The sequence below is a fragment of the Palaemon carinicauda genome, chromosome 4 (genome assembly GCF_036898095.1).
Source record: "Palaemon carinicauda isolate YSFRI2023 chromosome 4, ASM3689809v2, whole genome shotgun sequence".
Classification (NCBI taxonomy): Eukaryota; Metazoa; Arthropoda; class Malacostraca; order Decapoda; family Palaemonidae; genus Palaemon; species Palaemon carinicauda.
In genome coordinates, this window is record NC_090728.1 from 94,311,310 (window position 1) to 94,383,398 (window position 72,089).

Here is a 72,089-nt window from a genome sequence, read left to right on the forward strand (position 1 = left end):
GATAAAGTACTGGCTCAGTTGGAAGGATCAAGTAGTTGGACTATGGGAGATGGACAGAAAAGGGAACTTTGTTTTGAGGAGGAAATATCCTTTGATGTAGTGGTACAGGCCTACATTATAGGATAAAGTACTGGCTCAGTTGGAAGGATCAAGTAGTTGGACTATGGAAGATGGACAGAAAAAGGACTTTGTTTTGAGGAGGAAATATCCTTTGATGTAGTGGTACAGGCCTACATTATAGGATAAAGTACTGGCTCAGTTGGAACGATCAAGTAGTTGGACTATGGAAGATGGACAGAAAAAGGACTTTGTTTTGATGAGGAAATATCCTTTGATGTAGTGGTACAGGCCTATATTATAGGATAAAGTACGGGCTCATTTGGAAGGATCAAGTAGTTGGACTATGGAAGATGGACAAAAAAGGAACTTTGTTTTGAGGAGGAAATATCCTTTGATGTAGTGGTACAGGCCTACATTATAGGATAAAGTACTGGCTCAGTTGGAAGGATCTAGTAGTTGGACTATGGAAGATGGACAGAAAAAGGAACTTTGTTTTGAGGAGGAAATATCCTTTGATGTAGTGGTACAGGCCTACATTATAGGATAAAGTACTGGCTCATTTGGAAGGATCAAGTAGTTGGACTATGGAAGATGAACAGAAAAGGAACTTTGTTTTGAGGAGGAAATATCCTTTGATTTAGAGGTACAGGCCTATATTATAGGATAAAGTACTGGCTCATTTGGAAGGATCAAGTAGTTGGACTATGGAAGATGGACAGAAAAGGAACTTTGTTTTGAGGAGGAAATATCCTTTGATGTAGTGGTACAGGCCTACATTATAGAATAAAGTACTGTGTCAGTTGGAAGGTTCAAGTAGTTAGACTATGGAAGATGGACAGAAAAAGGAACTCTGTTTTGAGGAGGAAATATCCATTGATGTTGTGGTACAGGCCTATATTATAGGATAAAGTACTGTCTCATTTGGAAGGATCAAGTAGTTGGACTATGGAAGATGGACAGAAAAGGAACTTTGTTTTGAGGAGGAAATATCCTTTGATGTAGTGGTACAGGCCTACATTATAGGATAAAGTACTGGCTCAGTTAGAAGGATCAAGTAGTTGGACTATGGAAGATGGACTGAAAAAGGAACTTTGTTTTGAGGAGGAAATGTCCTTTGATGTAGTGGTACAGGCCTACATTATAGGATAAAGTACTGGCTCATTTGGAAGGATCAAGTAGTTGGACTATGGAAGATAGACAGAAAAGGAACTTTGTTTTGAGGAGGAAATATCCTTTGATGTAGTGGTACAGGCCTATATTATAGGATAAAGTACTGGCTCATTTGGAAGGATCAATTAGTTGGACTATGGAAGATGGACAGAAAAGGAACTTTGTTTTGAGGAGGAAATATCCTTTGATGTAGTGGTACAGGCCTACATTATAGAATAGAGTACTGGCTCATTTGGAAGGATCAAGTAGTTGGACTATGGAAGATGGACAGAAAAGGAACTTTGTTTTGAGGAGGAAATATCCTTTGATGTAGTGGTACAGGCCTACATTATAGAATAAAGTACTGTGTCAGTTGGAAGGTTCAAGTAGCTGGACTATGGAAGATGGACAGAAAAAGGAACTTTGTTTTGAGGAGGAAATATCCTTTGATTTAGTGGTACAGGCCTACATTAAAAGATAAAGTAGTGGCTCAGTTAGAAGGATCAAGTAGTTGGACTATGGAAGATGGACAGAAAAGGAACTTTGTTTAGAGGAGGAAATATCCTTTGATGTAGTGGTACAGGCCTATATTATAGGATAAAGTACTGGCTCATTTGGAAGGATCAATTAGTTGTACTATAGAAGATGGACAGAAAAGGAACTTTGTTTTGAGGAGGAAATATCCTTTGATGCAGTGGTACAGGCCTATATTATAGGATAAAGTACTGGCTCATTTGGAAGGATCAAGTAGTTGGACTATGGAAGATGAACAGAAAAGGAACTTTGTTTTGAGGAGGAAATATCCTTTGATGTAGAGGTAGAGGCCTACATTATAGGATAAAGTACTGGCTCAGTTGGAACGATCAAGTAGTTGGACTATGGGAGATGGACAGAAAAGGGAACTTTGTTTTGAGGAGGAAATATCTTTTGATGTAGAGGTACAAGCCTACACTATAGGATAAAGTATGGTCTCAGTTGGAAGGATCAAGTAGTTGGACTATGGAAGATGAACAGAAAAAGGAACTTTGTTTTGAGGAGGAAATATCCTTTGATGAAGAGGTACAGGCCTACATTATAGGATAAAGTACTTGCTCAGTTGGAAGGATCAAGTACTTGTTCTATGGAAGATGAACAGTAAAAGGAACTTTGTTTTGAGGAGGAAATATCCTTTGATGTAGTGGTACAGGCCTACATTATAGGATAAAGTACTGACTCAGTTGGAAGGATCAAGTAGTTGGACTATGGAAGATGGAGAGAAAAAAGAACTTTGTTTTGAGGAGGAAATATCCTTCGATGTAGTGGTACAGGCCTACATTATAGGATAAAGTACTGTCTCAGTTGGAAGGATCAAGTAGTTGGACTATGGAAGATGGACAGAAAAGGAACTTTGTTTTGAGGGGGAAATATCCTTTGATGTAGTGGTACAGGCCTACATTATAGGATAAAGTACTGTCTCAGTTGGAAGGATCAAGTAGTTGGACTATGGAAGATGGACAGAAAAGGAACTTTGTTTTGAGGAGGAAATATCCTTTGATGTAGTGGTACAGGCCTACATTATTGGATAAAGTACTGTCTCAGTTGGAAGGATCAAGTAGTTGGATTATGGAAGATGGACAGAAAAAAGGAACTTTGTTTTGAGGAGGAAATATCCTTTGATGTAGTGGTACAGGCCTACATTATAGGATAAAGTACTGGCTCAGTTGGAAGGATCAAGTAGTTGGACTATGGAAGATGGACAGAAAAAAGGAACTTTGTTTTGAGGAGGAAATATCTTTTGATGTAGTGGTACAGGCCTACATTATAGGGTAAAGTACTGTCTCAGTTGGTAGGATTAAGTAGTTGGACTATGGAAGATGGACAGTAAAAAGGAACTTTGTTTTGAGGAGGAAATATCCTTTGATATAGAGGTACAGTCACTCGTATAAATTGATGGATGTCCTGGTGTTTGAGAGAGATTTCCATTTCACCCCTTTCTGGACGACAGGTGTCTGGGAGTGCAAGACTAGTCGAATATTGAACTACCTAACTCTGCTGTAGTAATTGTTAACTTTTACGAGTATGTTATTGATCTGTTTTTTTTTTCCACGTAGATATATATTACAGAGGTTCTGTTCTTTCCTTCTCTTCTGCCCTGTTGTTTTTCTCCCGCTTTTCTACTTGTAGTCAGGGTGAATTAAATGGGATGGTGGATCAGTCCAGAAATAATTAGCAACAAGAAGTATTTCATGACAGTGGATGGAGAATTTTGTAGCATACCATTAAAAAACCTCCCTTTGGATCTTAATTTTTTTTTCCAAAGACTCATTAAAAAAAATGCTAAGATGTATGATTTTTCCCTTTTTCAAAATTGGATTAAATGGGCACTGCTAGTCTTCTGTTATAAAGCTTGACTCTCTGAAAAAGGATTGTTCATTAAACTATTCCATTGGAAGCCTAATTTGATTTGCACAGGCTCACATTGTTAGCAGTTGTCTGTGTCATTTAGACCATTATGCCAAATGCTAGGATCAGTGAGGGTCATTCCACACTACTTACACCCACCCTAGAAATAATTTTGTATATCTTGAAATTCAATTATCTAACGCCACGATCGAAATCAATGGGACTTGAACCCGTTTGTGCCAAGCAGTACACAGAAATTAAATCCCATTGTTAGTAATATTGATAGTAATGGCGAAGGACTTTGCGGGCATGGTGAAATGATGTATTTTTGGGGATTAATTTAATAAACTAAACATGTCAGAGTCAAGCTCTTGGGAGGAATGTATTGTATAGAGTCCTTTCATTATACGTCATCCAACTTCCGGTCCGCCATCTTGGAGGACATACAAAGACGCGTTCAGTGAATAGCTGTGGTTGAACTCTTGAATAGTTAGCCATCTCATCACATTCACATTCACACAATGCAGAGTTTTTGCGCTATTGTTGGTTGTGGGAATCGAGGACAAAGAGATGACAAGAGTTTCTACTGCATACCGGCAGTTATTCAGAATCAGGACAAAGATACAGAAGAATTATCCAAGCGCAGACGTGACTTATGGTTGACCAGAATATCACGGGCTGATCTACGTGAATCCTCACTACCCTGGGCACGTATCTGTTCTGATCATTTCATATCAGGTCAGTCTCGGCTAGGCCCTAAAAGTATTATTATTCCTGTGTAAACATCCTATATCCGATCGCATGGGTGACTTCACAAGTGTCATCGTCAGTTCAGTGTGTAGTGTGTGTGGGGGATGGGGCATCTCAATTTTTAAACATCAAAAGGGGCATCTCAGATTTTCAAAACAAAAATTAAAAGCGCCCATATTGGCTATATTAACAAAGGCTACTTACCTAGGTTTCTAATTCGTCAAGGTGCTTATGCCTATATATAATTAAGTGTATATTTATATTTATTTTAATTTGTGTATTAAATAGTGCAGACATACAGGCCTATGTGATGAATAAACATTGATTATAAATAATAATAATAATAATAATAATAATAATAATAATAATAATAATAATATCTGAAAGCTGGTTTAACCCGAAGGGGTCTTCAGCTTATATATGAAACATCGAAAAAATAATTAAACTTGCGCATTTAATTGTAAGGAGGAAAAACGATCATCCAAGAGCATTACAATAGAGTTTTTCCATCATATGTTTATATGTATATAAGAAATTATAGCATTTGTAACCAAACACAAACACAATGGTTAGGCATGAACTGATAAAGGTTTGACATTATAATGCAAAACTTTTACATTCATTTTGACAATCAAAAATTATAATACACAAGGTTAAGCTAAATGATCAATATTAGCTTTATAATTATAAATACTCTTCATTGGCCCCGTGTTTATATAATTTTGGACTTAAAAGCATTAAAGGGAAAAACAACAAATTCTGGAAGTAGATTATTCAATGGAAATGTATGCCCACTTATGTTCTGGGTTGGCCGACAGAACCAAGTAGTTCACCATATCAATGTATGAAATACTGGGAAAATCCTCAATATTTTGACTGAATGAATTCTGCATCTGGTATGGATCTAGGCCATCAATTAGATCGAGTTTCTGCTTGTAAAAGCGCTTATCATCACCCGACAATTGTTTGACAAAGTCGCTCTCATTGTCCATATTCGCTGTAGCAGCCGCCATGTTTTCGCTTTGTATGTCCTCCAGCATGGCCGCCGGCGATTCCCAGTGACGTCATTGAAAGGACTCTATAGGCTGAGGATTGGCCATAGTCGGCCAAAGCACAAATATCTTTTCATTTTTTTTCTTCTTTTGAGCGATATTCATGCACAGTTTAAAAGTACTTCAAGTTTTGCTTATTATAATTTTTACTTCTTTGCTTGCTTTATCATTCAGTTGAATTTATAGCTATTATTATTATTATTATTATTATCATTATTGCAGTTGTTGTCAATTACTTATCTTTTCAAAGTATTTGGTATCAATTTTCACCAACAGATTTCAGTTATGTTTAATTAATGATAATTTTTATTCATCCTCTATTTTTTCAAATACTTTGGTAATCATTATTTGATGCTTCTACTGATAGTGGAGAAGATATCAGAAAATTTTCCGGAGAATCTTCCATTTCCGGAACCAGACACCAAAATTAGCACACAGACTCGTTGGGGATTGCTCTTTTTAATAAAAAGGATGCTATTGAATTTACAGAAATATTGCATTTCGCAATAAGATGGCAAAGACTTGCCTTATCCGAATGCTCTTGATGTCAAATCATACATATTTTTTTTTTACTGCGTAGAGTCCGAATTTAGAAATATGTACTTACCCATTGACTTCCTCATTGCAGTAGAGCAATGTCAACACTCAATCAGGACACGCTGGATGGCACCACTGTTGTGAACCTCAGTATGGGGCTCAGTATCAGCCAAATGATTATTTAGTGTGCCTAAATCATTATTTTAGCGTCCCAGATGCTGTCTAATAAGCCCTGGATCAATAAGCAACCATATATTACCGGTTGTACCAGCGCAGGAGAGCCGAGCTAAGATTAACAGGTCTATAACCCTTTGCATGTAGTGTCTTGGTTGCTGAACAGACTGCAAAGGACTTGAACGATACTGTGTGAACGATCAAGCTAGATGTAAGTCATTTATATTTATTCTCGAACCTAGTCGTATCTCATACCTTATTCTAAATGATTGAGATCAAGGTGGTAAAAGGATAAATCCTCGGCTTCGATTCACGGAATAAAGATAATTACCATAGTATGATACCTTGAATGCCATTCACCAAGAAGGCAAGTAACAGACCCAGGCCTGTAAATTCCAGACTGACTGAAGCAATTGTTGTTCTTGCCAGAAGAAGAAGAGTGAAGAGCTCAAATCACCATGTGCATAACAACCACAAAAACATAATGGCTACACTATGTGACTAATATTTCCCTCTTCCATGCAATAAATGAGATGCTTTTTGTTCTGGGTCCATCATTGTCATCAAGGCAGGTGGGAGTGCAATGGGCATGACTGAAGACCTATCAGTACTGAGATGGTGGATGGTAGCTGGTCCTGAAGAAGTGGGATCAAGGGGGTTCTAAACACACCATCCAGCATGACAAAACAGAACGAGCACAGTGTTCCTTGAGAGAATATAAAAGCTCTCACAAGGCATGCAAGATGTGAGCAATCTTCTCCAGGCTGAGAGTTGAGACCTGCTTTCACTTGATGCAAAGAACATTGCTCAATGAAGTTTTTTCAGAGCTGGTTAGTGCACACTTTGAGAAAGGAAATGTCAATTTCCAGGAATTTATTAAGAGACGGGGAAGAAAAGAAGAATCCACCATCTATGAACAAATCAAAAGGAACCGGGTTGACTTTTTACTACAAGTATCAGTATCTGTTGACTCTTCAAAGCAAACAATCGTCTGTTCTCCAAGCTGTTCATATCAAGCCAGGGCAGAGGGTATGACTTGAAGGAGTTCTTCCGTCATGAGAACCAATCACAGACTTCTTCCCTCCAATGATAGCAGAAAGCTCCACACATGTCAAAAATCCCACCTCATTACTATTCTTGAGAGCCAAGTTACAACCCTGGTGTAGCATTAGTGGGTGATTGGCCCTCATGAAGTTCAAAAACTTTTGAAGAGTAAGCAATGCTCGATGTACTTCTTACAATACAAGCACACTCTATCAAATACAAGAGAGCAGACATTGTTTTTTTATTTCTACTGGCCATTTAGTATGAAAGCTGAAACTAGATCAAAGCGAGGATGTGGGGTGAGACTCAGGGTGACAAGGAAAGGAAAAATTCCCTTAAACTTGTGCTAGACTAAGAAAAGATAATTTGGACAAAGCTTCCACCCATTGCAGAGAGTTGCTGGTAGCAGACTAATTGTAGGTGCAAGTCGGAATGCTGCAGTCGACGAGAATGCTACTGTTTTGGTCTGACCTACACAGCACTGTGCGGCTACAGATACGAGGTTTAGAGTGTACGATTTCAGGCAGCAAGATGAATAATATGTGGCAATTAAGTATAGTCTTACTGCCTATATGTACAGTATACAGCTACACAACCGAAGAAGGAAACAAAGAGTTAACTCATTTTCATAACCAAGCGTTCATTTTCATAATCGTTTCCCGTTCGCAATAGTAGACAAGCAATCATTAGCGAATGCTTATCATCTTGGGAGTCTGTGCGTGAGGAAAATATTTGTAATAGATTGCTTGACATTATTCCCAGGAGGATAAACAACTATATATATATATATATATATATATATATATATATATATATATATATGTATATATATATATATATATATATATATATATATATATATAGATATATATATATATATATATATATATATATATATATATATATATATATATATATAATATATAGATATAAATGTATGTATATATATTATATATAAAAATATATATATATATTTATTTATATATATATATATATATATATATATATATATATACATATATATATATATATATATATATAGATAGATAGATAGATAGATAGATAGATATGTATGTATATATATTATATATAAATATATATATATATATATATATATATATATATATATATATATATATATATATATATAGTTTGCCTAAGTATATTATACCAAGAAAATAATGACGTCTTTTAAAAGATGAAATTGTCTTTATTCTAATTGTTTTACTGGAATTTGCGTGTTTTATTATTCACATAGGCCTATGTATTACAAAGAATTATACATATGTTTTAATGAATTGTTGCTGTCTACTATTTACTTAAACAATAATATTTGTATTATCAGTCTTAATCATTGTCTATTACCTGGTTCTTTAATGTCTTTAGAAAGGTTCGGTTTTTGAGATTTACTTATTATTTAGTTAGCCCCGACTTGTGAAGGTTTGAATGCTCAGTTTGCCCCTCGCCTTACTGTTATATGTGACTTGAAGTTCGCACTTCTGATTTTATAATTCTTATCAAGCTTATAGGCCTAAGAATAAAATGATGAAGAGACTGTGGAGAAATTTCTCAAATAGCAACTTTATGCCCAGATAGACACCTTTATTAAGTTATAAGATTTGATGCAAATATTTATTGTTGCCATCCGACATATAGCCATACCCTAGTACGTTATAAAGCCAAGACTACAGAGCCATATTATTATTATTATTATTATTATTATTATTATTATTATTATTATTATTATTATTATTATTATTATTCGAGATACGTTTCTATTGTAGAATCTGCACATTACAGCTTTGGGTTAATATGTCTGACCCTATTATAGACTTCCATTCGTGAAGTAAAATTAAATAATAGAGGTAGAATTAATTATAGTTTTATTTATTTATCATTATTTCTTCTCCCTGAATAAAGCCCACGAGAGATTGGACCTACAGTATATAGGCAGCTTTGACTATAACCTGAAATTTGGCTTATAATGATTTATTGCAAGTTTCGAAACCACGACCCCAACTAACTTTTGCTTTATACACAAAACGACACAAGCAAAATTAAATAATAACTTTGAATTCATAACCCAAATGCATAAATTGTTATTATTAGACAACAGGACTAAGCTTGAATTATTTTCCCTCTTGACGCCCTCTTTCCCACTCAGTTCCAGGAATCACGGTATTTAGAGGGATTCGGGCTACATTACCGTATTTATTTTTTGTTCTGAAATATTCTAGCACGATTTCTTTAACGATCCAATATTTCTCAATGATAGAATTTTTCATAAAAGTTGACCACCATTGTTTCATACATACACATATCTCCTAAAGTGAAATATAAGGTTTATTACTAAGTGGCAACTTACGAACAACGCTTGCCCAATGCAAAAATAAATAATTATAAGAGAGAGAGAGAGAGAGAGAGAGAGAGAGAGAGAGAGAGAGAGAGAGAGAGAGAGAGAGAGAGAGAAGAGAAGGAAGAGGAAAATTCAACACCAGACCAAAGAAAACCTGTTGCTGTTTTGCTGGATAACCGGGGGACGTCATTGACAGGATACTATCTTTCTATCCTGCCTGCCTCGGAACCCCAAACCGAGAGGTAGTCCTGAATCGGAAGACACCTAAGAGGAAGGATCCTCAACGGAGTCGATTTCTTAGGGCTTGACCCGACCCAGGACTCTCGGAAAACCCGAGTCTCTTTACTTTAGATTATCCAGGACGATACAGAGTGTGTGTGTGTGTGTGTAGATTGCCATGCATATAGCATGACACGGGCTCTTGCCGCTGGGCAGCCCGTAAGAGGATTGGGTTTGTAAAAGGTATACTCCAAGGAGTAAAATTTGTGTTAATAAAAGGAACGTTAGGTAAAAATAGGAAAAGGAATGTAAGGTAAAGGATAGGTAAAGGAAATGATATGTAAGGATGATGAATGAAAGATGGAATGGAATGGAATGGTACAAGACGTGACAAGGGGTAGATAGTAACCCGAAAAGGGGGTCTCCCTTTTAGGTCCACGAAAGTTTTTAGTCAGAGGATAAAGTATTGATAGTAGTAAGTCCCAGTAAGTAAAAGAGACTGGGAGGGGAGTGAAGGAAATTTTAGTAGGAGAGTAAAGGAGTAGGTTTAAACAAAGAAGTTTATTCCTGCTCTTGTGATGGAAAAGGGGGAGGGGGCCAAAACTGTGCTGCGCTCGGTCAGCTGGCACGAGAAAGGCCCCCTAAGGATATGGATGGATGTGGGAGTATGAGGAAAAAAGGATAAAGGAGATAGGAAAAACAGGAGCTGTTTCCTTATGAGGAAGACAGCCCTGCAATAGCTATTCTCCTTTTAGGATTAGGGAATTTGAAAGGAGAGGATTACAAGCAGGGAAGGATTATCTCTGCTCAGTGGCTGGAAACTGGAATTGTTGCAGGAATTGCTGGAAGGTGGGGGTTGATGAGAGGGAGAGGACTTTAGTAAGGATCTGGAAGGCGATAGGTATGAGGTCCTGCAAGGTGAGAGACTCAATTGCTTGAGTCAAGGTTTGGGAAGGGGATAAGGATAAAGGTCGTTGCTGGTCCCTTTGGGGAGCAGTTGCAGGTCGGTGCTGATCCTTCTTAGGAACAGTTGCAGGTCGTTGCTGGTCCTTCTTAGGAGCAGTTGTAGGTGTAGATGCAGAAACAGTTGTAGGTGTAGATGCAGGAGCAGGAGTTGGCTGAGTTGGTCTTCTCTGGCGAGGAGTTCTCTGTTCTTTAGGTGGCTGGGATGGAGCTGGTTTATTTTGGTTTGAAGAGGATGTATTCTTAATAGCTGATTTCCTCTTGAGACGCTCTGGGCAGCGCTTATTCCAAGCATGGTGTGGCTTGGAACAATTGGGGCACTTGGATGTGGTTTGTCGTCCTTCTTTATGGGCCTTTATGCACACTTCTGTGCTATGTCGTTGGCTGCAGATACCGCAAATAATGGGGCCTCTGCATTCTTCTTTATGATGTCCAAAGCGTTGGCATCTGTAGCATCGAAGGGGCTCAGGTGTATAATCCTCGATGGGGAAAGTGCCCCAGACTCCTAAGTCCAGTTTGGGAGGAACTGGACCTATAAAGGTGGCAATTAGGCGTCTAACAGGAACGTCATCCTTGCTTGTGCAGCGAACAGCACAGTCAATATTGCTGCACGAGGTTACAATGGTGATGGGCATCGTCACAGGATACCTGGTAATGACTGCCTTCTTTCTGATAAAAGCAGGATCCAGCAGTGTTAAGGTGGAGTCTTCCTGAAGAAATCTGGCTGTCTCAATGTCCTTGGGATAGATGATAAGGTCACCTTTCCTGTTAGGTCTTGCAGTGAGTTTCATGCCAGGCTTGGCAGCCATGGCAGCAACAGAGGCATAAGAAAGTTCATTGTTTGCCTGTGAAAGTCGAAACTTTGGCAGAGGCTTCTTTGGCTGTGTAGCTGGGATGTTTTCTTGTATGGCAGTGGCTTCTTGCAGGAGTGTCTGGAGGCAGTCTGTGCAGTTGCAGTCGGTGGAGTGGGCCCCTTGTTCGGTCTCCATGGCATTGGAGGACTCAGGCTCGTAGGTAGAAGGAATGACTGCTGTTGCACCTGATTGCTGAGGAGTTGTAGGGACAGACAAGGACGAGTCTGTGCTCTCAGTCCTTGGAGTCACAATAGGTGATGTTGGGGCTAATTCTGGCATTGGTGAAGATTGGGCAGAAGTCTTCTTCCTTTTGTTCTTTTTATCCATGGCAAGAGCCCATGTATTATACTCAATGATTTTATCACAAGCATCTTTGCAACCTTCACAGTTACAGCAGACATGGTGATTTTTTACTTCCTGATTCGGATAAAGGTTCCTTGTTGCTAAGGCTCTGTAGATCTCAGCTCGGCGCTCCTGGTAAGCTAAACAGCTATCACAGTCACAAACTTGGCCATTGAAGTAGTCTTCACAATGACGACTTTTAAGTGGATAATAACCCCATGCCTTGTTACCCATATGAGCAACGGACATTGTGGTTAAACTCTACGGGAATCACAGTGAAAATTTCGGGAGGTTACGATGCACATAATCCACGAGATGTTGTCGACACCGAGTCTAAGCGAACACTGGCGATACAGACATCACTGCCATTACTTGTCGGAAAATATTCTCTATTTAAGAAGACTCAAACATTTTATGCAAAGTTTATAGATTTGTTGATAAATTCATAATTTCTTATAAAGGTTAATAATTAAGAATCTAGTTGACTTCAACAATAATCATCATTATAGTTATTTATGAATTTTTGATATTTTTTTTAGCAAATAAATCAGTAGTTTTATGGCCGAGGGTAGGCACCCGCTGATGCCATTGCGAGAGTTATTGGGTACTGTGACGACCGCAAAATAGTATTATATCAGATTCCTCTCTGGTTAAAGCTCACTTTTCCTTTGCTTAATTTTCGAGTCAACATATAATATGAATCTCTCTATTAACTTTTAAAGGACAAAATTGAATAATACTATTTTATTTTGAAATGATTTCAAATGAATAATTTATTTGTAAAATCATTTATCAAAATTTCGTGTTTAGGTCCTGTACAAAAGAGGAAAATAAAATAAATAGATGGAGAGAGTTAACTCGAGCGGCCGACCCTGCTATACAATGGGAATAATGGGGTTGAAAGATGCAGACAGTTACTTGAATAGCTAAACCCATCTATAGACGATCCTTTGTAATGAGAGCATAGCTGTTAGGAACCTTGTTTTCAATTACGGCTCAGCAATAGCTTATTTGGAAGCAACGGGTTCTCTGGTGTTGCAATAAGTATAAAACGATTGAAACACATCTACAAATACAATATGAAGTACATCTTTCAGGGGTCGGAAATTTATTTTGAACACTGTGTCACTGAGATGTGCTTTAAAGATAAAATACTTTTCACCCCCAACTTCAGTACTCCATATTTGTTAGTCCTATGAATATTTCCATTCCCTAACTTGAATATCCAACCTAGAATATCCATCGAACAGTCACAAATAATTTCAAAGATTTCACTATAACTGTTATTTGTTCGTAATTATAACTGTCTAAAGTCCAAAAAATATTTATAGACCATGTTTGATACAATTCTTTGGACACTTCCATTTTACAAAATGTGAAGTGTGAAGTAGGAGATGACGAATGATGATGAAAAGAGAAGTATTGATTTAAAAACTCGAGATAGAGACGACTGGCGAAATATAACCGTGGCTTAGGGTCAATAGGCCTAGGAAGAGATGATGACCATATATATAATGAATTTTAATTCAAACTCCATAAAATATGAAAATATTAAAACTGGTCCGTTTAATTCATGAAAAGTAACTTCACCAAAATAGTTTCTTTTAATTAATTTTTTCCCTCGGAATCTGAAGTTATCTAAATTCATGGGAAATTGCGTAATCGTTTGTACACTGAAATATATCATATTTGCTGCTACTGAAGAAACAGGAAGAATACAAATGCTGGATTTTAGAATAATGCACAAAAGCAACGATGTTCCTGCTGACTGTAATGTCAGATATGCCTACAATGCAACGTTTAATACATGTAGATGCAGAAGCTGTAATGTCATATAGGCCTACAATGCAACGTTTAAAACATATTGATGTATTGCAGAAGCCATGACTCCGTTTTCTCTCTTTCCTCGGATGTTCGAATGGTATTTCTTTTAAAAAATACTCCTTTCATTATTGACTTTTTTCTTATTTTGTGAAAGAGAGATAAAGAGAACTGTTCTTGATCACTTTATTCAAATTTAAGACTTAGAGAGAGAGAGAGAGAGAGAGAGAGAGAGAGAGAGAGAGAGAGAGAGAGAGAGAGAGAGAGAGAGAGAGAATTTGCCTTCACTTAAATGAATACTTACTATGCAGCAAATGTAAATTAAGGTAATCTGCCTTTAGGAGATATGGTTATTGTGACAGACTAAAAGAAAAATGGCATCTCGTCCGTCCGGGAATTTGACGCCACGAAGGAAACCGCCATCTCTTAACACTGACTTTCTTTCTTCATAATTTGGGTCATTTCACGTAGCTCATAGATAATGCCAAGGTCTTGATTAAGGTCTACAGATCTTGGTTAAGTAAAGCTTTTATGTTTGATACAGGAGGATCATCGGTCCCGTGATGGTTGAGGCGGCTCTAGATGTTGCTTTTGCTTTTGTATCCTCACTTAATCTGCTGCAACCCCTGTTGGAAATGATGATAATAATAATGATGGAAAAAGTGAAAAAAAAAACAAAATTGAAATCTCGTCGACGTAGCCTAATCCTTGGCCCAAAAGAGTTGAAAGCATTTCAAAGGAAAACATGACTAGGTTTTTTTGCTTTGATATAGGAGCATTTGAAGAATCTTCTTCAACCGAACGAGGTGGCAAAACAGTCCTACTTTATGTCAGGCAGCTGACGCTTAACTGAATGTTGTAAGCTATTTTCTAATCTTTCTTTCTATTTAGGCGCTCTGCCTTGTTTCCTTATCTGTGGCTTTCATCTAACTGATTTTATTCTTTAATTAGCGTATTTAAATTGTCTATAGATTCTTGAAACACTTGGGATTACCTCTGCTCCTCTCCCTTTAGAGCAACTTGCACACAAGCAAATTACCTCCTCGATTTCAGGGACAAAATTGCTTATACAATTAGTTATCCCATATAATATGAATAATAAAATCACCTAATAATTATTATATGTTATTTCTACAAACGTATCATTCACATTAATTTCTGAAAATAAATAAAATTTTGATGGTTTTATAGTTAAAAAAATCACATAGAATTTTCTAATATCAATTTATTATGAAATTATTTTGATCGGTATTTTGCGTGTAGTTTTCAATGCATAGGTTTTACTTTAAAAATTTCCAATTTCCATGTCTGTTATTTTTGGTATCAACCATCATCATTTTTAATAAAAGCTACATTTTATGCATAGCCTAAAACAATTATAGTGGTCTTAGACCTCTTTCCAAGACTTCATTCCGGTCTTTGACCATAAACAACTGCCTTTCATGATGTAAGTTTAAGAGTAATTTTATCATTCCCATTAACCCTGAATTCGGTTGTGATGAAATTAGTTATGACAACCTGTTTTGCTTTTCCAACCATATCCTTAATTCCTGGCCATCCTCTGAAGTTCTCTTCATGTTCCAAAATGTTCTGTATTACTTTCTTTGCACAGGTCACAAACATCATCCCTGCAAGTTTATTTTGAGCAACTTTACCTTTGCTCTCATAATTAGAGATAAATTTGAAAATACCTATATTGGAAAGAAACTTTTGTTGGGCTATTTGTCAGTATGTGTGCATTGGGATGGAAGCCTACATGAAATGAGAGCATGTAATCTAGTGGTTCTAATCTTTTCTAATTCTCGACAGTGTCGACTCTTTATGATTATATATATATATATATATATATATATATATATATATATATATATATATATATATACATATATATAGGTGTGTGTGCACTTATATAAATATGTAACGTCTTAATAGGTTTGCTGAAGGTAATCATCTACTCCCTAGTTTGCAATTTGGTTTTAGTAAAGGCCTTGGAGCAGGTGATGCCCTTCTTACAATCTCCAATGCTGTACAGAAATCCCTTGATTGTGGTCAGGAAGTTCGTATGATTGGCCTTGATTTTAGTGCTGCCTTTGACCGTGTTAATCATGAGGCCCTTGTTTTCAAACTGAAACAGTTGGGAGTGGGTGGGTCGTTTCTTAGCATTATTATTGATTTTTTAAGTAATAGATCTCAAAGAGTTGTTGTTGATGGGCACCATAGTGATTATAGGAATGTGATATCCGGTGTTCCACAGGGTAGTGTTCTTGGCCCATTACTTTTCATACTATATACACATGACATGTGGTTTGGCCTAGAAAACAAGCTTGTTGCATATGCAGATGACGCTACTCTCTTTGCATCAATTCCATCCCCTGAATGTAGATCTGGGGTTGGTGAATCCCTTAATAGAGATTTAGCTAGAATTAGTGCATGGTGCAAATTATGTGGTATGAAGTTGAATCCTAAAAAAACTCAAAGTATGATTGTAAGTAGGTCAAGGACGGTGGCTACTCAACATCCGGATCTCAGTATTGATGATGTTTCTTTAAATTTGTATGACTCTTTCAAAATATTAGGTGTGATTCTCGACAGCAAATTTGCTTTTGAGAAACATATAAGGTCTGTGTCTTCTTCAATTGCACAAAAAATAGGCTTATTAAGAAAGTCTGAAGAAGTGTTTTAATTCTTTCATTCTACCTTGTTTTGAGTATTGTTCTCCTGTCTGGTCTTCAGCTGCTGATTCTCTTTTTAATTGGTTGGACAGAAACTTACGGTCTATTAAATTTCTTATTCCTGATCTAGATATTAATCTCTGGCACCGTCGTTCAATTAGTTCATTATGCATGTTGCATAAGATTTTTCATAACTCTGACCATCCTTTACATTCAGATCTCCCTGGACAATTCTATCCTGTTCGTAATACTAGGCAGGCAGTTAATTCTAATAGCCAGGCCTTCTCCATCATGAGGCTCAATACTACACAGTACTCTAGAAGTTTTATTCCAGCTGTTACCAAGTTGTGGAATGATCTTCCTAATCGGGTAGTCGAATCAGTAGAACTTCAAAAGTTCAAAGTTGGAGCAAATGCTTTTTTGTTGACCAGGCGGACATGAGTCTTTTTATAGTTTATTTATGACATATTTGTTTTTGATGTTGTTAATAGTTTATATATGACATGTCTGTTTTGACGTTGTTACTTTTTTTAGAATGATTTATTGTTAATTTGTTCTCTTCATTTATTTATTTCCTTATTTCCTTTCCTCACTGGGCTATTTTCCCCTGTTGGAGCCCCTGGGCTTTACCAGCTAGGATTGTAGCTTGGATAGTAATAATAATAATAATAATATATATATATATATATATATATATATATATATATATATATATATATATATATATATTATGTGTGTATGCACTTATATAAATGTGTATAAATATATATATATATATATATATATATATATATATATATATATATATATATATATATATATATATATATATATATATGTGTGTGTGTGTGTGTGTGTGCACTTATATAAATATGTGTATATATATATATATATATATATATATATATATATATATATATATATATATATATGTATATATATATATATATATATATATATATATATATATATATATATATGTATATATATATATATATATATATATATATATATATATATATATATATATATATATATATATATTTGGGCTCAAGCCATGTCGTCCTGATGGAAGTTCCTATAGGGTAGCTTCCTAGGGTATATTACAACTACGGCGATATTCCCAGAGAATTTACCTTAAGGTACCAGAATTCTAACTCCTGGAGCGAGTATCCCTCCTGAAAGGGATATCGCGACATATCAGAGGACGTATTCTTGACACACCACATGGTAATCTGCATCCCGAACAGAGATTTCATCTCGCAGGGGGCGATTGGTAAGAAACGAATTCGGGAAAGAAAAAGGGGGAGCCGCTCCCAAGGCTCCCTATCTTCCGATTCGTATGCGTGCCTGGCGCCAATCCTGGCGCCATCTGTATTCCTTTTTGCGTAGCTTAACAACTCGGTGTTTTTTCCTGTGATTCTCGCAAATCTTGGATTTATTCTACTTTTCATGGCTTCTCCGTCTTCGTCGGCCTCTGATAAGTTGAGTACCATGTCTTTTATGTATAAATGTAGGCTCTTGGTAAATTTTTGAGTGATTAATAGGATTAATCTTTGTTACAAGAGCCGTAGCCTACCGGAGGCGTCATGGACGCTGTCGCTCGCTAGGTATAAGTTTAGTTAGTCAGAGCGACATTCCCGGTTGTTTTGCTTTAATAAATTTTAGCTATTTAGCATTACATAGGATTTCCTTTCGTGCTTAGTATTATTTTGGCGAAGTATTCGCCATTCTGGCCTACGCTAGGCCATGTAGCCTAGTCGTTTGGTCCTAGTACTTCATGCATGATTTTGGTTTTTCCGAGTGTAATAAAATTTTATTGAAGCTTTAGGCTATGTTTTATACATTTAAGATTGTGTGGAATATTTCCAAGATAGTATACGAGTGAGTTTCGGTGATTTAGGTAATCGATTCTCTTGGTGCCTAGGCTAAGTTGCTTATGGAGCCTTAGTATACTTTCTCATACTCCCCGGTTGCTTTCTTTTCTTCGGAGAAGGTATGCAATCCCTTTCCCTCTGTTTAAGCCTTGGGCTTATCCCTAAGTGGTTTTTTCCGAATTAATTTTCGATAAAACTATACTGGGGTGTTACTGTACCTTCCTGTTCCAGTAAGTCTGGTTCAAAGAGGGACAGAACAACAGAGTTTTTAGTCTGAGTCTGTGCTTGTCTGGCTTGGGGTAGAGTCTCCCTCGCTGACCTGACACAGACAAAGGTGGCTTAGCCTCCTTAGGTCACTACCGAAGGTTTCTGAGGATATGATTCCTTCTTTTGTGATCTACCAGACTAGTCCTTGTTGCTGTTCTCGGGGGAGGATAAGTTTCTTTCCCTGGCAGTGGCAACACCTTCCTTGCTTTGGTGCTCTGGGAGCTGGCAAGTATTGCTGGCCTCCCCCTTAGATCTCCCTTAGGCTAAGATAAGTTTCTTGGCTGCGGGTGATCCGTCACTAAAGCAAGGTTGGTAGGACTCTCTTTTGTCCCTTCCCCCTCTATCTCCGTAATGGCCTAGCCATTACAGTACTGTACGTCGTTCTACATCTGGACCTAGTATAGGTTAGGATGTGGAATTGACTCAGCCCCCTGCCGGCCGGCAAGGGTCTTATATTTTCAGTGCTGCCCGGACCTCCCTTGGTCCCTTATCCATGCCTGCCTGTAGAGCCAGACGGCATTGGTCAGGAAGCCTGAATTAGATTCTCCCCTTCCTTATATGCACTCTTTCGGATTGCCGGGCTTGGAGGTAGTGTACACTCTTATCCCGGCATCCATCCTATTTTTCTTCTAGTGCTGTACCCGACCCGGCTGCCGGCCTATGAGGCCGGCAGCCGGGCAGGTGTAGTCCTCTGGTTCTTTTGCTGCCGGCTGGCATCGGTCCTGTACCTTTGCCGGCCGGCTAATGTCAGCCCTTGTCTGCCGGTCACCAAGAGTGTGGCCAGCAGCTGGGTACTACCTTGTGTAGTTGCCGGCCGGCAGCCATTGCCGGCCGACATTGGCTGTTGCCGGCCGGCAATTGCTGCCGACCGGCACATGCATTTGAACCAGAGTTCTGCCGCCTTATAGCTGTTAAGTAGTATACTTTAAAGCTAGTTATGGTGTGTGCCGGCTGGCAGGGGCCGGCCGGCACGTATCCTCCTATACTGTACTAGTATTCTTCAGTATAACATATACAGTAAGAGGAAAACTATAGTATGGGTTTTGGTACAGCACTGTGTGTTCTAACACTTTTGTGTTTTCTTGCACAGTCCTTTGATGTTGCCCTACAGATAGGAAAGTGAGTTCTTTCCTGTCTATTATCCAGGATTTTAAAATCATTGCTTAGGTGTGAGCTCCACCTGTTTCCTCTGGAAACTTTGCATTGGTTACTCTAGAAGAGATTAACCATTTGATTTTATTATCTGGAAGGCTGCAACAATGGGTTGTGAGGGAAACACAAGTGTGTGTCTTTCCTTTCTGAATTGTTATGCTATACTATGCATATCCAGTGATACATAGTTCACTTGATACTCATGGAAATTTCTTCTCTTTACAGAAGGACCCTCCGAAGTGCGGAAGTGCTTTCTGCAACGTCCGCAGCAAGAACCTCTGCGGACATGAGTTTTGTAGGAGACACGCAGCATGCGCTGTCTCCAAGGATGATCTCCGGTATTGGGACCCTCAGGTATGTACTGTGTGCACTAACCTGATTACTGAGGCCTTTGATTCCCCTAGGACGGCGGAATCAAGGGATATAGCAAGGGAGAAGCTTCGTACCTGGGTAAGGGGCTTCCAAAAGAACACTTCTGGCCCTTATCTTCCAAGTGAGAAGATGAGGGCGTATCTTTTCCCTAAGGCATCAGCTGATGCAGTGATTCCCCAGCCTCAAGAGGAGATCCCCCAAGTTCAGATCCAGGTGGATGCTGAAGTCGCGGTCGCGATGCAAGACATCCAGTTAGATGACAGGATGTCTGATGTGGACGAGTGTCTGGAGGAAGACCTCCTGGCAGAAGCCCAGGATGAAGTTCAAGCCCCAGACGTTGTAGAGGTAGAGGTCGACGAGGTGTCGGCTACTCCGGTTCAGATTCCGGAGCCTATTCCCTCAACATCGGCCGGTCTCCCAGTAGAGCTGGGACAGGCCCTCTCTTCTATTGTTGGAATGATCCAACAAATGCAGAAGGAGAATCAGGAGAAGGCGGCTGCAATGGAACTGCGAATGCAGTGCCTTGCAGAATCACATGGGCCCCAGAAAAAGCTCAATGTGAAAGACCTTCCCTTGTGCTCAGATGCTAACCCATGGAGGTATGCTGAGCACATGCCGATGACGACTAGAAAGATCGTCATCTCGGATAAGCTGGGCTCAGTTGCCCTGGAGGAGGTGGAATTCTGGCCCAGCAAGGCATCATATCCAGACTGTTATGTCCGGCTGAGGAAGGAACCAGCTTCAAAGGAGGAGACAGAGCCGAAGGAGGTCATAGTGATGGACCATGCTAAGGCTCAAGCTCTACTTTCATCCTCGATGAAAGAGAGGGGCTTCTCTAACTCAAAGGTAGCCGCATTGAACAGGAAGCTCCCTTCCTTTGTGTCCTCGCCTACTAGAGCCTTCCCCTTTTTACAGAAAGAGTTTGCGGCTGTACTAAAAGCAGTCGAGGCCGGCAAGCCTTGCCCCTCCCTAGAGGTGTGTAAACCCTTGTCGCTGGCCCTGCCTATGGACCACAAAGACTGGAAGGACGTCCATCTTACGTTCTCAGTTGGAAAGTTGGAGGCTGATATTGCCGGACGTCAGTTCGGCGAGGACCTCCCTAAGCTGTCTGACTTTCTTTTGCGAAGAGAGTTCGAGACAAAAGAAAGACTGGCTGCCTCAATGTCTCTTCAGACTACTCTCGAGACGATGGCAAGTGACCCCAAGGTCCATGAAATGTTCATGGTGGTGGCCAAGACTCATCTGGCCACAGTGACGAAGGACCTTTATGGCTTCGTCAAGGCAAGGAGAGCTTGTAGGGAGTTCGTGTTCACCTCGGCTACGGTGAGGCACGAGCCAAGGAAACTAATCTCCTCCAACATTTGGGGAAAAGGCCTTTTCCCTACCGACTTGGTCAAAGAAGTTGTTGATAAGGCCGCCTTGGAGAATAGAAACCTTCTCCAGAAGTGGGGCCTGGCTATCAAAAGAAAGTCTTCCCCGGATGAGGGTCCTCAACCAAAGAGGAAGACTATGAGGACTAGGCTACCGTCTCGGCCAGCCAAGCCTGTTAGACAGCAACAGCAACTGCAATTGCCATTGCCCCCAGTGCCCCAGATCGTGGCACAAACCCCGACCACTTTTCAGTGGGTACCCCAGGCCGTGTCGACACAGTCCACGGCATTCACCCCAGCGTTCGAAGGGCAGTCTACTTCCTTTCGAGCAAAGCCTAGAGGAGCAGCCAGAGGCTCGTCTAGACGCCCCTCAAGGGGAAGGGGATTCAGGGGTGGTCGTGGTCAGGAAGGCAAGACCTCAGGACGGCAGTCCAAGTGAGGTGATACCGGTAGGAGAGAGACTTCTGAAATTTCGGGATCGGTGGACCTTCGATCCCTGGGCCCACAGCCTACTCAAGAATGGACTGGGCTGGAGCTGGTACAGCACTCCACCCCCGTGCCTTCGGTTTTTCCAACACTCCACCCCCGTTATGGAGGAGTACGTTCAAGAACTGTTGGAGAAAAAAGGTGATCCGAAGGGTGAAGCCCATCAATTTCTAAGGGAGGCTGTTTTGTGTTCCCAAGAAAGACTCGGAAAAGCTCAGAGTCATTCTGGACTTGTCGCCACTCAACAAGTTCATAGTGAATTGCAAATTCAAAATGCTAACACTGCAACACATAAGGACCTTACTGCCCAAGAGGGCATATTCCGTCTCTATAGACCTGTCAGACGCCTATTGGCACATTCCAATCAGCCATCGACTCTCCCCCTACCTAGGGTTCAGGCTACAACGAAGACTATACGCCTTCGGAGCCATGCCATTCGGGCTAAACATAGCCCCAAGGATTTTTACGAAGCTTGCGAGCGTAGCTCTCAAACAATTACGCCTAAAGGGAATTCAGGTAGTAGCCTACCTGGACGACTGGTCGGTGTGGGCAGCATCCGAGACAGAATGCTTGCAAGCTTCCAGTCAAGTGATCCAGTTCCTAGAGTACCTAGGCTTCAAGATCAACAGAAAAAAGTCTCGACTTTCTCCATCTCAAAAGTTCCAGTGGCTGGGAATCCACTGGGACCTTTCGTCACACCGTTTCTCCATCCCGGCGAAGAAAAGGAAGGAGATAGCGGGTTCTGTCAAGAGACTTCTAGATTCCGAAAGGATATCAAGACGCGAGCAGGAGAGGGTACTGGGCTCTCTCCAGTTTGCTTCGGTGACAGACCCAGTGCTAAGAGCACAGCTAAAGGATGCAATCGGAGTTTGGAGAAGTTATGCATCAAACGCGCGAAGAGATCTGAGAAGACCAGCCGCTTCGGCTAAGTACTCTTCTCAGGCCTTGGTCCCAAGCCAGACATCTAAAGAAGTCGGTTCTTCTTCAGCCACCTCCCCCGTCGGTGACGATTCACTCAGACGCCTCGAAGGAGGGATGGGGAGGTCACTCTCATCGGAAAAAAGTCCAGGGGACTTGGTCCAAGCTATTCAAGACCTTTCACATAAAACTTTCTAGAAGCTATGGCAGTGCTCCTTACCTTAAAGAAAGTCTCCCCGCATCACTCGATCCACATAAGGTTGGTGATGGACAGCGAGGTAGTTGTGAGATACTTGAATCGACAAGGATCGAGGTCACCACCTCTCAACCAGGTGATGTTGGCCATCTTCCGATTGGCGGAAAAGAAGAAGTGGTACCTGTCGGCAGTTCACCTTCAAGGAGTCCGCAATGTGACAGCGGACGCTCTATCCAGGTTCACACCGATAGAGTCGGAATGGTCCTTAGACGCAGGATCATTCTCCTTCATTCTGAATCAAGTCCCAGAACTGCAGATAGACCTCTTTGCGACGAAAGACAACAAGAAGTTGCCCCTGTACGTGCCCCGTACGAGGACCCCTTAGCGGAAGCAGTGGACGCAATGTCCCTCGACTGGAACAGATGGTCCAAGATTTATCTGTTCCCTCCTCACAACCTTCTGTTGAGGGTCCTCAACAAACTGAGATCCTTTAAGGGGTAGCGGCAATAGTGGCCCTTAAGTGGCCGAACAGCGTGTGGTTCCCCCTGGCATTGGAACTGTAGCTGAAGTTTGTACCGCTACCAGATCCAGTTCTGACCCAGCGAGTCCAGAAGTCAACTGTCTGCGCTTCATTACAGAAAATCCGGACCCTGCAGCTCATGATTTTCTCTCCCTAGCGGTGAAAAAGCGTTTCGGGATTTCGAAAGCCAGCATAGACTTCCTTGAGGAATATAGGTGCAAATCTACTAGAAGGCAATATGAGTCATCTTGGAGAAAATGGGTGGCCTTTTGTCAAGGCGAAGAATCCGCAGGAGATCTTGACAGACTTCTGCTTATCTTTCTTCTCCACCTCCATGGTCAAGGATTGGCAGCTAACACGATTTCAGCGTGTAAGTCTGCTTTGACAAGACCCATTCTATATGCCTTCCAGGTCGACCTAGGTAACGAGATCTTTAATAAAGTCCCGAAAGCCTGCGCTAGGCTCAGACCTTCAGCACCTCCAAAGCCCATTTCATGGTCTTTAGACAAGTTCTTCATTTCGCTTCTCTGTTGAGCAATGAAGAGTGTGCGTTAAAGGATTTGACACAAAAAGTTATTTTCCTATTTGCACTCGCGTCCGGGGCCAGGGTTAGTGAGATTGTAGCCCCCTCGAGAGAGGCAGGTCGTGTTCAGTTCCTGGATGGGGGAGAACTGAACCTGTTTCCGGATCCTGCGTTTCTCGCCAAGAATGAGTTACCCACCAACAGGTGGGGTCCCTGGAGAATCTGCCCTCTGAAAGAAGATGCATCTCTATGTCCAGTAGAATGCCTAAAGGTCTATCTTCATAGAACTTCAGACTTCAAGGGTGGTCAACTATTCAGGGGAGAAACATCAGGCTCAAATTTATCTCTGAATCAACTCAGAGCGAAAATCACATATTTTATTCGCAGAGCGGATCCTGACAGTACACCCGCAGGTCACGATCCGAGGAAAGTTGCCTCATCCTTAAATTTCTTTAATTGTATGGATTTTGAACATCTCCGTTCATACACTGGCTGGAAGTCTTCCAGAGTGTTCTTTCGCCACTATGCGAAGCAAGTAGAGGAACTAAAGAGATCTGTGGTAGCAGTGGTTCGCGGTGTTAACCCTACTGTTTAACTCTGCGAGGAACAGTGGTCTTAATTGGGACGATTAATTCCAGGGTGAGTGTGTAGTTACATACTGTACTACAAACTAAGTGAGGGCACTGTGTTGCCCATGTAGACTGTTCCATTTCCGAAGGTGAACTTAGCATACGTGCAGACATGTGTGCCGAGCGTTTCTAACGCTAATGTCATTGATTTGTAATACAGACTTTTATGACTTTGATACCTCGGTATCTTAAAAGTGGCATTTAATGTTTTTTCTTTCAGACAAACAAGTTCTGTTTACTATCATACTTGTGCTTAAAGTTTTGGGTTATCCTCTTCTTATGTATATATATATATATAATTGTGGTTAACCTGACTATTTATTGCCTGTCAATAAACTGGTTCTTGAGAACCTTGCGTCTCCTTCACCTGTGTCAATTTATTGGTATAATTGAGCATTCATTCTATGTACCTTATCTGGGATAATTCTAATAGAATTGTTCCTTTATGCAAGCTATGTTGCATTGGTTTTTCTCCTATGCAGATATAAAACCTTTGTCCAATACAAGTATTGTGCGGAGAACTGGTCGATATTTCATATTGACGCAGTGATTCTTTACAAACTATGCTTTACTTAATATAGGGCGAGACCACTATATTAGCTTGCCTGGTATTCATACATAGGTATATGTACTCTTCGAGACTTTTCCAGAGTCTAGTAGGACTCTTCCCTGTAGGGGGCAGGAAGCTCTAACATGGTTTATAGTTAGTTGAAAAGATGTATAACGGTAACATCTTAGGTCTCTAGGTCTAGTCGACCGGGAAAAATTACATCCGGGGAGTACGGCACGTTCTGAGAATCCACAGATACAGTAATGCTCTGGTATACTTCCATCAGGACAACATGGCTTGAGCCCAAAAAACGGATTTTGAGCGAAGCGAAAAATCTATTTTTGGGTGAGATGGCCATGTCGTCCTGATGGACCCGCCTTTGCCTTTCTAGGAAAGGGCCGTAGGACCCCTCCCTACATACAGTATCTGTAGCACCTCGTGTACGCTACAAGGAATACAGATGGCGCCAGGATTGGCGCCAGGATTGGCGCCAGGCACGCATACGAATCGGAAGATAGGGAGCCTTGGGAGCGGCTCCCCCTTTTTCTTTCCCGAATTCGTTTCTTACCAATCGCCCCCTGCGAGATGAAATCTCTGTTCGGGATGCAGATTGCCATGTGGCGTGTCAAGAATACGTCCTCTGATATGTCGCGATATCCCTTTCAGGAGGGATACTCGCTCCAGGAGTTAGAATTCTGGTACCTTAAGGTAAATTCTCTGGGAATATCGCCGTAGTTGTAATATACCCTAGGAAGCTACCCTATAGGAACTTCCATCAGGACGACATGGCCATCTCACCCAAAAATAGATTTTTCGCTTCGCTCAAAATCCGTTATATGCACCTATATGAATATGTATATATATATGCACTTATATAAATAAATATATATATATATATATATATATATATATATATATATATATAAATATATATATATATTATTATTATTATTATTATTATTATTATTATTATTAAATGCTAAGCTACAGCCCTAGTTGGAAAAGCAGGATGCTATAAGCCCAGGGGCCCCAACAGGGAAAATAGCCCAGTGAGGAAAGGAAACATGAAAAGTAAGAATAGTAACAACATTGAAATAAATATTTCCTATATAAGCTATAAAAACTTTAACAAAACAAGAGGAAGAGAAACTAGATAGAACAGTGTGCCCGAGTGTACCCTCAAGCAAGAGAACTCTAACCCAAGACAGTGGAAGACCATGGTACAGAGGCTATGGCACTACCCAAGACTAGAGAACAATGGTTTGATTTTGGAGTGTCCTTCTCCTAGAAGAGCTGCTTACCATAGCTAAAGAGTCTCTTCTATCCCTACCAAGAGGAAAGTAGCCACTGAACAATTACATTGCAGTATTTAACCCCTTGGATGAAGAAGAATTGTTTGGTAATCTCAGTGTTGTCAGGTGTATGAAGTCAGGGGAGAATCTGTAAAGAATAGGCCAGACTATTCGGTGTCTGTGTGGGCAAAGGGAAAGTAAACCGTAACCAGAGAGAAGGATCCAATATAGTACAGTCTGGCCAGTCAAAGGACTCCATAACTCTCTAGCGGTAGTATCTTAACGGGCGGCTGGTGCCCTGGCCAGTCTACTACCTATATATATATATATATATATATATATATATATATATATATATATATATATATATATATATATATATATATATAGTTTGCCTAAGTATATTATACCTAGAAAATAATGGCGTCATTTGAAAAATGAAATTATTTATTACCTGGTTCTTTAATATCTGTAGACATTTTCGTCTTTTGAGATTTACTGAGGATTTAGTTAGACCCAACTTGTGAAGGTTTAAATGCTGTTTGCCCCTCCTTGCCTTATTGTTATGTGGGACTTGAAGTTGACACTTCTGATTTTATAATTCTTATGAAGCCTATAGGCCTAGAATTAAAATGAAGAAGAGACTGTGGAGAAATTTCACAAATCGTAACTTTATGCCCAGATAGACACCTTTCATAAATGACAAGATTTGATGCAAATATTTATTGTTGCTACCAGACATATAGCCATACCCTAGTATGTGTTAAAGACAAGACGACAGAGCCATATTATTATTATTATTATTATTATTACTGTTGTTGTTGTTGTTATTCGAGATACGTTGCTATTGTAGAATCTGCCCATTATGGGTGTGGGGGAATATGTCTGACCCGATTATAGCTTTCCCTTCGTAAATTAAAGTTGGATAATATAGGTAGATTTAATTGTATTTCTGGTACCGAAGATAACACACCACTTCGCTTATTCACTTATTCATTTATCATTATTACTTCTCCCTTAATAAACTCCTCAAGAGATTAGACCTATATAGGCAGCGTTGACTGTTATCTAAGCTTTGGCTTGAAATAATTTATTGCAAGTTTCAAACCACGACCCTAACTACCTTTTGCTTCATACACAAAACGACATAAGCAAAATCAAGTAATAACTTTGAATTGATAACCCAAATGCATAGATGGTTATTATTATTAGACAACAGGACTAAGCTTAGATTATTTTCCCTCTTTCCCACTCCGACTATCTACAGACACAGTTCCAGGAATAATCTCACGGAATCAAGGTGTTCAGAGGGATTCGTGTTTCATTAATGTATTACTTTTTTTTCTGAAATATTATTGTAGCACAATTGTTTTAACTATCTAATATTTTTTCAATAATAAAATTTTTCATAACATTTGAGCAACTTTGTGCATTCATACACATGTTTATAAAGTGAAATATAAGATTTATTACTAAGTGACAAGTTATGTTCAACGCTGTCCAATGCAATAATAAATAAATAGCAACAGTCTGGCTGCATACTGTAGACGGGAATTCCCCCCCCCCCCCCCGACCTCGTCTCTTTATTAGTAGAGGAAGAGAAGAAGGAAAAGGATAAGAAAGGGTTACTAATGAGAGAGAGAGAGAGAGAGAGAGAGAGAGAGAGAGAGAGAGAGAGAGAGAGAGAGAGAGAGAGAGAGAGAGAGAAGGAAGGGGAGAATTCAACACCAGACCACAGAAAGCCTGTTGCTGTTTTGCTGGATAACCGGGGGACGTCATTGACAGGATACTATCTTTCTATCCTGCCTGTCTCGGAACCCCAAACCGACCGAGAGGTAGTCCAGAATCGGAAGACACCTAAGAGGAAGGATCCTCAACGGAGTCGATTTCTTAGGGCTTGACCCGACCCAGGACTCTCGGAAAACCCGAGTCTCTTTACTTTAGGTTATCCAGGATGCTACAGTTGTTGTTGTTGTTGTTGGAGTATTAAAGCCAACATTTCTTGTTGGCACGGGCCTTTGTATTGTTCGGCCCGTAGGTGATCAAACACAAAAAATAGGTACTAAGTTAAAATTGCCCAGCCTAACTGCTGGACACGGGCTTTTGTGTAGCAGCCCGTAGTATTTATTGCCCTAAGTAGGCAATAGTGTCACAGCAGTACCAGTCTCTCATGTCTGGATTTGCAGCCGCTCAGCTCCTTGAGCGTAGCTGCAGGTGCGACCGCTCAGCCCCTTGAGCATAGTCGCCAGATTGGCAAAGATAGGTCTTGCAACTGCTCAGCCCCTTGAGCGTGGTTGCCAGTGTGGTCGCTCAGCACCAAGAGCATGACCTTGCGGACCAAAAATCAGGACCATTTGGAGCCGAAATGAAAGGTTTTAGTAGTAGGTAAAAGTGTTGATAGCAGTAAGTCCCAGTAAGTAGGAGAGACTGGGAGAGGAGGGAAGAATTTGAGTAGTAGGAAAAAGTGGCAGATTTAAGCATAGATGCCTATCTCTGCACCGGGGAGGGTGAAACTAAGGGACTGAGGAGGGAATGAATTACAGAGGAGGGAGTCTTAGCAAGGGAGCAGACTTTGACTAGTAGTTGCAGTACTAGGGGGATCAAGGTATCCACTGGCAGGGCCTCTGCCAGGGATAAGATGGCAGATATTGCTGGGGGTTGGGGAGGAGATTTCACAGCGCTGGAGGTTGGCTCTTCAGCTGGGCTAACAACAGTGCTGGGTTCTTGGTCCGTGGCTGCAGTAGGGGCTCCTGGAGGAGGAGTCTCGGATTGTCGTCTGGGAGGCCTGGTTCGCTGAATCCGCTGGGGTTTCGGTGCCTGCCTTGGTGCAGCCTCAGGTTTGTTTGGTGTCTGCCTTGGTGCAGCCTCAGGTTTGGTCGGTGGGGCTGCCAGTGGGGTTGGTAGCCTCTTCAAGAATTCAGGGCACTTCTTGTTCCATGCATGGTGACGTCCCGCACAATTGGGACATTTTGCCTGGGTTTTTGTCCCATTCCGGTGTGCGTCAATGCAGTCCTGTGTGGGATGGCGGTGGCTGCAGACTCCGCATATTGTAGGGTTCCTGCACTCTTCTTTCTGGTGCCCATAGCGCTGGCAGTTGTAACAGCGTAGAGGTTCTCGCTTTGGACTTCTGATGGGAAACTTCCCCCAGAGGCCCAAATCCAGTGCTTTAGGGACTTGCCCAATAAAGGTGACTGTTACTTCCTTGGTGGGAAGTTTGCGGTGGTCCAGCTTCCTCTCGGCTTTTGCAACATTGCTGCAGTCGGTGACGAATGACAGTGGCATGTTGACAGGAAACCGATAGATCACTGCCTGTCTGAGTCTCTTCTCGGGATCCAGGAGGGTCAGGGAGGTTTCCTGTTGGAGGATGTTGACGCTGGCAAGGTCCTTCGGGGATATAATTAAATCCCCTTTCAGGTTGGCCCTGGCTGTGATCTTGATGCCAGGGTTGGCGGTGGCAATAGCAGCAACTGCTGCATATGACGGTGAGCCTTCTACAGCTGCCATCTTGAATTTGACAAGCTGTTTGGGTTGGCTGACAGGTGGTTGTGGTCCCTCAGCAGCGGCCAAGTTTAGGTCCAAGCTTGGGTCATTTTCAGTGATTGCCTGAGCCTCCATTAGGAGCTGTGAGAGGCATGGAGTGCAGTTGCAATCCTCAGGGTGCAGTTCTGCTAGTTGCGGTGCAGTCAGGTCTAGATCCATGGTTGAAACGTTGGTCTCAGGTTCCGGAGTTGCGGTGAGTGGAGCGTCCTCTGCTTCCATCTTTTCAGGTGTCTTCTGGACAGCTGGTGCTGGAGATGGAGTGGGTGGCTCCGGGATAGGTGAGTCTTCTGAGTCCTTAGCTGGTTTGGCATGAGTGGGGGAGCTGTGGCCTACAGTGTTGCTCCAGATAGCATACACACATGACTGGCAGTCACAGTCCCGTTCAAAGGGGAGAGAGTTACTGCAACTGGGTGCAGACACTGTCTCTTTATACCGTGCTTGCACTCGGTATTTCCTCTGGAAAATGTCTGGATAAGGAGGCTGTGGAGGGTAGGATGGTATATCCATATATCCTGGCCTGTGCTTCCTTTGTAGGAGGTGGTAGATGCTCTCAAGCACCAGGGTATAGCACTGAAAACAACTGCATGTTTTCGTGTGAGAGAGCACCGTTGGGTCCCTTATTTTGAACCCTATGTGGTCTGCTAGCTGCTGCCTGTAGTTCTGGTACCTCAGGCAGCGATTGCACTTGCACTGATGAGTCTGCTGAGCCCCATTCTTGCAGGGATTTATCCAGGTGGGGTACAAACTCCTTCTGTAGGTGGGGAGACTGTCATGCCCATCATCAGCCATACTGGATGGAATTGAGCTAGTCACTGAGGTCAACAACAGTTATTTATTTAGCAAAAAAAGCTAAAGTAAATAACTGGATTCTTTCTTATATGCGGCCTCTTCAACCAAAGTTGAGAGGTCCTAGTGACAGAGTGGATAAAAGTCCACCCATCCAGGTGTTGCCAAGTCCGGTGCTGCTGAACTTAGAAGGCTGGAGAGCTCTTGTCGGCGCGAGAGCTGGGCCGAGACTGTGATGCTACAGATATCACTGCCAGTACTTCCCAGGAAATATTCTCCATTTAAGAAGACTCAAACATTTTATGTAAAGTTTACAGATTTGTTGATAAATTCATAATTTTTTTTATAAAGTTTGATAATTAAGAATTTAGTTGCCTTTCATAATAATCATCATTATAGCTATTTATGAATTTTGAATATGCTGCATATTAAGTGAGGATAGAAAAGCAAAAGCACCACCTCTAGAGCCTCTTCAACCATCATGGCACCGATGATCCTCCAGTATCAAACAAAATTTTTACTTATCCAAGATCTGTAGACCTTACTAAGACCTTGAAGAGATAGCGTTTCCTTCGTGGTGTCAAAGTCCCAGACGGATGAGATGCCATTTTTCTTTTAGTCTGTCACAATAATCATATCTCCTAAAGGCAGATTATCTTAATTTACATTTGCTGCATAGTAAGTTTTCATTTAGGTGAAGGCATACTAATTTTTAAAAGAAATACCATTAGAACATCCGAGGAAAGAGAGAAAACGGAGTCATGGCTTCTACAATACATCAATATGTTTTAAACGTTGCATTGTAGGCATATCTGACATTATAGCTTCTGCATCTAAATGTTTTCAACGTTGAATTGTAGGCCTATATGACATTACAGCTGTGCATCTACATGTTTTAAGCGTTGCATTGTAGGCATATCTGACATTATAGCTTCTGCATTTACATGTTTTAAGCGTTGCATAGTACGCCTATATGACATCACAGCTTCTGCAGCTATAGAGCCTTGCATTGTAAGCCTACCTGACATTACCGGCACATCGTTGCTTTTGTGCAGTATTCTAAAATCAAGCATTTATATTCCTCTTGTGTTCCTTCAGTAGCAGCAAATATGATCTATTTCAGTGTACAAACGATTACGCAATTTCCCAGAAATTTAGACAACTTCAGATTCCAAGAGAAAAAATAATTAAGAGAAACTATTTTGAGTTACTTTTCATGAATTAAACTGACCAGTTTTAATATTTTAATATTTTAAAGAGTTTGAATTAAAATTCATTATATATATGGTCATCATCTTTTCCTAGGCCTATTGACCCTAACGCCCCCGGTTACATTTCGCCAGCCGTCTCTATCTTAAGCTTTTAAATCAATACTTCTCCATTCATCATCTCCTATTTCATACATCACATGCTGTAAAATTGAAGTTTCCAAAGAATTTTATCAAACATGGTCTACTGATATTGTTTGGACCTTAGACAGTCTTAATTACGAACAAACAATAGTTATAGTGAAATCTTGGAAACTATTTGTGACTGTTCGATGGAAATTCTAGGCTGGATATTCAGGTTAGGGAATGGAAATGTTTATAGGCCTAATAAATACGGAGTATTGAATTTGAGGGTGAAAAGTGTTTTATCTTTAAAGCACATCTCAGTGACACAGTGTTCAGACTAAACTTGCGACCCCTGAAAGGTCGACTTGATAATGTTCTTGTAAATAATATGTTTTAATCGTTTAAGACTTCTTGCAGCATACCAGAGATCCCGCTGCTTCCTAATAAGCTATTGCTGAGCCATAATTGAAAACAAGGTTCCTAACAGCTATACTCTCATTGCAAAGCATCGATTCTAGAAGAGTTTAGCAATTCAAGTAACTGTCTGCATCTTTCAACCTCATTATTCCCATTGTATAACAGGGTCGGCCTCTCGAGTCTACTCTTCGAATCTATTTATTTGATTTTCCTCTTTTGTACAGTACATTAAAACAAAATTTTAATCAATGATTGTATAAGTATACTATTTTTTTGAAATCATATTTAAATAGGAATAGTGTTATCCAGTTTTGTCCTTTAAAAGTTAATAAAGAGATTCATATTGTGTTGACTCGAAAATTAAGTAAAGGGAAAATGTGCTTTATCCAGAGAGGGATCTGACAGTACCCAATAACTTTCGCAATAGTATCAATGGGTGCCTACCAATGGCCATCAAAATACTGATCTATTTGCTAGAAGAATATTCAAAATTCATAAATAGCTATAATGATGATTACTATGAAAGGCAACTAAATTCTTAATTATCAAACTTTATAAAAAAAATTATGAATTTATCAACAAATCTATAAACTTTACATAAAATGTTTGAGTCTTCTTAAATAGAGAATATTTTCCGAGAAGTAATGGCAGTGATGTCTGTATCGTCCTGGATAACCTAGAGTAAAGAGACTCGGGTTTTCCGAGAGTCCTGGGTCGGGTCAAGCCCTAAGAAATCGATTCCGTTGAGGATCCTTCCTCTTAGGTGTCTTCCGATTCAGGACCAGGGCTGCCGAAACGTGGAAATTACGTCATCGATACGGCTAATCTACTCCACATCTTGATCATGTGTGGAATGTGGAATCCGAGTGCTGATAAATTCCACAATTTGTTAAGAGATGATGTATGTCGATTAAAATGTAATAAAAAGTAATAGATAATTAATATGAGTGTTTTATTATTTATTTTCCCCGTGATATCTATATAAAAATTACAATAATTGTGAAGTCTATGAAAGTGTTGATGCTATGGGACTAGGAGGCTCAGTGGAGTTCAGCGCTTGATGTTGCCGACTCACTGAAAGACTGATTATTTGATTAATTAATTATTTGCTATTGCAGCATAACAGTTGCCTTTTGACGAATTGATTCGTCAGCTCAAGAAAAATCTAAAAGTTTATTCTTTTTTTAGTATGATAGCACATTCCTCCTCAGTTAAATATAGTGTAACTGACAAACGTTATCAAGTGAGACTTAGAGAGGTGAAACTGGGACTAATCAGCGACACCGCTGAGCGTGGAGTTGCCTAGTGTGGAGAATCCGACAGCCCTGTTCAGGACTACCTCTCGGTTTGGGGTTCCGAGACAGGCAGGATAGAAAGATAGTCTTTGGAAAAAAAAAAAAAAAAGATCCAGAGGGAGGTTTTTTATGGTATGCTACAAAATTCTCCATCCACTGTCATGAAATACTTCTTGTTGCTAATTATTTCTGGACTGATCCACCATCCCATCTAATTCACTCTGATTACAAGTAGAAACACGAGACAAAAACAACAGGGCAGAAGAGAAGGAAAGAACAGAACCTCTGTAATATATATCTACGTGGAAAAAAAAAAAACATCAATAACATACTCGTAAAAGATAACAATTACTATAGCAGAGTCAGGTAGTTCAATATTCGACTGATCTCGCACTCCCAGACACCTGTCGTCCAGAAAGGGGTGAAATGGAAATCTCTCTCAAACACCCGGACATCCATCAATTTATATGAGTGACTGTACAACCTACATAATAGGATAGAGTACTGTCTCAGTTGGAAGGTTCAAGTAGTTGGACTATGGAAGATGGACAGAAAAAGGAACTTTGTTTTAAGGAGGAAGTATCCTTTGATGTAGAGGTACAAGCCTACATCGAAGGATAAAGTACTGTCTCAGTTAAAAGGTTCAACTAGTTGGACTATGGAAGATGGACAGGAAAAGGAACTTTGTTTTGAGGAAGAAATATCCTTTGATCTAGAGGTAAAAGCCTACATTATAGGATAAAGTACTGTCTCAGTTAAAAGGTTCAACTAGTTGGACTATGGAAGATGGACAGGAAAAGGAACTTTGTTTTGAGGAAGAAATATCCTTTGATCTAGAGGTAAAAGCCTACATTATAGGATAAAGTACTGTCTCAGTTGGAAGGGTCAAGTAGTTGGACTATGGAAGATGAACAGAAAAAGGAAATTTGTTTTGAGGAGGAAATATCCTTTGATGTAGAGGTACAAGCCTACATTATGGAATAAAGTACTGTATCAGTTGGAAGGATCAAGTAGTTTGACTGTGGAAGAGGGAGAGATAAAAAGAACTTTGTTTTGAGGAGGAAATATCCTTTGATGTAGAGGTACAAGCCTACATTATAGGATAAAGTACTGTGTCAGTTGGAAGGTTCAAGTAGTTGGACTATGGAAGATGGACAGAAAAGGGAACTTTGTTTTGAGGAGGAAATATCGTTTGATGTAGAGGTACAAACCTACATTATAGGAAAAACTACTGTTTCAGTTGGAAGGATCAAGTAGTTGGACTATGGAAGATGGACAGAAAAAGGAACTTTGTTTTGAGGAGGAAATATCCTTTGATGTAGAGGTACAAGACTACATTATAGGATAAAGTACTGGATCAGTTGGAACGATCAAGTAGTTGGACTATGGAAGATGGACAAAAAAAGGAACTTTGTTTTGAGGAGGAAATATCCTTTTGATGTAGAGGTACAGGCCTACATTATTGTATAAAGTACTGTCTCAGTTGGAAGGATCAAGTAGTTTGACTATGGAAGATGGACAGAAAAAGGAACTTTGTTTTGAGAAGGAAATAACCTTAAATGTAGAGGTACAAGCCTATATTATAGGATAAAGTACTGTCTCAGTTGGAAGGATCAAGTAGTTGGACTATGGAAGATGGACAGAAAAGGGAACTTTGTTTTGAGGAGGAGATATCCTTTGATGTAGAGGTACAAGCCTACATTATAGGATAAAGTACTGTCTCAGTTGGAAGGATTAAGTAGTTGGACTGTGAAAGATGAAGAGAAAAAGGAACTTTGTTTTGAGGAGGAAATATCTTTTGATGTAGAGGTACAGGCCTACATTATGGGATAAAGTACTGTCTCAGCTGGAAGGAATAAGGAGTTGGACTATGGAAGATGAATAGAAAAAGGAACTTTGTTTTGAGGAGGAAATATCCTTTTATGTAGTGATACACGCCTACCTGATAGTATGAAGTACTTGCTCAGTTAGAAGGATCAAGTAGTTGGACTATGAAAGATGGACAGAAAAAGGAACTTTATTTTGAGGAGGAAATATCCTTTGATGTAGAGGTACAGGCCTACATTATTGTATAAAGTACTGGCTCAGTTGAAACGATCAAGTAGTTGGACTATGGAAGATGGAGAGAAAAGGGAACTTTTTTTTGAAGAGGAAATATCCTTTGATGTAGAGGTACAACCCTACATTATAGGATAAAGTACTGTCTCAGTTGGAACGATCAAGTAGTTGGACTATGGAAGATGGACAGAAAAAGGAACTTTGTTTTGAGGAGGAAATATCCTTTGATGTAGAGGTACAAGCCTACATTGTAGGATAAAGTACTGTCTCAGTTGGAAGGATCAAGTAGATGGACTGTGAAAAATGGAGAGAAAAATGAACTTTGTTTTGAGGAGGAAATATCCTTTGATGTAGAAGTACAAGCCTACATTATGAGATAAAATACTGTCTCAGTTGGAAGGATCAAGGAGTTTGACTATGGAGGATGGACAGAAAAGGGGACTTTGTTTTGAGGAGGAAATATCCTTTGATGTAGAGGTACAAGACTACATTATAGGATAAAGTACCATCTAAGTTGGAAGGATCAAGTAGTTGGACTATGGAAGATGGACAGAAAAAGGAACTTTGTTTTGAGGAGGAAATATCCTTTGATGTAGAGGTACAAGCCTACATTATAGGATAAAGTACTGTCTCAGTTGGAAGGATCAAGTAGATGGACTGTGAAAAATGAAGAGAAAAATTAACTTTGTCTTGAGGAGGAAATATCCTTTGATGTAGAGGTACAAGCCTACATTATAGGATAAAGTACTGTCTCAGTTGGAAGGATCAAGTAGTTTGACTATGGAAGATGAACAGAAAAAGAAACTTTGTTTTGAGAATGAAATATCCTTTGATGTATATGTACAAGCCTACATTATAGGATAAAGTACTGTCTCAGCTGGAAGGATCAAGTAGTTGGACTATGAAAGATGAATAGAAAAAGGAACTTTGTATTGAAGAGGAAATATCCTTTGATGTAGAGGTACGAGCCTACATTATAGGATAAAGTACTGTTTCAGTTGGAAGGATCAAGTAGTTGGACTATGGAAGATGGACAGAAAAAGGAACTTTGTTTTGAGGAGGAAATATCCTTTCATGTAGTGATACAGGCCTACATTATAGGATAAAGTACTTGCTCAGTTAAAAGGATCAAGTAGTTGGACTATGGAAGATGGACAGAAAAATGAAATTTGTTTTGAGGAGGGAATATCCTTTGATGTGGTGGTAAAGGCCTACATTATGGGATAAAGTACTGGCTCAATTGGAAGGATCAAGTAGTTGGACTATCGAACCTTTGATGTAGTGGTAAAGGCCTACATTATGGGATAAAGTACTGGCTCAATTGGAAGGATCAAGTAGTTGGACTATGGAAGATGTAAAGATAAAGGAACTTTGTTTTGAGGAGGAAATATCCTTTGATGTAGTGGTACAGGCATACATTATAGGATAAAGTACTGGCTCAGTTGCAAGGATCAAGTAGTTGGACTATGGAAGATGGACAGAAAAGGAACTTTGTTTTGAGGAGGAAATATTCTTTGATGTTGTGGTAAAGGACTACATTATAGGATAAAGTACTGGCTAAGTTGGAAGGATCAAGTAGTTGGACTATGGGAGATGGACAGAAAAGGGAACTTTGTTATGAGGAGGAAATATCCTTTGATGTAGAGGTACAAGCCTACATTATAGGATAAAGTACTGTCTCAGTTGGAAAGATCAAGTAGTTGGACTATGGAAGATGAACAGAAGAAAGGAACTTTGTTTTGAGGAGGAAATATCCTTTGATGTAGAGGTACAAGCCTATATTATAGGATAATGTACTGTCTCAGTTGAAACAATCAAGTAGTTGGACTATGGAAGATGGAGAGAAAAGGGAACTTTTTTTTAGGAGGAAATATCATTTGATGTAGAGGTACAACCCTACATTATAGGATAAAGTACTGTCTCAGTTGGAAGGATCAAGTAGTTGGACTATGGAAGATGGACAGAAAAAGGAACTTTGTTTTGAGGAGGAAATATCCTTTGATGTAGAGGTACAAGCCTACATTATAGGATAAAGTACTGTCTCAGTTGGAAGGATCAAGTAGATGGACTGTGAGAAATGGAGAGAAAAAGGAACTTTGTTTTGAGGAGGAAATATCTTTTGATGTAGAAGTACAAGCCTACATTATGGGATAAAGTACTGTCTCAGTTGGAAGGATCAAAGAGTTTGACTATGGAGGATGGACAGAAAAAGGAACTTTGTTTTGAGGAGGAAATATCCTTTGATGTAGAGGTACAAGCCTACATTTAAGGATAAAGTACCATCTAAGTTGGAAGGATCAAGTAGTTGGACTATGGAAGATGGACGGAAAAGGGAACTTTGTTTTGAGGAGGAAATATCCTTCGATGTAGATGTACAAGCCTACATTATAGGATAAAGTACTGTCTCAGTTGGAAGGATCAAGTAGATGGACTGTGAAAAATGGAGAGAAAAATTAACTTTGTTTTGTGGAGGAAATATCCTTTGATGTAGAAGTACAAGCCTACATTATAGGATAAAGTACTGTCTTAGTTGGAAGGATCAAGTAGTTGGACTATGGAATATGAACAGAAAAAGAAACTTAGTTTTGAGAAGGAAATATCCTTTGATGTAGAGGTACAAGCCTACATTATAGGATAAAGTACTGGCTCAGTTGGAAGGATCAAGTAGTTGGACTATGGAAGATGGACAGAAAAAGGAAATTTGTTTTGAGGAGGAAATATCCTTCGATGTAGAGGTACAAGCCTACATCAAGGGATAAAGTACTGGCTCAGTTGGAAGAATCAAGTATTTGGATTATGGAAGATGGAGAGAAAAGGGAACTTTGTTTTGAGAAGGAAATATCCTTTGATGTAGTGGTACAGGCCTACATTATAGGATAAAGTACTGGCTCAGTTGGAATGATCAAGTAGTTGGACTATGGAAGATGGACAGAAAAAGGAACTTTGTTTTGAGGAGGAAATATCCTTTGATGTAGTGGTACAAGCCTACATTATAGGATAAAGTACTGTCTCAGTTGGAAGGATCATGTACTTGGACTCTGGAAGATGGACAGAAAAAGGAACTTTGTTTTGAGGAGGAAATATCCTTTGATGTAGTGGTACACGTCTACATTATAGGATAAAGTACTGGCTCACTTGGAAGGATCAAGTAGTTGGACAATGGAAGATGGACAGAAAAGGGACCTTTGTTTTGAAAGGAAATATCCTTTGATGTAGAGGTACAGGCCTATATTATAGGATAAAATACTGGCTCAGTTGGAAGGATCAAGTAGTTGGACTATGGAAGATGGACAGAAAAAGGAACTTTGTTTTGAGGAGGAAATATCCTTTGATGTAGAGGTACAAGCCTACATTATAGGATAAAGTACTGGCTCAGTTGGAAGGATCAGGCAGTTGGACAATGGGAGATGGACAAAAAAGGGACCTTTGTTTTGAGGAGGAAATATCCTTTGATGTAGAGGTACAAGCCTACATTATAGGATAAAGTACTGACTCAGTTGGAAGGATCAAGTAGTTGGACTATGGAAGATGGACAAAAAAAGGAAATTTGTTTTGAGGAGGAAATATCCTTTGATGTAGAGGTAAAACCTACATTATAGAATAAAGTACTGGCTCAGTTCAAGTAGTTGGATTATGGAAGATGGACAGAAAAGGGAACTTTGTTTTGAGGAGGAAATATCCTTTGATGAAGTGGTACAAGCCTACATTATAGGATTAAGTACTGTCTCAGTTCGAAGGATCAAGTAGTTTGACTATGGAAGATGGACAGAAAAAGGAACTTTGTTTTGAGGAGGAAATATCCTTTGATGTAGAGGTACAAGCCTACATTATAGGATAAAGTACTGACTCAGTTGGAAGGATCAAGTAGTTGGACTATGGAAGATGGACAAAAAAAGGAAATTTGTTTTGAGGAGGAAATATCCTTTGATGTAGAGGTAAAACCTACATTATAGAATAAAGTACTGGCTCAGTTCAAGTAGTTGGATTATGGAAGATGGACAGAAAAGGGAACTTTGTTTTGAGGAGGAAATATCCTTTGATGAAGTGGTACAAGCCTACATTATAGGATTAAGTACTGTCTCAGTTCGAAGGATCAAGTAGTTTGACTATGGAAGATGGACAGAAAAAGGAACTTTGTTTTGAGGAGGAAATATCCTTTGATGTAGAGGTACAAGCCTACATTATAGGATAAAGTACTGTCTTGGTTAGAAGGATCAAGTAGTTGACCTATGGAGGATGGACAGAAAAAGGAACTTTGTTTTGAGGAGGAAATATCCTTTGATGTATTGGTACAGGCCTACATTATGGGATAAAGTACTGGCTCAGTTGGAAGGATCAAGTAGTTGGACTATGGAAGATGGACAGAAAAAGGAACTTTGTTTTGAGGAGGAAATATCCTTTGATGTAGTGGTACAGGCCTACATTATAGGATAAAGTACTGTCTCAGTTGGAAGGATCATGTACTTGGACTCTGGAAGATGGAGAGAAAAAGGAACTTTGTTTTGAGGAGGAAATATCCTTTGATGTAGTGGTACAGGCCTACATTATAGGATAAAGTACTGGCTCAGTTGGAACGATCAAGTAGTTGGACTATGGTAGATAGACAGAAAAAGGAAATTTGTTTTGAAAGGAAATATTCTTTGATGTAGTGGTACAGGCCTATATTATAGGATAAAGTACTGTCTCAGTTGGAAGGATCAAGTCGTTGGACTATGGATGATGAACAGAAAAAGAAACTTTGTTTTGAGAAGGAAATATCCTTTGATGTAAATGTACAAGCCTACATTATAGGATAAAGTACTGGCTCAGTTGGAAGGATCAAGTAGTTGGACTATGGAAGATGGACAGAAAAAGGTAATTTGTTTTGAGGAGGAAATATCCCTTGATGTAGTGGTACAAGCCTACATCAAAGGATAAAGTACTGGCTCAGTTGGAAGGATCAAGTAGTTGGCTTATGGAAGATGGAGAGAAAAGGGAACTTTGTTTTGAGGAGGAAATATCCTTTGATGTAGTGGTACAGGCCTATATTATAGGATAAAGTACTGTCTTATTTGGAAGGATCAAGTAGTTGGACTATGGGAGATGAACAGAAAAAGGAACTTTGTTTTGAGGAGGAAATATCCTTTGATGTGGAGGTACAAGCCTACATCAAAGGATAAAGTACTGTCTCAGTTGGAAGGATCATGTACTTGGACTCTGGAAGATAGACGGAAAAAGGAACTTTGTTTTGAGGAGGAAATATCCTTTGATGTAGTGGTACAGGCCTACATTATAGGATAAAGTACTGGCTCAGTTGGAAGGATCAAGTAGTTGGACTATGGAAGATGGACAGAAAAGGGAACTTTGTTTTGAAAGGTAATATCCTTTGATGTAGAGGTACAGGCCTATATTATTGGATAAAGTACTAGCTCAGTTGGAAGGATCAGGTAGTTGGACTATGGAAGATGGACAGAAAAAGGACCATTGTTTTGAGGAGGGAATATCCTTTGATATAGTGGTACAGGCCTACATTATAGGATAAAGTACTGTCTCAGTTGGAAGGATCATGTACTTGGACTCTGGAAGATAGACAGAAAAAGGAACTTTGTGTTGAGGAGGAAATATCCTTTGATGTAGTGGTACAGGCCTACATTATAGAATAAAGTACTGGCTCAGTTGGAAGGATCAAGTAGTTGGACTATGGAAGATGGACAGAAAAGGGAACTTTGTTTTGAAAGGAAATATCCTTTGATGTAGAGGTACAGGCCTATATTATAGGATAAAGTACTGGCTCAGTTGGAAGGATTAAGTAGTTGGACTATGGAAGATGGACAGAAAAAGGAACTTTGTTTTGAGGAGGAAATATCCTTTGATGTAGAGGTACAAGCCTACATTATAGGATAAAGTACTCTCTCAGTTGGAAGGATCAAGTAGTTGGACTATGGAAGATGGACAGAAAAAGGAAATTTGTTTTGAGGAGGAAATATCCTTTGATGTAGAGGTAAAGCCTACATTATAGGATAAAGTACAGGCTCAGTTCAAGTAGTTGGATTATGGAAGATGGACAGAGAAGGGAACTTTGTTTTGAGGAGGAAATATCCTTTGATGTAGTAGTACAGGCCTACATTATAGGATTAACTACTGTCTCAGTTGGAAGGATCAAGTAGTTGGACTATGGAAGATGGACGGAAAAAGGAACTTTGTTTTGAGGAGGAAATATCCTTTGGTTTAGAGGTACAAGCCTACATTATAGGATAAAGTACTGTCTTGGTTAGAAGGATCAAGTAGTTGACCTATGGAGGATGGACAGAAAAAGGAACTTTGTTTTGAGGAGGAAACATCCTTTGATGTAGTGGTACAGGCCTACATTATAGGATAAAGTACTTGCTCAGTTGGAAGAATCAAGTAGTTGGACTATGGAAGATGGACAGAAAAAGGAACTTTGTTTTGAGGAGGAAATATCCTTTGATGTTGTGGTACAGGCCTACATTATAGGATAAAGTACTGTCTCAGTTGGAAGGATCATGTACTTGGACTCTGGAAGATGGACAGAAAAAGGAACTTGGTTTTGAGGAGGAAATATCCTTTGATGTAGTGGTACAGGCCTACATTATAGGATAAAGTACTGGCTCAGTTGGAACGATCAAGTAGTTGGACTATGGAAGATGGACAGAAAAGGAAACTTTGTTTTGAGGAGGAAATATCCTTTGATGCAATGGTACAGGCCTACATTATAGGATAATGTACTGGCTCAGTTGGAAGGATCAAGTAGTTGGACTATGGAAGATGGACAGAAAAGGGAACTTTGTTTTGAAAGGAAATATCCTTTGATGTAGTGGTACAGGCCTATACTATAGGATAAAGTACTGGCTCAGTTGGAAGGATCAAGTAGTTTGACTATGGATGATGAACAGAAAAAGAAACTTTGTTTTGAGAAGGAAATATCCTTTGAGGTAGATGTACAAGCCTACATTATAGGATAAAGTACTGGCTCAGTTGGAAGGATCAAGTAGTTGGACTATGGAAGATGGACAGAAAAAGGAACTTTGTTTTGAGGAGGAAATATCCTTTGATGTAGTGGTACAAGCCTACATTATAGGATAAAGTACTGTCTCAGTTGGAAGGATCATGTACTTGGACTCTGGAAGATGGACAGAAAAAGGAACTTTGTTTTGAGGAGGAAATATCCTTTGATGTAGAGGTACAGGCCTACATTATAAGATAAAGTACTGGCTCAGTTGGAACGATCAAGTAGTTGGACTATGGAAGATGGACAGAAAAGGAAATTTTGTTTTGAGGAGGAAATATCCTTTGATGTAGTGGTACAGGCCTACATTATAGGATAAAGTACTGGCTCAGTTGGAACGATCAAGTAGTTGGACTATGGTAGATAGACAGAAAAAGGAAATTTGTTTTGAAAGGAAATATTCTTTGATGTAGTGGTACAGGCCTATATTATAGGATAAAGTACTGTCTCAGTTGGAAGGATCAAGTAGTTTGACTATGGATGATGAAGAGAAAAAGAAACTTTGTTTTGAGAAGGAAATATCCTTTGATGTAGATGTACAAGCCTACATTATAGGATAAAGTACTGGCTCAGTTGGAAGGATCAAGTAGTTGGACTATGGAAGATGGACAGAAAAAGGTAATTTGTTTTGAGGAGGAAATATCCCTTGATGTAGTGGTACAAGCCTACATCAAAGGATAAAGTATTGGCTCGGTTGGAAGGATCAAGTAGTTGGCTTATGGAAGATGGAGAGAAAAGGGAACTTTGTTTTGAGGAGGAAATATCCTTTGATGTAGTGGTACAGGCCTACATTATAGGATAAAGTACTGTCTTATTTGGAAGGATCAAGTAGTTGGACTATGGAAGATGAACAGAAAAAGGAATTTTGTTTTGAGGAGGAAATATCCTTTGATGTAGAGGTACAAGCCTACATCAAAGGATAAAGTACTGTCTCAGTTGGAAGGATCATGTACTTGGACTCTGGAAGATAGACGGAAAAAGGAACTTTGTTTTGAGGAGGAAATATCCTTTGATGTAGTGGTACAGGCCTACATTATAGAATAAAGTACTGGCTCAGTTGGAAGGATCAAGTAGTTGGACTATGGAAGATGGACAGAAAAGGGAACTTTGTTTTGGAAGGAAATATCCTTTGATGTAGAGGTACAGGCCTATATTATTGGATAAAGTACTAGCTCAGTTGGAAGGATTAAGTAGTTGGACTATGGAAGATGGACAGAAAAAGGAACTTTGTTTTGAGGAGGAAATATCCTTTGATGTAGAGGTACAAGCCTACATTATAGGATAAAGTACGGTCTCAGTTGGAAGGATCAAGTAGTTGGACTATGGAAGATGGACAGAAAAAGGAAATTTGTTTTGAGGAGGAAATATCCTTGGATGTAGTGGTACAAGCCTACATTATAGGATAAAGTACTGTCTCAGTTGGAAGGATCATGTACTTGGACTCTGGAAGATGGACAGAAAAAGGAACTTTGTTTTGAGGAGGAAATATCCTTTGATGTAGAGGTACAGGCCTACATTATAAGATAAAGTACTGGCTCAGTTGGAACGATCAAGTAGTTGGACTATGGAAGATGGACAGAAAAGGAAATTTTGTTTTGAGGAGGAAATATCCTTTGATGTAGTGGTACAGGCCTACATTATAGGATAAAGTACTGGCTCAGTTGGAACGATCAAGTAGTTGGACTATGGTAGATAGACAGAAAAAGGAAATTTGTTTTGAAAGGAAATATTCTTTGATGTAGTGGTACAGGCCTATATTATAGGATAAAGTACTGTCTCAGTTGGAAGGATCAAGTAGTTTGACTATGGATGATGAAGAGAAAAAGAAACTTTGTTTTGAGAAGGAAATATCCTTTGATGTAGATGTACAAGCCTACATTATAGGATAAAGTACTGGCTCAGTTGGAAGGATCAAGTAGTTGGACTATGGAAGATGGACAGAAAAAGGTAATTTGTTTTGAGGAGGAAATATCCCTTGATGTAGTGGTACAAGCCTACATCAAAGGATAAAGTATTGGCTCGGTTGGAAGGATCAAGTAGTTGGCTTATGGAAGATGGAGAGAAAAGGGAACTTTGTTTTGAGGAGGAAATATCCTTTGATGTAGTGGTACAGGCCTACATTATAGGATAAAGTACTGTCTTATTTGGAAGGATCAAGTAGTTGGACTATGGAAGATGAACAGAAAAAGGAATTTTGTTTTGAGGAGGAAATATCCTTTGATGTAGAGGTACAAGCCTACATCAAAGGATAAAGTACTGTCTCAGTTGGAAGGATCATGTACTTGGACTCTGGAAGATAGACGGAAAAAGGAACTTTGTTTTGAGGAGGAAATATCCTTTGATGTAGTGGTACAGGCCTACATTATAGAATAAAGTACTGGCTCAGTTGGAAGGATCAAGTAGTTGGACTATGGAAGATGGACAGAAAAGGGAACTTTGTTTTGGAAGGAAATATCCTTTGATGTAGAGGTACAGGCCTATATTATTGGATAAAGTACTAGCTCAGTTGGAAGGATTAAGTAGTTGGACTATGGAAGATGGACAGAAAAAGGAACTTTGTTTTGAGGAGGAAATATCCTTTGATGTAGAGGTACAAGCCTACATTATAGGATAAAGTACGGTCTCAGTTGGAAGGATCAAGTAGTTGGACTATGGAAGATGGACAGAAAAAGGAAATTTGTTTTGAGGAGGAAATATCCTTGGATGTAGAGGTAAAGCCTACATTATAAGATAAAGTACTGGCTCAGTTCAAGTAGTTGGATTATGGAAGATGGACAGAAAAGGAAACTTTGTTTTGAGGAGGAAATATCCTTTGATGTAGTAGTACAGGCCTACATTATAGGATTAAGTACTGTCTCAGTTGGAAGGATCAAGTAGTTGGACTATGGAAGATGGAAAGAAAAAGGAACTTTGTTTTGAGGAGGAAATATCCTTTGATGTAGTGGTACAAACCTACATTATAGGATAAAGTGCTGTCTTGGTTAGAAGGATCAAGTAGTTGACCTATGGAGGATGGACAGAAAAAGGAACTTTGTTTTGAGGAGGAAAAATCCTTTGATGTAGTGGTACAGGCATACATTATAGGATAAAGTACTTGCTCAGTTGGAAGGATCAAGTAGTTGGACTATGGAAGATGGACAGAAAAGGGAACTTTGTTTTGAGGAGGAAATATCCTTTGATGTTGTGGTACAGGCCTACATTATAGGATAAAGTACTGTCTCAGTTGGAAGGATCATGTACTTGGACTCTGGAAGATGGACAGAAAAAGGAACTTTGTTTTGAGGAGGAAATATCCTTTGATGTAGTGGTACAGGCCTACATTATAGGATAAAGTACGGGCTCAGTTGGAACGATCAAGTAGTTGGACTATGGAAGATGGACAGAAAAGGAAACTTTGTTTTGAGGAGGAAATATCCGTTGATGCAGTGGTACAGGCCTACATTATAGGATAATGTATGGCTCAGTTGGAAGGATCAAGTAGTTGGACTATGGAAGATGGACAGAAAAGGGAACTTTGTTTTGAAAGGAAATATCCTTTGATGTAGTGGTACAGGCCTATACTATAGGATAAAGTACTGGCTCAGTTGGAAGGATCAAGTAGTTGGACTATGGAAGATGGACAGAAAAAGAAACTTTGTTTTGAGGAGGAAATATCCTTTGATGTAGAGGTACAAGCCTACATTATAGGATAAAGTACAGGCTCAGTTGGAAGGATCAGGTAGTTGGACTATGGAAGATGGACAGAAAAAGGACCATTGTTTTGAGGAGGAAATATCCTTTGATGTAGTGTTACAGGCTTACATTATAGGACAAAGTACTGTCTCAGTTGGAAGGATCAAGTAGTTGGACTATGGAAGATGGACAGAAAAAGGACCTTATTTTTAAGGAGGAAATATCCTTTGATGTAGTGTTACAGTCCTACATTATAGGATAAAGTACTGGCTCAGTTGGAAGAATCAAGTAGTTGGACTTTGGAAGATGGACAGAAAAAGGAACTTTGTTTTGAGGAGGAAATATCCTTTGATGTAGTGGTACAAGCTTACATTATAGGATAAAGTACTGGCTCAGTTGGAAGGATCAAGTAGTTGGAGCATGGAAGATGGACAGAAAAAGGAACTTTGTTTTGAGAAGGAAATATCTTTTGATGGAGTGGTACAGGCCTACATTATAGGATAAAGTACTGGCTCAGTTGGAATGATCAAGTAGTTGGACAATGGAAGATGGACAGAAAAGGGAACTTTGTTTTGAGGAGGAAATATCCTTTGATGTAGTGGTACAAGCCTACATTATAGGATAAAGTACTGTCTTAGTTGGAAGGATCATGTACTTGGACTCTGTAAGATAGACGGAAAAAGGAACTTTGTTTTGAGGAGGAAATATCCTTTGATGTAGTGGTACAGGCCTACATTATAGGATAAAGTACTGGCTCAGTTGGAAGGATCAAGTAGTTGGACTATGGAAGATGGACAGAAAAGGGAACTTTGTTTTGAAAGGAAATATCCTTTGATGTACAGGTACAGGCCTATATTATAGGATAAAGTACTGGCTCAGTTGGAAGGATCAGGTAGTTGGACTATGGAAGATGGACAGAAAAAGAACCATTGTTTTGAGGAGGAAATATCCTTTGATGTAGTGGTACAGGCTTACATTATAGGATGAAGTACTGGCTCAGTTGGAAGGATCAAGTAGTTGGACTATGGAAGATGGGCAGAAAAAGGACCTTATTTTTGAGGAGGAAATATCCTTTGATGTAGTGTTACAGTCCTACATTATAGGATAAAGTACTGGCTCAGTTGGAAGAATCAAGTAGTTGGACTTTGGAAGATGGACAGAAAAAGGAACTTTGTTTTGAGGAGGAAATATCCTTTGATGTAGTGGTACAAGCTTACATTATAGGATAAAGTACTGGCTCAGTTGGAAGGATCAAGTAGTTGGACTATGGAAGATGGACAGAAAAAGGAACTTTGTTTTGAGGAGGAAATATCTTTTGATGGAGTGGTACAGGCCTACATTATAGGATAAAGTACTGGCTCAGTTGGAATGATCAAGTAGTTGGACTATGGAAGATGGACAGAAAGGGGAACTTTGTTTTGAGGAGGAAATATCCTTTGATGTAGTGGTACAAGCCTACATTATAGGATAAAGTACTGTCTCAGTTGGAAGGATCATGTACTTGGACTCTGGAAGATAGACGGAAAAAGGAACTTTGTTTTGAGGAGGATATATCCTTTGATGTAGTGGTACAAGCCTACATTATAGGATAAAATACTGGCTCAGTTGGAAGGATCAAGTAGTTGGACTATGGAAGATGGACAGAAAAGGGAACTTTGTTTTGAAAGGAAATATCCTTTGATGTAGAGGTACAGGCCTATATTATAGGATAAAGTACTGGCTCAGTTGGAAGGATCAGGTAGTTGGACTATGGAAGATGGACAGAAAAAGGACCATTGTTTTGAGGAGGAAATATCCTTTGCTGTAGTGGTACAGGCTTACATTATAGGATAAAGTACTGGCTCAGTTGGAAGGATCAAGTAGTTGGACTATGGAAGATGGGCAAAAAAAGGACCTTATTTTTGAGGAGGAAATATCCTCTGATGTAGTGTTACAGTCCTACATTATAGGATAAAGTACTGGCTCAGTTGGAAGAATCAAGTAGTTGGACTTTGGAAGATGGACAGAAAAAGGAACTTTGTTTTGAGGAGGAAATATCCTTTGATGTAGTGGTACAAGCTTACATTATAGGATAAAGTACTGGCTCAGTTGGAAGGATCAAGTAGTTGGACTATGGAAGATGGACAGAAACAGGAACTTTGTTTTGAGGAGGAAATATCTTTTGATGGAGTGGTACAGGCCTACATTATAGGATAAAGTACTGGCTCAGTTGGAATGATCAAGTAGTTGGACTATGGAAGATGGACAGAAAAGGGAACTTTGTTTTGAGGAGGAAATATCCTTTGATGTAGTGGTACAAGCCTACATTATAGGATAAAGTACTGTCTCAGTTGGAAGGATCATGTACTTGGACTCTGGAAGATAGACGGAAAAAGGAACTTTGTGTTGAGGAGGAAATATCCTTTGATGTAGTGGTACAGGCCTACATTATAGAATAAAGTACTGGCTCAGTTGGAAGGATCAAGTAGTTGGACTATGGAAGATGGACAGAAAAGGGAACTTTGTTTTGAAAGGAAATATCCTTTGATGTAGAGGTACAGGCCTATATTATAGGATAAAGTACTGGCTCAGTTGGAAGGATTAAGTAGTTGGACTATGGAAGATGGACAGAAAAAGGAACTTTGTTTTGAGGAGGAAATATCCTTTGATGTAGAGGTACAAGCCTACATTATAGGATAAAGTACTGGCTCAGTTGGAAGGATCAGGCAGTTGGACAATGGAAGATGGACAGAAAAGGGACCTTTGTTTTGAGGAGGAAATATCCTTTGATGTAGAGGTACAAGCCTACATTATAGGATAAAGTACTGTCTCAGTTGGAAGGATCAAGTAGTAGGACTATGTAAGATGGACAGAAAAAAGAAATTTGTTTTGAGGAGGAAATATCCTTTGATGTAGAGGTAAAGCCTACATTATAGGATAAAGTACTGGCTCAGTTCAAGTAGTTGGATTATGGAAGATGGACAGAAAAGGGAACTTTGTTTTGAGGAGGAAATATCCTTTGATGTAGTAGTACAGGCCTACATTATAGGATTAAGTACTGTCTCAGTTGGAAGGATCAAGTAGTTGGACTATGGAAGATGGACGGAAAAGGGAACTTTGTTTTGAGGAGGAAATATCCTTTGATGTAGAGGTACAAGCCTACATTATAGGATAAAGTACTGTCTTGGTTAGAAGGATCAAGTAGTTGACCTATGGAGGATGGACAGAAAAAGGAACTTTGTTTTGAGGAGCAAATATCCTTTGATGTAGTGGTACAGGCCTACATTATAGGATAAAGTACTCTCTCAGTTGGAAGGATCAAGTAGTTGGATTATGGAAGATGGACAGAAAAAGGAACTTTGTTTTGAGGAGGAAATATCCTTTGATGTTGTGGTACAGGCCTACATTATACGATAAAGTACTGTCTCAGTTGGAAGGATCATGTACTTGGACTCTGGAAGATGGAAAGAAAAAGGAACTTTGTTTTGAGGAGGAAATATCCTTTGATGTAGTGGTACAGGCCTACATTATAGGATAAAGTACTGGCTCAGTTGGAATGATCAAGTAGTTGGACTATGGAAGATGGACAGAAAAGGAAACTTTGTTTTGAGGAGGAAATATCCTTTGATGCAGTGGTACAGGCCTACATTATGGGATAATGTACTGGCTCAGTTGGAAGGATCAAGTAGTTGGATTATGGAAGATGGACAGAAAAAGGAACTTTGTTTTGAGGAGGAAATATCCTTTGATGTTGTGGTACAGGCCTATATTATACGATAAAGTACTGTCTCAGTTGGAAGGATCATGTACTTGGACTCTGGAAGATGGAAAGAAAAAGGAACTTTGTTTTGAGGAGGAAATATCCTTTGATGTAGTGGTACAGGCCTACATTATAGGATAAAGTACTGGCTCAGTTGGAATGATCAAGTAGTTGGACTATGGAAGATGGACAGAAAAGGAAACTTTGTTTTGAGGAGGAAATATCCTTTGATGCAGTGGTACAGGCCTACATTATGGGATAATGTACTGGCTCAGTTGGAAGGATCAAGTAGTTGGACTATGGAAGATGGACAGAAAAGGGAACTTTGTTTTGAAAGGAAATATCCTTTGATGTAGTGGTACAGGCCTATACTATAGGATAAAGTACTGGCTCAGTTGGAAGGACCAAGTAGTTGGACTTTGGAAGATGGACAGAAAAAGGAACTTTGTTTTGAGGAGGAAATATCCTTTGATGTAGAGGTACAAGCCTACATTATAGGATAAAGTACTGGCTCAGTTGGAAGGATCAGGTAGTTGGACTATGGAAGATGGACAGAAAAAGGACCATTGTTTTGAGGAGGAAATATCCTTTGATGTAGTGGTACAGGCTTACATTATAGGATAAAGTACTGGCTCAGTTGGAAGGATCAAGTAGTTGGACTATGGAAGATGGGCAAAAAAAGGACCTTATTTTTGAGGAGGAAATATCCTTTGATGTAGTGTTACAGTCCTACATTATAGGATAAAGTACTGGCTCAGTTGGAAGGATCAAGTAGTTGGACTTTGGAAGATGGACAGAAAAAGGAACTTTGTTTTGAGGAGGAAATATCCTTTGATGTAGTGGTACAAGCTTACATTATAGGATAAAGTACTGGCTCACTTGGAAGGATCAAGTAGTTGGACTATGGAAGATGGACAGAAAAAGGAACTTTGTTTTGAGGAGGAAATATCCTTTGATGTAGAGGTACAAGCCTACATTATAGGATAAAGTACTGGCTCAGTTGGAAGGATCAAGTAGTTGGACAATGGAAGATGGACAGAAAAAAGACCTTTATTTTGAGGAGGAAATATCCTTTGATGTAGAGGTACAAGCCTACATTATAGGATAAAGTACTGTCTCAGTTGGAAGGATCAAGTAGTTGGACTATGGAAGATGGACAGAAAAAGGAACTTTGTTTTGAGGAGGAAATATCCTTTGATGTAGAGGTACAAGCCTACATTATATGATAAAGTACTGGCTCAGCTGGAAGGATCAAGTAGTTGGACTGTGAAAGATGGAGAGAAAAATGAACTTTGTTTTGAGGAGGAAATATCCTTTGATGTAGTGGTAGAAGCCTACATTATAGGATAAAGTACTGTCTCAGTTGGAACGATCAAGTAGTTGGACTATGGAAGATGGACAGAAAAAGGAACTTTGTTTTGAGGAGGAAATATCCTTTGATATAGTGGCACAGGCCTACATTATAGGATAAAGTACTGGCTCAGTTGGAAGGATCAAGTAGTTGGACTATGGAAGATGGAAAGAAAAAGGAACTTGGTTTTTCAGGAGGAAATATTCTTTGATGTAGAAGTACAAGCCTACATCATATGATAAAGTACAGACTCAGTTGGAAGGATCAAGTGGCTGAACTTAGGAAGATAGAGAGAAAAAGGAACCTTTTTTTTTTTTTTTTTTTTTTTTTTGAGGAGAGAATATCCTTTCGATGTAGAAGTACAAGCCTACAATCTGAGAGTGGCACTCATCATTTCTTTCTTTTTCAAGAAAGAAATATAGTCTCTGTATTCGTTACGTGCATAATTCCATTGTCATGCTACATTCGTTTTACTGGTTAACTAATTTAGTCATTTATGAGGAATAAATGTCTATTAGAATGTATTGCGTCTGAATTCGCCTGACAATTGCATGTATAAAATGCCAGAGTTCTTTGACTTACTAAAGTAAGTATTCTTCATATAGTTGTATGCTCACAAACAATATATATAAGAGACACTGATATTGATTCATCAATATATACAAACTATGAGACTGTTTGTATATTCAATGTATACTTATGTTTGTTCATACAATATATGTTAACCTTGAGACCCCTTTTCTACTGTCTAGAATGGCTCTTCCCTGTAGGGGGCCAGGAAGCACTAACATTGTTTATGATTAGTGATGATGACGGATGACGGTGACGTCATTTGTCTCAATTGGTCCACATGACCATAGAAATTTTGTCCCAAGGTTAAGGCACTGATGAAAATCCACAGATACATTAATACTCTGGTATGCTTCCATCAGGACGACATGGCTTGAGCCAAAAAAAATGGATTTTGAAGCAAAGCGAAAAATCTATTTTTGGGTGAGATGGCCATGTCGTCCTGATGGACCCACCCTTCTTTTCTTATAAAAAAGATCTTCACAGTATCCCTCCTGAAGTACTGTATCTGTAGGACCATGCTCAAGGCTACAAGGTATGACCGCCATCTTGGATATGGCGCTGTTGTGATACTCAATAGTAGTATGAGCACTAGGGTAACCTTGATACGGCTCCCCTTCTATTCTGCCACTTTCCCCCTCGAAGCGTAAACGCTGTTAGGGGTGCAGATTGCTATGTGGCGTGTCAAGAATACGTCCTCTGATATTATGCGATATCCTTGATAGAAAATTTAAGGATATTTGCACCAGGAGTTAGAATTCTGGAGATCTAAAGGTAAAATTCTCTGGGAATATCACTGTAGTACATTTATCCCTTAGGAAGCTACTAATAGGAACTTCCATCAGAACGACATGGCCATCTCACCCAAAAATAGATTTTTCGCTTCGCTCAAAATCCGTTTCATTCGCCGCTAGGGCAAGAAAATCGTAAGATGTAGGTTGTTGGTTCTCAAGGCTGAAGCGCAAGCAGTCGACTTCTGGACCAGATTGAATAATGCTGGGTCCATCAGAGGGAACAGCTTCAGTTTCAGTTCTAGAACTAAAGGGAACCAGTTGCTTTTGGGCCGCTTGGGGGCCTCTACTGCTGCTGTTCTTCTGAAGGATCTTAGCTTGTCGAGGACTCTTAGCAGGAGGATGGTTGGTGGAAACAGGTAAATGTGGTTCCACTTGTTCCGTTTAAGGGACATAATGTCCATCGCCTCTGCTTGAGGGTCAATCTAAGGGGCTACATAACGAGGTAGTTTCTTGTTCTCATTGTGAAGAGGTCGGTCTGCAGTTCCGGGACTTTTTCCGAGGTGAAGGAGAATGGGTCTGCGTCTAGGGACCATTCTGTCTCAATGGGCTTTCACCTGTATAGAGCATCCGCCGTCACGTTGCGGAACCTTTGTAGGTGAACTGCTGATAAGTGCCATCCCTTCTTCCTTATCAGGTGGAAGGTGGCTAATATCACATGTCCTATGTGAGATGATCTCGAGCCTTGTCTATAACAATAAGGATAAGGATAGGGAAGTGGGGAATATGGGGAAAGGAAGAGTACCCCTGGATACAATCTAGTTCATAGCCCGACGGCAGGTACTTGGGATGGGAAAGAATATGGAAAAAGGGAGAAAGAGAAGTACAGGAGAAGAATAAAAGAGAGGGGCAGACCCTCTTGCGATGTTAGGGATTTTTATCTAATTATGTTATGTGGTACAATTAATGAGCCTTGTCTATTTAGACATTTTACTATCCCTTCGATGTTCAGGGCCAATCTGATGTGGATTGTTCTGCGAGGAGATAGTCTCTTCAACGGCAGGTAAACTGTCAGAGCTTCCTAAACGTCAATATGAAAGATTTTGAACTGGTACGACCAATTCTTTTGCACTTTTCTCTCGTGAGAATGGCCACTTTATCCTTTCGAGAAGGAGTGTACCTCCACTGATGGTTGTGGTGGTTGCAGGGGAATTGTTCGTACTAGGCTCTTGGCTGTTGACCACGGCCTTAACAGCGTGCACAATAGGGTCGGGGCCAATCTTGGTTGTTCTCTTCAAGCTTTTGATGCGTATCTTTTCCAGACTCTTGACGCATCGTTTAGGCGTGCCCTTAGCACTGGGTCTGTCACTACCGCAAACTAGAGAAAGTGCGATACTCTTTCCTATTGGCGTTCTGGAATCCTCTTGTGATGGATTAATCTCTTGACAGATCCCTTTATCTCTCTTCCCTTCTTGAATAGAATGGAGAGATGGTGTGACTTTAAGTCCCATTGGATTCCTAGCCATTGGAACTTCTGAGCTGGAGGAAGGCGAGACTTCTTGCGATTGATGTTAAAGCCCAGGTGTTCCAGAAACTGGATTACCTTGTTGGCTGCCTGCAGACAAGTAGTCTTGGATGCTGCCCATACTAGTCAATTGTCTAGATATGCTAGTAATTGAACTCCTTCGGAGTTTAGCTGCTAGATGATTGTGTCTGCCGGCTTCGTGAACATCCTTGGGGCTGTATTCAGTCCTAAGGACATTGCTCTGAAGAATCTTTTCTTCTGTAGCATGAATCCTAGGTAGGAGGAGAAAAGGGTGGCTCAATAGAAGATGCCAGTGAGCATCTGTTGGGTCTATTGAGGCTGTGTTTGCTCCTTTTGGTAGAAGGGTCTTTATGTGTTGCCAAGTAAGCATCTGGAACTTGTTGTTCTCGATGAACTTGTTGAGTGGAGCCAAGTCTAGAATGACTCTGAGTTTGTCTGAGTCTTTCTTGGGAATACAAAACAGCCTTCTCTGGAATTTGATGGACTTCGCTTTCCTTCTTACCTTCTTATTCAAGAGTTCTGAGGTATATTCTTCTCACGAGGGGGTGGAGTGTTAGAAGAATTTTGGAAAACGAGTTGGAATTCTGTTCCATTTCCACCCGAGTCCATTCGTTAATAGGCTGTGGGCCCAGGGATCGAAGGTCCCACGATCCCGACAGTGATACGGTCTGCCTCCTACCTGGATTTGTTTTCGTGACCACGTCCTACTCTGCCCCGGGAGGAGTTATCTCCGGGTGAACTTCTCTTCAGGCCATTTCCTTTTTGACTTAAGGTGAAAGGAAGTCGATTGCTTCACAATGTTGGGGTTAAACATTGGCGACTGAGCCACCAGTTGTTGAGGGACCATCTGGAAAGTGGCTTGAGGCTTCGTGGTCGTAGTCACGGGAGAAAGTTGTGCAGATCTGCATGGTCTCCTTGCCTTTTTATCTTTTAGGCTGGGGACCTCCGTCCTAGGAAGATTTCCTCTTAGAGCTCATGCCCCACTTTTGGAGAAGGTTCCCGTTCTCCGTGGTTGTTCTGGCTATGCTCTCTTGGACCAGTTCCTGTGGGAAAAAGGTCTTTACCCCAGATATTCGAGGTTATCAGTTTCCTCGGTTCGTGTCTTATGGTTGCTGAGGTCAAAACGGACTCTCTGCAGGCTTTCCACGCTCTGAGGAAAGCATATTAGTCTTTCACAAGGGTACCCATGTGGGACTTAGCCAGGAAAATTATCCTTTCTGGGGCGTTCTGTAGACCTGCACTCATTTCCAGGCAGTTCTGATGAGAAAGGGAGGCCGCTAGTCTCTCTTTTGTCTCCTGTTCCCTCCTCAGAAGATGGTCTGGCAACTTCGGAAGGTTCTCATTGAACTGCTGGCCTGCTATCTCTGGATCCAACTTAGAGACGGAGAAGGTTAGACGGACATCCTTCCACTTCTCCTCACAGGCAGGTAGTGCTAGAGAGAATGGTTTGCATTCCTCTACGGTTGGGCTAGAATTGCCCTTGTCGACTGCCTTGATGGCAAAGTCTAGTGCTTTCTCTGAACAGGGTAAAGAGATGGAGGAAGGAGCAAGAAACGTGGGATATCTCTTGCTCAGTGCTGAGACTTTGGAGTTGGTGTGCCCGGTTCCTTTGAAGGTTTTTAGGATGATGGCTTGCGCCTTGCCATGTTCAAGGACAATGACCTCTTTGGGTACCGTTTCCTCACAGGTTGCATGTTTATCCCACAGTCTCATGTAGCATTCTGGGTAAACTGAAAAGTTAGGCCAGAATTCAAGATCTTCAATAAGTTTGGTCCCCAACTTCTCTGAGACGAATAGTTTCCCATTCATCATAGGCATATGTTCCGTATACCTCCAGGGGTTGGTTTTGGAGCGGTGAGAGAAATTCAGCACCTTAAGGAGCTTCTTAGTACAGCTCTTGGTAGGTCCTGGGCGATCCATCCTCTCTTGCAATAGTATCTGTTGCAGTCTGAGTGATTCTCTCATCGTCTCTTGTACCTTTTACAACTCCATTATCCATTGAATTGAAGTGAGGATCTCTTCATTCATGACGGCCTATGCCGGTGGTTATGGAGTTGGGATTGAAGAGGTTGACGGCATACGTTGGTATGCCGTCCCGGCAAACTTTGGGTCTTCAGTTGCCGTTGAAACGGATCCTTCTTCCTCCGCTTGTGGATGTTCCACGTCTTTTTCAGGGCCTTCTCAGTGTCAATGAACACTTCTGACGTCCTTTCTTGAAGGATGTCCATACCTTCTAGTGCCTTGTCTATGTCCACATCTATCTTCATTTGTATGAGGGGGGACTGGACCTGTTCCTGGGGCACCACCGCGTTAGGTAGAGCCTTGAGGAACAGTAGGTACCTTAGGGAGTCTTCGAGTAAGTACAGTCCCTTGAAAATTCTTTTGGAATCTACTTACCCATTAGCGAAGGGTCTCCCTCGCTGTATCTCTAATCTCCATGTAGACTGAGGGAGCTTCTCCAAAAACGTTGGGTAGCAGGGTCGAACAGGTGGGATAACCCTTCGGGTCCCAATACTTAAGAACTCCCGACACGATGCTGCAGGGGTCATGAGTCCTGCACTTCGTGTAGCCACAAGAGTCTTTGTCTTTGTGGTTGCAGGCTAAGTCTGCGCACTTCTACATTGGCTCCTCCTATAAAGAAAAAGGGGCTCAATGAGTATATAGTTTTTTATATCATTGATATAAAAGCATACAAATTTATGAACAATAGTAATTACTATTGTTTATGGTAGCTTTGGATAGTAAGCTGGAAAGGAAATAGAAAAGACACATATCTACGCTTCCTACCTCAATCAATTACTGAGACCTCCGTCAATAATATTATTTTAGGTTCCTTGTTAGGAAGAATACAGGGTGGAGGAAACTCTAATACTTAGTGTTAGGGTTAGTAAGTGTTAGTATAACTATCCACCTGTAATATATTAATATTTGTCGGTGATTTATTTCGGTCCCGATGATCAAAGGATTCATCTGGGTGTTGAGGGATTACTCTACCTCAACATGATATCGTGGTCCCAACAATAGACTGTGATAGGAAACGTAGAATATGTTAGAAATTAAATGTACTACTGTATATTCTATATACTGTAGTCCAGCCAGCATACTACCGGGGTTAGGTTAGTACCTGGTGGCACTAACTGATAGAGAGAGACAAAGTATTAAGGCAGGAGAGTTTCCTATTGTTATGGTTTAGCACAACAGCTGGAAGTGTAGGAGGACTGTCATGCCGCCTACTGTCTCCTTGCCAGAATGAGAATTCTAATGGAAGGGATAAGAATCCATGTGATTCTAGCTTCCATCCATCCACAAAAGGCCTGCCGCCAGCTGTACAGCCAGCGGCAAAATTTGTGGATGGCAGACCAAGGGAAGCCTGAAGACTTCTCAAAAGTAAGTTGGGTTTCCCACCGGCAGCCGTCAGGGCCGGCTCAATCTTTCCCCCCGGGACAATCACTTCCGGTGAAGGAAGGACATAAGGGGGAAGGTGACTGAGGCGGCTGCCTAACCACCGCCGGTAGGTGTCCTGGCCGGCAACGCAGTCAACTTGGCAAGCCGGGATGACTGTCTGAGTACCGGTGAAAGAATGTTGTGACGGCTAGGCCGACACTATCTAAATAAAATATATATACATATATACATATATATATAGGTTGTAGGGTTCACAGGGAAGAAAGGTGGTGGTAGGTATGCCGCCTACCTTCGATCGTGACCTAAGGAAGCATAGCTTCCATTGCCAATGACGTCGTGGGCAGCAGAGGAACAAAGATTCCCCTGCTGGCGACATCGTCGGCTGCAAGACAGAGGGTACCCAGAATTGCCGTCTAACGCCAATGCCGGAATACTCGGCGGCGATGGGGAAAGCCGGCGGTGGCTCAGGGAGGGAGGAAGAGTTTAGCCTCTTTTCTCTAAAAGAGAGTATAAATCGAACCTTATCCATAAATTCTAGGGGATATATGTCCCCATCCGAATTAATAAGGAACAATAGGGCGAGGTTAAACATTTGGAATTACTTTACTAACATATATATATACGAGTTAGGCTAGCCTAACTTTGGTAGGAACCACGGCCATAGTTGTTACCGCCGGGGCCCCCACTGTATACGAAAGTAAAGCTACATATTAGGAAGAGAAATGATAATCTATTTGTATGCACAATCTTCACTTGTATAATTTGCCAAACTAGCTGATATTATAGCTAAATACCGGGAAAGTCACCCTACTAGCTAAATAAAATGCAACAATAATGGCGACAGCAGTCGTAAAAATGGCCGCCTCCGGTCGTGGCAATGCTCAACCTAACACATTTAAATTATTGGAATTTAACTGTGAGATGGGAGCCAAAATATATACATAGGAAAGAATTAATACTCGACTTTCCAATGAATGAAGATGCCGGAGATTGCATGATTAATATTCCGATAACTTGCGATAACATTGGGTAAACACTAGTCATATCGGCTACAAGTAAAGGAATGGAGGCCGGTAGTAGTGCGGATAGGAGGTTCACCGGGTACCTAGATCGGCAGCCCCTTCTTTCGCCACTCTTCTCCCTCAAAGAGTTAAGTCTATTCGGGGTAAGATTGCTATGTGTCGTATCTAAAAATACGTCCCCTGATTTTATGCGACATCCTTAAAGTTATATTATGGATGAATCGTGCCAGGAGTTAGAGTTCTGGAAACCAGCTGTTTATTTCTCTGGGAGTATGTATCACTGTAGCAAATATCCCTTAGAAAGGCTACCTAAAGGAACCTTCCATCAGGTCGACATGGACAACCCAATATATATATATATATATATATATATATATATATATATATATATATATATATATATATATATATATATATATACATATATACATATATATCCATATATAATGGATTTTGAGCGAAGCAAAAAATCTATTTTTGGGTGAGATGGCCATGACGTCCTAATGGAAGGTTCCTTTAGTAGCTTCCCAAGGGTATATATGACTATAGTGATATTCCCAGAGAATAAAACCAAAGGTTTCACAGAATTCTAACCTCTGGCACGAGTACCCTTAAGATTACTCTCAAGGGTATCGTATATAATCAGGGGACGTATTCTTGACACGCCACATGGCAATCTGCACCCCAAATAGCCTTTACGCTTCGAGGGGGATACGTGGCAGAATTAGAAGGGTAGCTGCAATAGAGGTTACCCTGGTTCCCCTACTACTATCGTATCACAACCGCGCCAACTCCCTCTGGCGGTCATTCCTTGTAGCGTTGAGCATGGTGCTACAGATACAGTAGTTCAGGGAGGGAAACTGTGAAGATCTTTTCATAGAAAAGAAGGGTGGGTCCATCAGGACATCAAGGCCATCTCACCCAAAAATTGATTTGCTCAAGCCATGACGTCCTGATGGAAGCATACCAGAGAATTAATGTATCTGTGGATTTTCATCAGTGCCTTAACCTTGGGACAATATTTCTACGGCCAAAAGGGCCAATTGAGACAAATGACGTTACCGTTATCCATCATTATCACTAAGCAAAACAATGTTAGTGCTTCCTGCCCCCTGCAGGGAAGAGTCATTTTTAGACGTTAGAAAAGGGGCCTCAAGGTAGTATATATTGTATGAACAAACATAAGTATACACTGAGAATACAAACGGTCTCAAGGCTTGTATATATTGCGGAACCAATATCAGTGTCCTCATCCGTTGTTTGTAAGCATACAATGATATGAGAAATACTTACATGAGTAAATCAAGGAACTCTGGCATCTTAAACATGCAATTGTTGGGCGAATAAGGACGCAACTGCATTTTAATAGACATTTATTCCTAATAAATGACTACATGCTAAATGAATGTAGCATGATAAGGAAATTATACAAGAGACATCCAAAGAAATTAATGTTCCCTTTTTTGAAAGGGGAAAATTGATGAGTGCCACTCTCAGACTGAAGAAAAGCTCTTTTAACAAGACTTTTCTTTATAATTTCTGTACATGAAATAGTCTAACAACACTGTGTACTATGTACACACGGCACTAGTGGTATCCGTATAATTTCACACTTGAGATTCTGAACAGATTTGGTGTTACCATGGCAACACTTATTCAAAGGGAGGTCAAACGAAAAAATGCTGACCCCTTCTCCTTTTAATTGATAGTCCCAATCAATTTACTGTTCATCGCAGAGCTAGACGACAGGGTCCAAAATACCACTTGCCACTACCACATAATGCTTCAATCCATAGACTTGCTTAGCATAGTGTCTGTAAGACACACTGAACAACCTCAGATCAGTAAATGAGCGAAGAGGCTGAAGTCCACACACTGAAAGGTTCAGTGATGAAGCAACTTTTCTCAGATCTTTATCTGCAGGAGTACTTTCAGGATCCGCTCCGTGAATAAGGTAGGTGAGCTTCGCCAACAGTTATAGGGATAGTTTGATCCAAGGTTTTCTCCTGTAAAGAGCTGTTTCTCCTGAAGTCTGAAGTTCTATGAAGATAGACCTTAGACACTCTAGCAGACCTAGAGAGACATCTTTCTTCAGAGGGCAGATTCTTAGTGAGAAAGGTTGGATCAGGAAAGAGATGCAGTTCTCCCACTTAATGTGGCCCTCATCCCCAGATAGTGCCCTTATTTCACTAACTCTAGCCCCAGAGGCTATAGCGAACCGAAAAATAACCTTTTAGGTTAGATCCTTGAGGGAACAATCCTCATTGTTCACAGGTGAGGCATAATGTAGGACCTTGTCCAAAGACCATGAGATGGGCTTTAGTGGCGCTGCAGGCCTAAGCCTGCACATGTTTTCGGAATTTTATTAAAGATTTCATTCGTCAGATCCGTTTAAAGGGCATATAGAAGAGGTCTAGTCGGGGCTGACTTGCCCATAGATATTGGACCATGGATCCAAAGATCCAATCAAGTGACCTCTCTCGCAAGGTCAGCCCTACCCTTGGTGCTTACTCAAGGGTTTATATGGGGACAAGGCCGAAGAACTAGACTTCTCATAGTATCCAAGGATACACTGCCTCCTTTCTCAAAGGCCATCGTGCTGTTGGCCGCCAGACCTTGAATATAGGGGTGGACAGAGAAGGACAGGCAGAAGATCGTGAGATTGCTTTCGGTCCCTATTGCTTTACAAAGCAACTTACTTTTCCCAAGAAGACTCGTATTGTCTTCTAGTTGACTAGACTTGTATTCTTCAAGGAATTCTATTTTGCCTATTGAGATCCCAGTCTTTTTCCTAATCGTTAAGGGCAAGGAATTCATAAGATGAAGGGATCAGGTGTACTGTGATAAATCAAAGGCAGAAAACTTCTGAACCTCCTGGATAATCCTAGGTGCATAACTAGGACCAGCCTCAGCCTCAGTTCCTTCATTACAGGGAACGGGGTGTTCTTGGGCTACCTGGGAGCCAACAGAGCCCCTCTTCCCTGGAAGGGTCTCAGCATGTAGAGGGCCTTCCGGAGGAAATTTGATGGGCTAAACAGGAATTCCTAAGTCCATCACTTCTATTCTAGAGACATGATGTCTGTTACCTCCACTAGAGGATCCTCGTATGGGGCTATATATCGAGATAGTATCTTGATGACGCTTGTGATGAAGAGAACGATCTGCAGCTCGGGGACTTGTTCCCATCTGGGAGGGAATGGGTCTGCATCCGTGTACCATTCCAACTCTATTGGGTTGAACCCGAGAAGAGCATCCGCTGTCACCTTGCGGATCATTTATAAACGAGCTGCTGATAGGCGCCATTCCCTTAAGGAAGGGATGGCTAACATTCGCTAATGAAATGAGATGTCCCTTATCCTCGACAGTTTCGACGCCTCATTATCGCTTCGATGCCCCAGATCAGCCTGAGGAGGTCTGATCTATGTGGAGAGAGTTTCTCCAACCATTACAGGGCTAAATTGGCCTACGGGTCCGTGGCCTTTGGTCATTGTAGGGTAAGCGAAGAGGGAATGACCATCATTGGTCCTATTAGATCTCTTCGAGCGTTTGATGCATATCTTCTCCAGCCTCTTAATGCATCTTACAGCTGTGCACATAGCACTGGGTCTGTCATTATCGTGAACTGGAGAGAGTTCAAAACTCCTCCCTGTTAGCGTCATGGAATCCTGACTGATTACAATAGTCTCTTGACAGACCTTGCAATCTCCTTTTACATCCCCAAGGGAAAGGAGCGCTAGGGTGACCACAGATTTCAATGATATTTTAAAAACATTGAAGCCCCTGAGCTGGAGAGAATCGAGACTTCTTGAAGTTATTTTGCATCCCCGATGTTCCGGGGCCGGATCATCTCCATGGATGCTCATAGACAGTCGTTTTGGGTGCTGCCCACCCCAGCCTGTCGTCCAGGGCCATTGTTGCCTGAACTCTTTCTAGACTTGGTTTTGCTTGACTGTGTCTGCTAATTCCGTGAAGATCCTAGGACTGAATCTAGTCCAACGAGAATCTTGTCTAGGATATATGTTATCTTCTGTAACTTGGATCCTAGGTAGGAGGGGAGGGGGTGACTGACTGGAAGTTGCCGATAGACATCTTTCAGGTCTGGCCAAACTGTCAACACCCCTTACTGAATAAGGTCCTTATGTTCAGAAGGATTAACATTCTGAACTTGCTGTTTTATTGGAACTTGTTGAGTGGTGCCAAGTCCAGAATGACTCAGAGTTTTCTTGAGTCCTTCACGTGAACACTAAACAGCCTTCCTTGAAAATTGATGGACTCTACTTTCCTTACCGCTAGTATGCTCTAGAGCTCTAAGATACACCCTTCCAGGGGATTTGGAATGTAGGAGGAGTTGAGGAAAGGATGGTGGAAGTATGTCCATTTCCATTCTAGTCTCGTCTTGGTTAGGCCTTGGACCCAAGGATCAAAGGTCCAGCGATCCAGGAGGAACTTCCCTCCTACCAGAAGCGTCTGTTTGCTTAACAATATCAGGTGTGCATATCTGACTGTCTGTGGAACAACGGTCATTGTAACTGTGGGATGCTGTTTAACATCCCAAGGAGAACTAAGAAACCTTCCCGTCCTCCTTTTAGGTCATACCTGACCGTTTGTCTGTATCAGCTTCTCAGTGTTTCACTGTAATAGAAGATTCCTTTCTATTGTATAAAGCTTAGGATAAGTACGCTGGAAAACAATAGGAGAGACACATACGTGTGAATCCTTCCAGCCAACTGCTGCGGCCCTCCTAATTATTGATTCTAGTGCATCCCCTTTTAAGAAGGGCCCGATGGAAGATTCTAGCCCATAAGGATAGAGTAGCGTAAGCAGTGCCTACATCCAGGGAATTATTAATGAGAATCAAAGAGGCTGACGAAGAGTCAGCGTAAGGAAAAAATGGGGGAGGGAAGTGTATCCCCCAAATCAGGTAGGTCTCAGCAAGAGATTGTGCTCAGAAGCACAGCGTACTGGAAAACCATTCTATTGTATGGTTATGTACCAAAGATTTCTGTCTGTGATATGGTCCTATACTACAGATGTACAGGGTATTGTATACACCTATACAATTGGCATATTAACGTTAAGGCTAGTACTTGGGGGTAAGTTAACTGGCGCAGTACTTCAGTACCGATATGGCTAGCAGTTCTCCGGCATGTCAGTGACTTGTCGGCTGTCAGCGGGTCGCTGACAGAAGTCACACCATCCTAGCCAGTATTCGATGTGACTGGGTAGTGGTGAAAACTATACGCATAGTCAGCAGCCTTCTGAACCATTGGCGACCCCTCGGGCTGTCGGCAGTCCGCTGGTTATCGGCGGGCTGCCGATTGAAGGCATACCAACTCAGCTATTGACTGGGTGGTGACCAAGGGCACATACTGCCGGCTCTCGGCGGCGGAGTCAGATGTGACAGTGAATCAATGACTGCCATTGTTGTTATCACTACAAGGTGTGGCCTGATTGTAATGTCTCTGCCTGGTGTTTGCCAGTCGGGGGTTCGAGTCTTGCTCAGATTCATTAGTGCCGTTAGTATCTGCAACCTTACCATCCTTGTGAGGTAAGGTTGGGGGGTAAGGGGAGCTTGAAGACTTAAAACCTTTAAAAGGAACACTAAATTGCCAGTTATCGCAATGAATAAGTGAAATCTTCGGTTCAATTCCCGTAGAGTTTCCAAATTTTTGCGAGTTCGCAACTGAACCGCATTTTTTAGATAACTTCTGAAACCAAACCAACCGTAGTTCGACAACTTGAGACTGCCATCATGTATGCACTGGCAGCGAGAGGGGGTGGGGGGTACCCCCATCTTCACCTCCTCTACTCGAACTGGAGTGGAGAAAGGAGGGATAGGGGACAGGATGTCCTTTAGGAAGCTGTAAAATAGGTAGGTATGGTTTCGGAGAGATTTTAGAAATCTCACACCCAAAAGCTGTATACCAGATTCTATTAACTTGGGTTTTTTGAGACCTTCGACAGTAAGGTCTGGCCTACTTACAGGTCAGAGGGTCTCAGACAGGATTGGGGATTTGAAAATAATATTGCTGGGGGCATGAACCTGCGTGTATTATGTCCGTGAAAATACTCACTCTTATAACTGCAAAAGACTGCGATGCATCATCTGGTGTCCCTCCTGTAAGGAAAGGAAAACAGAAATGAGTATTCAATTGATTATCACACTGATAAACAATTTGCAAAAATCATCTTTTGACAAAAATAGCTTAGGACAGAAAGCTATAAAGAGATAGCGGGAGACACATATCCGTGTATCCCCTGCGAGCCAATGCTGTTACCTCCCCTCAGTATTAAGATAAGGAAATTCCCTCAACTGGGGAATTCCCGGTAAAAAGGGGGTCGAACACCTAGGTGTAAGGAAGTGTACAAAGCATTGTCCCCCCTTATACTTAACACTGTGAGGTAAGGAGGACTGATTTTACAATCAGAGTATCGAAGGAATGCCATTCTTTCGATATAGGAGCGGTACCAGCAGAAGCTCGCACAAGGGTACCCAAGATATGTTGATTAGAAAAGATAAAAGACATATATTTGTGTATCCCAACCAATCTATTTGCTGTGACCCCATACAATATTAAATCAGGGAGTTTTCTGATCAGGGAAACTCGGGGATAAGGGCTCTCCCCTTTAAGGGTTAGAGGTGTCACACCACCAGCCTTTTACGAAATTTAATATTGTAGGGTAAATGGAAACTGATTTCAAATCAGAATATTGACGAAATATTATTCTATCAATATAGGATTGGGTTCAGCAAATACCTGGGCAGGGATACCCAAGATATATTGGAAATAACTACTAGTATAATATATACGTTAGTTTTCCATCTGCCGTATATACTATACTGCAAATATACTGACTACCTGTATAGACATATACTGTAGTCCAGCCGGCATGTTGCCGGATTAGCTAGCTCTTGCCGGAGCATCTAGCATGCTAGTTAGGAGAGAGAGAGAGAGAGAGAGAGAGAAAGCATGGAGTGAAGGCTATCTATTACTGTGTATGTATACAGTTATAAAGGATGTAAAAGTCTAATTTTATTGCCTTTCTCCGAAAAGAAGGTTCAAATGGAAGGGGAGAATGTAACATTCAGGCTTCCATCTAGCCACAGTACTATGTATAGACATATATTGTAGTTCAGCCGGCATGTTGCCGGATTAGCTAGCTCTTGCCGGAGCATCTAGCATGCTAGTTAAGAGAGAGAGAGAGAAAGCATGGAGTGAAGGCTATCTATTACTGTGTATGTATACAGTAATAAAGGATGTAAAAGTCTAATTTTACTGCCTTTCTCCGAAAAGAAGGTTCAAATGGAAGGGGAGAATGTAACATTCAGGCTTCCATCTAGCCACAGTACTATTGCCGGCTTACCACTGTAGGCCAGCCTCTGGCAGCACTAGTACAGTTGGCATGCTACCGACTGAGTCAGTACCTATCTGTGCCGGTCTACTGCCGGCCAGAGCAACACGCCGACAACGGAAGTTGTGGCCAGCAGTTCAAGGGAGAACTGGAGAACCTTGGTGACAAAAGGGACCTCCCACCCACAGCCGTCATGGCCGCCGGAAGCCGGCAGTCGCCGACAGCCGGCAGTCGCCGACAGCCGTCAGCTGAGGAGAGGGGGTCTGGCCGGCTCTGGCAACCCACCGGCAGGATGCCGGCTCAGGAAAGACAATGGATCGGCCAACGTAAGAGAACAGGGGGGGGGGGGGGAAGGGTCCTATATGAGGTATGGGAGGGGCCGGCAATGTTGCCGTACCTACACACCTTGAAGAAACTCTGTTCAGGACTGGCACAACCCCAAGCGGCAGGAGAATCTTCTATTCTCCAGCTTAGGAGGTGCTAATACAGTTAAGGGGATGGCAGTCCATTCTGTTCCTCTCAACAAGGGAGAAACAGAGTTCCAATGCCAGCGCCATCCTAGGCCACAAGAGTATACTACTCTACAGCCTAGGGTCTGCGAGCATAGGACTAGTCTACTAGACCACAGGGAGAAGGTGGCGGCATCATGCAACCACTTCAGGTGTAATCTAGGGAGGGCTAGCCTCCTATGCTGGCAGCTCAGCCAGCAGGGGAATGCAATCACCCCGCCAACCGACTTCCGACAAAAGACTAAATACTCTGAGGTTCTGATCGAATCCCAAAACTTGCCGTCTGCTGTTAAGGGATGACAGAAAAACTCTAGGCTAGTCATGCCTGAATTCGAAATTCAAGGCCGACGCAGAGAGTTGTAGCCTAAGGCTACTCTCAGAGGGAAGAGAGATTACCCATAAATCTCTATTCGAGACTAGTAACGGCTAATATAATTCCAGGAGATATCAATCTCCAATGAATGATAACCGAAACACGAGGGTAACCGGGGAAAAGTCGAAAGTATATGTTGTCCAGGATGGGTTACCTAGACAAGGCGAGATCTCGGTTACCTAAAATCACCAAAACTCTGACATATACGATCGACACAGAAAAAGGGAAAATTATGCATATAAAACGGATTTTGAGCGAAGCGAAAAATCTATTTTTGGGTGAGGTAGCCATGTCGTCCTGATGGAAGTTCCTTCAAAGGTAGCTTCCTAGGTATATTTGACTACAGTGATATATCCCAGAGAATTTACTAAAGGTATCCAGAATTCTAACTCCTGGAGTGAATATCCCTTAAAATTTTAAAAAAGGATATCGCGTAATACCAGAGGACGTATTCTTGACATGTCTCATGGCTATCTACACCCCCAATAGCGCTTTCACTTCGAGGGGAAAGAGAGGCAAGAATAAGGAGAGTCGTTAAAGAGGCGACACTCCTACTGTACTGTAAATAGTGCAGCAAATCGCCACCGCGAGGTGCCACCGAGCCATTCTTTGTAGCTTTGTAGGTGTTGCAGATACAGTACCACAGGGAGGGATTCATTATCCTGTTGTCCAAAAGAGGGTGGGTCCATCAGGACGACATGGCTACCTCACCCAAAATAGATTTTTCGCTCCGCTCAAAATCCGTTTTTGGGGCTCAGGCCATGTCGTCGTGATGGAAGTTTACCAGAGCATTAATGTATCTGTGGATTTTCAGTAGTGCCGTTCATCTCGAGATAAATCTTTCCTTTTGGTCTTTTAGACCTAGAGACACTTGATGTTACCGTTATACATCAATCAGCTGATCATGAAATATGTCAGTGCTTCCTGCCCCCTACAGGGAAGAGTCTGGGCAGACTCAAGGAAAAAACACGAGGATTGTGAGTTCAAGGAAACAATCTAGCAAACAGTTTGTATATTAGTGTCATCATATACGTAAAGAATAATCTGTATTGGGATGGTATTGATCTGTGCAAGATACTGTACCTCCAAGGTCTGTCGATAAAGAGACGGACAGGTTTATATACGTGTAGGAAACCTTAAACAGTAAAATGAACAGTCTAGTACAATAAGATCTTACCTGTTTGCTTGGAACAATATGAATCTTAGTTCCGATATTTTCTTAAATATCAAGAGAGTCAAGGATGCTCTGACTTATACATACACTGGAATGTTTGGGGTGAAAGAGACGCGAAGATTCGTTCTATTGTTTATTACAAAAATAGAAATCATGGTTGCATTCAATTACATTTTACGCTGAACAATTCTGCATAAAAGCATAAACAGTAATAACAGAGATAAAATAGGTTTCACGTGAAAAGGAAACATTAGCCACTCTAAGGGAAATATAAAATTTCACTATACATTCTTTTGTTACTAGGAACACTGTGCATATAAGTATGCCTAGCACTTGTGTCAGTCTATTATGCTTAATGTCACCTGTGTAGAGAGAACAGTCTATAGTGTCATCACTAAACACAATAATCAACATGATATGCCTTACGAGTCTATCATGTACACCCTTCACTAAGGGTCCCAAATAGTGCACTGTTCTTTGCAGTAATCAAGCAGCAGGTTTTATTACACTGCCCGCCGCCACCACATGAAACTTAATTTCTTGTAATTGCTTCACGTAGTGCTTGAAGAAAACCCTGGAAGACTTCCATCCAGTATAAGCACAAAGGCTTTCAAACGACATCATCTGAAAGAAATTCAGAGACAAGGCAACTTTTCTCGGATCATGACCCGCGGGTGTACTGTCTGGATCCGCTCTGCGTATAAAATAGGTGATTTTCGCCCTTATCTGTTTCAAGGATAACGTTGAACCAGAAGTCTCTCCCCTGAAAAGCTGACCTCCCTTAAAGTCTGAAGTTCTACGAAGATAGACCTTTAGGCATTCCACTGGGCAGAGGGATGCTTCTTCCCTCAGAGGGCAGATTCTCCAGGGACCCTTCTCTTAGTGGGCAGCTCGTTCTTGGCGAGAAACGTCGGGTCCGGAAAGAGGTTCAGTTCTCCGTTGTCTGTGAAATGAATGTGGCCATCATCCCTCGAGAGGGCCACTATTTCGCTAACTCTGGTTCCCGAGGCTAGTGCAAATAAGAATATCACCTTTTGAGTCAAGTCTTTCAGCGAGCAATCCTCATTGTTCAGGGTTGATGGTAAATGAAGAACTTTGTCCAAAGACCATGAAATGGGCTTAGGAGGAGCTGCGGGCCAAACTTTAGCGCAGGCTTTAGGGATCTTGTTGAAGATTTCAATGGAAAAGTCTACCTGGAAGGCGTAAAGCATTGGTCTGGATAAGGCACATTTACATGTAGTAATCGTATTGGCAGCTAAACCTTGTTCATGAAGATGGATGAAGAAGGACAAACAGAAATCCATAGAAATCTCCTTAGGTTTCTTCGCCTTGACAAAGGCCACCCACTTCTTCCAGGAAGACTCATATTGTCTTCTTGTTGACTTTGACTTGTATTCTTCTAAGAAGTTAATACTCTCCCTAGAAATCCCGAACCGTTTCTTGACCGCTAAGGCGAGAAAATCATGAGATGAAGGTTCTGGGTTTTCACTGATGAAGCTGAGACAGTCGATTTCTGCACTTGCTGAGTCAGAACTGGGTCCGGCAACGGGATCAGCTTCAGGCGTAGTTCCGTTACCAGAGGGAACCAAACGCTGTTGTGCCACTGGGCCACTGTTGCTGCTGTCCCTCGAAAGGATCTCAGTTTGTCGAGGACTTTCAGCAGAAGGTTGGTTGGAGGGAATAGGTAGATCTTGGACCATCTGTTCCAATCTATGGACATTGCATCCATTGCTTCCGCTAGAGGATCCTCGTACGGGGCTACATACCGGGGTAGCTTCTTGTCGATCGTTGCGAAGAGGTCTATTTGCAGTCCTGGGACTTTGCGTAAGATGAAGGAGAATGATCTTGCGTCTAGGGACCATTCTGACTCTATCGGTTTGGTCCTGGATAGAGCGTCCGCTGTCACATTGCGGAACCCTTGAAGGTGGACTGCTGACAAGTGCCATCTCTTCTTCTCCACTAGGCGGAAAATGGCTAGTATCACTTGATTTATGTGAGGCGATCTCGAGCCCTGTCGGGTTAGGTATCTCATTATGACTTCGCTGTCTAGAACCAGATGGATGTGGATTGAGCAGCGGAGTTTAAGTTTCTTCAGGGAAACAAAAACTGCCATGGCTTCCAGGAAATTGATGTGGAAGGTTTTGAAGAGGGGAGACCAGGTTCCTTGGACTTTCCGATGATGAGAGTGACCTCCCCACCCTTCTTTCGTGTGAACGGTGACTGACGGTGGAGGCGGTTGTAAGGGAACCTTGTTCCTTAGGTTTTTGGCCTCCGACCATGGCTTGAGTAGGGATCACAGACGATTTGGTATCGGTCTTTGTAGATCTCTTCGAGCGTTTGATGCGTATTTTCTCCAAACTCCTGATGCATCTTTTAATTGTGCTCTCAATACTGGATCTGTCACTGAGGCGAACTGGAGAGACCCCAACACTCTCTCCTGTTGCCTTCTTGATATCCTTGTGGACCGAAGAAGGCTTTTGACAGATCCTGCTATCTCTTTCCTTTTCTTTGATGGAATGGAAAGGCAGTGTGACTGCAAGTTCCAGTGGATGCCCAGCCACTGAAACTTTTGAGCTGGAGACAGTCGAGATTTTTCCAAGTTGATCTTGAATCCCAAGTGTTCCAGGAACCGGGTCACTTCCTTGGAGGCTTGCCTGCACTCTTCTTCGGATGCTGCCCACACCAGCCAGTCGTCCAGGTAGGCTACCACCTGGATTCCTTTTAGGCGTAGTTGATGAATGATTGCATTCGCAAGCTTGGTGAATACCCTTGGAGCTATGTTCAGACAGAAGGGCATGGCTCTGAAAACCTACTGTCTTCTTTGTAGTTTGAATCCCAGGTAGGGGGAAACTTGACGGCTGATTGGAACGTACCAGTACGCATCCGTCATGTCTATGGAGACTGTGTATGCCCGTTTGGGCAACAGGGTCCTGATGTGTTGAAGCGTCAGCATTTTGAACTTGTAGTTCACTATGAACTTGTTGAGTGGTGACAAGTCCAGAATTACTCTGAGCTTTTCCGAGTCCTTCTTCGGAACACAAAATAGCCTTCCTTGGAATCTGACAGACTTCGCCTTCCGTATAACTCTTTTGTTCAAGAGTTCCTGAACATATTCTTCCAATATGGGGGTTGAGTGTTGGAAGAATTGAGGGAAGGTTGGTAGAGTTGAGCTCCAACTCCACCCCAGTCCGTTCTTGACTAGGCTGTGGGCCCAGGGATCGAAGGTCCAATGATCCCGGAAGAAGAAGAGTCTCCCTCCTACCGGTAGCATCTCACTTTGAGTGCTGGGTGGAGGATTTACCTCCTTGGCCACGTCCACCCTCGTTGCCCTTACCTCTGAAGGGGCGTCTGGAAGAACCTCGAAAGGAACCTCGAGACTTCGACCGAAAGGTCGTAGATTTCCTTTCAAACACTGGGGTGAACACTGGTGACTGAGTCGCCAGCGTTTGGGGCACCAGTTGGAAGGTGGTGGGTGGTTGTGCCACCGTCTGGGACACCGTGGCCACGGGAAGCTGTTGCTGTTGCTTAGGCCGAGAGGGCACTTTAGGTCGTTTTGGTTCATTCTTCGGCTGGGGACCCTCATCAGCTGAAGATTTTCTTTTAGAGGACAAGCCCCATTTAGAGAGAAGGTTTCTATTCTCAGTGGCGCCTTTGTCCACGACCTCTTTGACCACTTTGCTT